Genomic DNA, 60,948 nt, shown 5'->3' with positions numbered 1-60,948 from the left:
TTGCGTGATATCTCGACACAAATTACACCATTACATTACACCAGGTTTTCTGATAAATCCACAAATGTTAACCATTTAACAGAATTAAGATCACTTTCAGTGAACCCAAGAAGACTTAATTTACAGGTATAAAAATGTTGCATCATTTTTTCCAAGAATACAATGGGTGATGATATTTACTGGACACTCGAAAGGCAGGTTAATGTTTGCTGTGATAAATGGGGATAGACGGTCGGAAGTAAATCCGTGTACTAATGGCGGAAGGTTTGACGGCGATGAGGACGATTGATACACAGTGCTATTAAACAATGTCTTATATAATGGGTAGTCTTTTCTTTTAGTCAGCGTCTATGAAGTGTACGCCTTCACGGTGTACAGTACCGCCATATCTAGTTCCATATCACTCTTATGCCAATAACGACTATAACTTCGCCTATCCAAGGGAACGTCTCCGTTAAACATCCTATCACACGTATTATAGCCGGCAGTGACATTGTTAAGTGGAGGTCCGACTGTTTGCTGTGGGAAATTGAGTACGGCGGCCTGGGCCACTGACGCGTACTAGCTTCTAAACTATATAGCCGAGCGGGAGTTTTCTGCGGCGCGGTAGTCATTGGTATACGGCGAGCGCTGCCGTCCAATACGGTCGTTACGTGCCCTACCACTTGGACAGCCCATGCGGCAGAGGGTGCGTTTTAATTTCTCAGCTGTTATCAGCCGATCTCTGGCAGGGGATGGGCGTGACATTGTCTGAGCCGCGGGTTCTGAGTTAAATCAGCAGTTGAACCTGACCGATCTTGGTGTGTGTTGATATTACCGCTACTCCAGCTTCGACTTTATATTTTTTCCTCTTCTTTCCTCTTTTTCTATAAGCCATAATCTGTAATCAGGAACAATGAGCTGTCCGTTTAGTGCTATGAAAGCCGCGGCTCAAGGCTCGACTACAGTTAAACACGTGGAGGACACGGATCATAAACAACGAAAAATCAGCAATATCTCCACGTGTTCTACTGGATCCGACGAGACGACGGAGGGCTGCAGGGAACGGAAGCTGGATCTGGCCGGCTTAATTGAAGGTGTTGGCGCTCTGATATTACCAATGGTGAGTTTCCATCTATCTCATAATAGCATAGCTGGATTCGGGCAGCCTTCTAAAAACTTATCTTAAAACCGTTAGTCTTAACCTGCTAAAATGGTATAAGGATATGGAGTCTTACGGCTGTAGGATAAGCACGAATTACAAGTTTTCAAACACAGTTGTGGCTTAAGCGCGAATTTCACTGAGAGATTTTCACACATAGTTGCTTGGTTTCAGATCTTCGCATGGTAGTTCTAGTTCAGTGCACTAACTTCAGTAGTTTTTGACGCCTCCTATCTGGAAAAAACATACCCGGTTTATTCACTGTTATCAGTCACAAACATTTAGCTGAACAACCCTATCAGCATGCACTGATTTGAAACTGTTCCTGGATGATGTTTATACGTAAACGCTTTTCTGCTTTAAGAATGTAGTTCATGGAATTGATATTTACAATTCTTCACTGGAACGCATAGATAATCAAAGCAGATGAATCCCTTCTGTCCGATGAAAGCAACGAGATATCAGGCACTTAGCTGCCCTACTTATGCAGGGTTTTGTAATAATAGGTCTGGAATCTAAATTTACCCCTTCTTGTAGTACATGTGTACTCAGCATAAAACACGCTAGTGGCAGAAAAGCCAATTAGAAAACGTCATGGAAACGCCATTGAGTGTATTTTGTAGCTACTCAAGTTCCGAACATATATTTTAATATCAGCTGGACTTTCATTTCAGATCCTCAGTATATGTTAGTATTCCTGTTAAAACGGCACATTTCTATTGGCCATTTTTTCTTTAATGTATAAGTGAACGTGAAGAAATCCTAGGCACACAATGGTGGATATCCCAAGAGGTTATCCCTCATCATAAATGTCCATGAAACTCCATGCTAACCGTAATTCCCGTTTGTATAGTGTAGACAATGGCCACGTCTTCTACAATTCATTACCACTCACTATCATCTGAATGCTATTTAGCGTACAGGTACGTGCATTATCGTTTCTTCAAAGGTTGAGAGATGGTTTTGACAAGGTTCCTGCATTATGCTTTTGTGAACATTATATAAGCTATCGACGCAGGTGGACTTTGATCACATCAGCAGTTGATTACCTGCCATAATTACCCGCTGTATTAACAGATTGACCGCTGTCCATAGCGCTACCAACGTGTGAATATTCCTATCTACAGTCCCGTTGCTTTCAGCACCATCGCATTACATAGCCAAGTTGCCTTCGTGCGTCCGCTAAATGACTTCAGGGGTTAATAAGTATTCACTGTGTACTAAACGTGATGTAACAAGAGTGATTACGACATTCCGCCATTAACAGGTGTGGTGTTAGCGCTCTTGCAGAAAACGACAGTATTATCATTTGCCATCCCAAATACCAAACAAGTAATCTGTGGATACAAACAACAGCTTTGTGGTTTCACACGAAAATAGTCACAAGACTCTAACGACAAGCGGCGAAGAATTTCTTTAACCTTTCGGTAAAATGCCTGGAAAGCATAAACAAAAACAAGGTCTGAAAACGTATAGGTTAATTGTAACATAATACCGTTGTGATCAGATTTTACTTAAAGTAGTTCAGTTTGACTATCTTGGGGAATGGTAGGCGCACGACTCAGGAAGCGCTAAACGATCTAAATAACGACTTGCAGTTCGTAAACAAATACAGAAGTACAAGTAATCTTATTTCTTGCGATTTGTTGCGAGGATTTGACACGTGTTGGTATTATCATTTGGTGATCACCGAGAACGGAAAGATGAATTCAAAGCTAAGGTTTTATAGAGACTCATTCTTTTGGTGAGAATGTAGATTTAAACAAAAAGAACGACTACACAGAGGTAAAACTTTATCTAAAATTATTACTGATGCTCATTTCCCCCCCCCCCCAAAAAAAAGTTCTGTATCAGCAATGGAAAACTAATTTTGAGAAATGATTGTTGCCGACCAGCTTTGCTGTTTTACTAATAACTTGACTGCTCCAAGAAAGAACCTATGCCCCGACTATCGATTAACCATTTATACTTGTCTAATGATAGCTGTATATCAGGACAGAAGAAAATAACATCTTTAAACCTTATGCAGTTCCGGGTTTTTCTGTGCCCACTAACGCCTTGTATTTTCAACTGATTGTTTGTTCCTTGACCTAATATGTTTGCCAAAGGGCGATCAAATACGGCAAACGAGCTGACTTTTTCCAATACGCAGATAGAGAGCGTACTGCTTGTAGAATTTAGCGACAGCTGATCACATAACTTTCACTAATGCATATAAAATCCATAGAAATTCCGGGAGACCTTGACAAAGTTCAAACACGCCTGTGTGTGCTTAGCGGTGACTGAAGCTTCAAGCAAGCCGGTATTTCACTTGTTTAAACAATAGTAATGTCTGCGTGAAAACTACACCAGTCGTGTGTAAATATTTACCAACAAACCACAGATTGCCGTAAAGAAAATAAACAGAAGACGTCTCGGCATGATTCATAATTGAAAGTTAGATCAATCTGGTACGTCCATTCCCCAATACTCCCATCACGTAACCTGTACAAGCCCTACTTTACGAGTTTCGTTAAATTGGGACCATTTTCCCCAGAATGTCATGAATGTGGAACCATGACATGTTGTTTACTCAGCTTTCACAGAAAGCAAATTGTTTCCCTGAATTTTAAGAATTCTCTCGTTGTAAGTAAATGTTATGAGATGGTGACTTGAATTTTTCTCTGAACTGCCTTCCAGTGTGGGAGGTAATTTCTAAATCATCGGAGAATATTTGTGTTCCCTTGTTTTTTGGTGGTAAGAGATCCACAAACCAATAAAGGTAGATTAACTTCGATTCAATGGCCTGAAATTAATAAAAACTCGATTGTTTTGTATGCTGAGAGAAATCTACGATCATAATACAAATAAGTATCTAAAAGGTTAATTTCAGTGGATAAGCTGTCTTCACGTCTGGACCTAATCAAGCAAATGCAGGTTCGTGAGATTCTAATTGTTGGGCATTTGACGCCAATCATCAGTGGAACTTTTGACAAGGAGAATGCAAGACACCTGCCTGAAAAGGTCACCGTCTGTAGGCTGTGTCCTTCAGTGGCTACAAAGCCAAACGTTTTAGTCACCACTCCCTCCAGTGAATTCCGCTCAAATCCTTACTGCGCCAAAGTTGCCGTGCAAGCATTGCCGCGACTAATTAGAATGAAATTCTGATTGATGATAAGAACTCCGTACGATCAATAGGTCACGTTTGACCATACTGCAGGTATAGGGTTTTAACACCTGACCTTAAAACCTCAAACATTGCGACTGAAACTTAAACAAGATTATGCCCCACCTCACCCTCCAATCAGCATCGTTTCCCCACAACCCACTTCTCGATATGAATGAGATTTGAACCAGGGAATGTCTTCCAGGCAATCATTTGCCTGGAGCTTTTGAACAGGTAACCTTCCTGACCTAAAGTAAGTGGGGTCAAAGGGGTGAGGTCCATTGAGAATTCCTGGTTTTGTGATGACTGGTTGTTAGCGAACTTGTACTGATGTAAACATTAGTGGAAAACAATGATCAGTCCAGCACTGCACGGGAACAGGTGCCCGATTACTTGTATACGGAAGCTAGTGAGTGTTCTTTGTATGCATGAACTCCGTATTCAGCGACTGTCAAAATGGCCCGCTGTTCAATTAATGTTATAGGAACCGTAATCTAAGTCATCCCACCCCACACCCAACTTTCGTCCGATGCAGATGTTCGTGCAAAAGACGACATAGACGCAGACTAAGGCAAAAACAACACCAGGTGAGCGTAGCTTACCCATTTTTCCCCCCATTTGAACCCTCTTCCCTGCTGTAAGATAATAAATCGAACAAGAGACGTCAGCATAAGCCGAAAAATTATATATGTATAAACATACACAATAGCAGTATTGGTGCCAACACAAAATCCATAACTTTCCGTTAAGACAACAGAGATAACAGAGGTTAAACAATATATGTCAGACAGTGCAAATTTATACTGTGATAAATATCCGGTTTTCAGACATTATTTGACGCTATTTTTGTATTAACTTAACCTTGTTGTCTAACATTTTCCAGGATATTTGGATGTTCTTACTCTCATGATGCACGAGCACATAGTGTTTTTAATTTATGGTAATACTTATCCTGTGTTTTCACTGCCATACTATTGTGTTTGCGATAAACCGTCCGTGAATTCTTCCGCGAATGCGAATTATATTAATAAGCTGGGGTGTTTCCCAGGATTCCTTAACACACGCATTAACGTAGAGGGAATGGAACATGTTCCATTTTAATGACTTGGATAAGAATTTATCGCTGGGGTAGATTGGCGGTGAAGTAAAATTTAAACTTCAGTTTAAACTTCGTAGGCGGTAAACTATGCCCTATACTGGATTGTGATTTTGGTTTGAGTCGCGGAATCGGTACAGTAGGTCATAGATTTTGGTTTGAATCGCGGAATCGGTACTGTAGGTCATGGATTTTGGTTTGAGTCACGGAATCGATACTGTAGGTCATGGATATAGGCTCTTGGTTAGCCAGTCGTTTTGTCAGGTGGTACCGCATAACCTGGCCTCTGACATACGCGCATCTGGGAAATAGTCATAAGTTTATCAAGTAAAAAGCTACATATAAATGATACATGTGTATGTCACAGTCGAACAATACTAATCAATACCGATTGGTTGCAGCGATATTTAAACTAGGTGACAGGAGTGTAGAAGACAGATTGTTGTACCGCGTCCAACCCACAGTTGATCGATTGGTAGTCTTTAGACATAGGCTATGATGGCTTTTGACAGATGGACATATAACTGTCTATAATGACATACCAGTTGTCACTGAACACCTGCCCGCCTTAAGCCATCCACACTAATGCAGTTAACTTTTGTGTATTCTTGATCCGGAGTGTCACTGCTAACCAGCAAATGTGCAAGTAGAATCAATACTACGACCATGGTAAAAGTAGAATGTGTGAGCATTTTTAAAAAGCCGTTAAACACGAGTGATAAAAGCCACGAAAGAAGCACTGACACAGAGAGAGTGAGTGAGCGGGGGTCGGGGAAGGGAGGAGTAGTAGTGAGCAATATGCACTGGAGTTAATCAGTTGTCAAACACTACAACTTACAGACCATTACAGTTCATCTCGAGCACTCTTTAATGCGGTTCAAATGGTACCCTACACTAGCGACATTTTTACGTTCAGAATCGAGGTGCCTATTTTTTTTCCATACTCTGACCTGTTTTCTTCAAGCTGTTTTCTCAAAATTCTGCGCTGTTTTCTTCAATCTCTGCCCGTGTGTTGACGATCAACTGCTATCCTCCTCGACACAGTAAAACACACCTGTTGGGTTAGTACGAGAGCACATCAATAACAGCCGAGGCCTTGCTATGTTGATCCCTGTTCTACAATAACACTCTAGTTGTCTGCTACAGAGGATATTGTTTCACTCAGATGGTTTCGTTAGACGCGCGTGTTTTTCAGCTTTGTCCTGTATATCAGGACAAGGCTGTTTCACCTCGATGTTCTATAGCAGAATCTGTCGGCGAGCGCGTCTTCGGACAAAAAGAGCAGACAGAGAATTAGCCGGCGGTCTTTCATAATACGTCTATGCTCTTCCCCGGGCAAGAGAGGAAATCATTGAGTTATAGTTAAATGTTTACTCATTATGTTTTTCGCCCAGTGTCTGCTCTCTCGGAGGGCCAATCTATCAGGGTGGACACGACTCAACTGGATCTATTAGCTGTGATAGGTGACGAGAGCGTGTTGTGCCAGGAACCCGAACTACATTAAAAATAAATACCACTAGAAGCTGCCAAAAGCGGGAGAGGGGCTGGGTTTGATATCGTCTCACCTTGTCTTGCCTTAGCTTGCCGGGGGAAGGTACTTGACATACTCTCGGGCGCGCCTCGTAAATGTCGCCATTAACGACGCTATTCCTTGTTTACTGTCAGGTAGACCTTCTTATGCTCAGCCAGATATGCTGACGACTGCGCACTTTCCTAAATAGCCCCATTATCTGGCCCAAATGCTGTCTTAAGAAAAACTGGATAGTGAGTCTCATGAATTAAGTGATTTTCTGCCCCTAAGAAGAAAAGGATCCCTCCTTTCTAGTGTGTTAATTTCGTTGGCGCTGTTGGGTTTTTAGAAGCTTTAGGAATGTTTGCGATACCATGCATTTGTGGATTCGCGGACGCCAACAGAGAGGGCAATCTTAGTATGAAGCAAAGCATTTAGAAGCAGCAGTACAAATTTCACCCAAACCCAGTGTAATATGGTATAAACTGAAAGCTTTCATCCACTGAGCATCTCAAACGATGGGTTTCCCACCAAGGTTTTGCCGGAATGCGTTTGGGTGCTTTCGCCATCAAGTAATACATTAAGATAGACTTATCGTGATCCTTAGCCTGATAACAAACAGTTATGCAAGATCCAAATTAAGCAATTCACGTCACATTCAATACGCCATCATATCAGCTGTGTACAGATGCTCTCATTTTGACACTGTATAGCGCATGTTGCAATGGCATTATAATGGAGAATATGTCAATGTCGTGTTTCGACAGATGTTTAACAGCGGAAGTCTGTTCACAACGTTACATGTCATCTATCGTGAATTTAACATTCTTTTATACACCTTTATGACAAATGTTCCACATTTCAATATATTCTAGCGTCTGCGGACCACTTAGAGTCAAACGTGTAACACCAGCATGTCAAGTATTTATTTAATATTTGGTGCGATATCAAATCCTCTTGCAATGAGAGATGCAAGTGTGTTTTTGACACATTTAAGACAATTTATTGCATTGCTTTGATACATGCCCAAGGAATATCTATTTTTGGTGCAACAATAGTGTACACGTGTAGCGGTGTATATACCAGTTCCACATCTTTGTGACATACATACAGAACATTGTGTATGTGCAAAGCACTAGAATGTCATATGCTCTACTTTCCCCTGGGCTGTTCAGTATATTTTACTTTAATGAAAAGTCATCCAAGCGGCAATAGAGAGCTAGTGATACCATCAATAGAGCAATTAATGCACTGTCACGAATAGTCTTAGAAAATCCTCTCTCGGATAAAAAAAATGCCGTTTCTGAATACCATTTGCAGTTTGTCATTCAATGCCACTTATATCACCTGCCTCATATGTTAAATCTGCATTTTCATCAGATCTGCCTGTATGCAATTATCCATCATTACTACCGTGTTGTTAAAGTTATTCTGTTTCGATTGCAGACTGGCTTTATCAATAGAGCCTTCCTCAACGTGTTTGGAAAATATGACATTAAACAGCGAACCAAGGTCAGGTATGTCAAACTAACAACCTTTTCTGTAAAGCGCATTATCTGAATGTATGAAGAAGGTCACCTGTATGTGGTAGAGTTCAAGCGAACACAAGTACATCATCCACGACATTAAATGACTGATAATTTTATTCATCCACATGATCAATGTACGAAGTAACTACACCAGGACAGTTGGTTATATAACATTTATATCTTGTGTAGATATACAGTCATACGATCTATGTAACCACGCCAGGACGATTTGATTACGCCACGTTTATATCCTGTGCAGAGGTACAGTCATACGATCTATGTAACCACGCCAGGACGATTTGATTACGCCACGTTTATATCCTGTGCAGAGGTACAGTCATACGATCTATGTAACCACGCCAGGACGATTTGATTACGCCACATTTATATCCTGTGCAGAGGTACATTATCTGATTAATTCTAGCAGAATAAGATTCATTTTTTGGCGCGGACACCTCGTGTCTCATCACCGTTTTAAGAGTCAGTGTGGGTATGTGATATATGTGGACGTGTGACATATATGAACCTGTGATATATGTGCACCTGTGACATATGTGCACCTGTGACAAATCTGGACGTGTGATAAATGTGGACGTGTGATATATGTGGACGTGGGATATATGTGGACGCGTGATGTATGTGGATACATTCGTACACTCTAGCTGGAAATCATATTATTCCAAGACTAATACAAGCTGTATTATGTGGAGGTTGATAAAATATGAGAGGTAAAAACAGCATGTGTTAAAAGAGTGGAGAGGACTCCAAACAATCATGACTGTAGGCTTCAGACATGGGCTTCATTGCACACTACAGCCGCTTTTAATTAAGTAATGCTGTTTTGTTTCTTCTCTTTAAGCTGTTAAGTTATTATGTTAAATATGAGAAAACCATTGCCTTACAGGCATGAAACCCGCTTTTTCGTGTCTTACATGGCACTATTCTGGGTTCTGGGTTAAATCGGTGACTGGAATCCTCTTCTGTCAGAATGAATCAAGTTGATTTTAGAGCGTACACCAACTGTGAAATATTATCTCCAGATCCTGGGGCCAGGAATCTGGGGCGACCCACCCCGTTAATACTGTCTCCAGCTCTCCCATTACTCTCTCTTCTGTCCAGGAAACTTCTTGGCAACGAATGGAATGCCATCGAAATAGCTTGTATTGACTTGGAACAGCAGAATCAAGCAGTGAATGAAGACACCTTGATGAAGGTTGTGTATGGAACACTGTCCGTTACCGGTGAGTCTCTCCCGTTTACAAACGCTTGGCCGCACTGTAAGTAGTATTGAAAGAGGAGACAGACTTTTGAAATGATCTATCCCAGAATTACGTGATTTGCCCGAAGGCCACTGATGTCGGTTTGCACTGTTTGGTCCAAATTGGAGATTTGCCGCTTCGCGTTCCAAATTGGCGAGCGTCGAGCGGGATGCTGTTGGCACTTAATCTCACGCTGTGACGCATACTTACCTTAACTGGGGACCTTTTCAAACACTGTAAGCAATTCCGTCGGTAAATTAGCAGAATTCCTGGATAGTATTGATCAATGAGATAAAAGCTGCGACAATGCTCCAAACCTTCATAATAAAGCTAATTTTCTAATGTTGTCCTAGTGGGGTTCGATTCGGACCAGTCGTGCTCAGATGTAAAGGCAGGTTTCAAAAGGCAGCCTGCGCGTACATGTAGTTATCGTGTGATATCAACACCCTTGATGTTTGTGAGTGTGAGAAAACAAGTGCACCAACCACTTGCCATGATCGTCTAATCTTTTCGTGACCCGAGCAAACAAACGTCTCTCCAAAATACCGTATTGTCCGTGGATTATTACACGACCTCCCTAGTAAATCGGAAGTGCTATCTTAGCCTGGTATCGCAAACACCTTTGTGGGTTGATGTGTTCTCGCGTCTAGGCATCGATGACAAGTCATCTGAACTATGGATTTCTTATTATTTCCAGGTGGAGAATATTCTGCCTTTATGGAGGACCTGGGTACGGAATACTTCCATTTGTGTTTAGCGGAGTACGGTAAATCCCTTAGAGCACTTGGAAGCAACCTCTGGGAATTCTTCAGTAACCTGGACGGCCTGCACGACCATATCAAGTTAAGTCCTCGGTTCCAAGGCCAAAAGCTTCCGTCCTTCAGGTGTGGAAACGACCGGGATAAATTAACGCTGCATTACTACACGGAACGGAAGGCCTTAGTGCCGTTTGTTGGTGGAGCAATCAAAGCGATGGCGAATCTGGTGTACAACGTTGACGTCACAGTATGCACTAAGTCCAGTAAGAATGAGAATTCTAATCACCACATCCTCACGGTGACGAGTGACAGTAATAATAACCAGGCACTGAGCATTCTTTGCGCCAACCCCCCTTCTCTGTCCACCAAAGCAATGGACTCCAAAGTCGGCGTGGTGACATTCTGTAAATCGTTTCCATTTCATGTCATGGTGGACAAAAATCTACACATTTCCCAGTTAGGAGAGGCGTTAATAAAAATGGTGGCACACGAATTTATTCACAGAGGTTTGCAATTCTCCACATTCTTTGACATTGTGAAGCCAGAAATTCCAGCTAGTTTTGCCTCCATTTTGTCGAGAATAAACTGCAGTTTTATGCTGTCAACAAAGCTATTAAACAGAGCAAACACCACAATTGCAAAGGTAAGACCAACTTTATTGTAAATGCAAATGTATTGGGTTGTTGAAAATTAATTAAATTAATGAAACTTGGAACGCCCGTAGAAAGAAACTTGGAACGCCTGTAGAAATTTACAATCAGTAATTAGTGTTTATTGAATACCACAATGCAGCATGACACAAAGATCACGTCTTATTACGATATTACAATTTACAGTGAGTCGTATTAGTCGTTATCATTTTAGGTATGCAGGTAGATATCCATACCTACATACGTATATAGTTTTTTTTTCCTTTTTTTATTCTCTTTCCCAATTTATGCATACCTTTTTTAAACAATGCACCGAGAGAAAGCGTGGACCCGAACAGGCTTAAGTCATTAATGGTTACAGTAACATTTAAACCTTTTGCCAATTCAGCGGATGACACTAAAAGGCCAAATGCTCCACATCGAAGAGTCTGAGTCCATCCTGTTTTTAGGATCACCTTGCGTGGAAAAGCTGGAAGAACTGCTTGGGGAAGGGATCTATATTTCTGACATCCCTATCCATGATGCCACCAGAGACGTTATCCTAGTGGGCGAACAGGCCAAAGCTCAGGCAAGTCTGAAAACACCACCTTGTATTTCAACAAGGGTTTAATGTTCCCTGATGAAGTTAACAGAGCTCTCCTTCTCTGTCTTTGCCTAGAACAATATTAACACACTTTTTCTATGAGGCTATGGTGAACATTTAACGAATTCGCTTTATATTAAAGAGTGCATAAGCCTAGATGAACAACACACATCAGATGGGGTACTAATGATGCAGTTAATGTCATTACACATTTCCATTCATTTTAGCACATTTCAGAACACATTAAATGAGCCTACCTGTAGATAACTGGCTTGATATTCAGCGGTATAAAGCTCAACTCATGGAATCAAACACGTAAGTTATTGAAAATTAACACCTAAGGTTTCATATGTGTCTGTGCAATGTAATCAAAGAGGTAGGTCGATGCAATGGCAGCTGTATTTCCTGATGGCAGTAGTTTGGTGTGGTGACTTCTCCTTTTACTTCTAATGCACACAAATTAACTTTCAGAAAGACCTTTTATTGTAATAACACATTATATTTCGGCATTGGCACTTTTAGTGAAATGCACACTCTGATTCGTTTTAGGATGGGTTGAAGAAACGCATGCAACAGCTAAAGTCAAGTTTGGTTGAAGCCAGTGAGGCCGTCGAGGAAGAGAGGCAGACAAATGTGAAACTGCTGCAGACGATATTCCCGGCGGATATTGCTCGAAAGTTGTGGAGGGGTAGGTTTAACAAATATGCAGAATCAGTTAGAACATTACAAGGTCACCTTACGTGTCACCATAGCGTCACTGTAGCATCTACGTCATAGTTACTGTTATAGGCGTGGACACCTAGGATGTCCTGTCTGAAATAATAAACTGATATACAGCTGTTGCTGACAGGTGTTGTGGCAAGACTTGTGGGCTTTTTATGAAGACTGTTTTAATCTAGTGTTACATAAATTTTTCCTCTACCTTGGCATTTAGGACAGAGTGTTGAACCGATGAAAGTGGAGAATGTAACGATGTTATTTAGTGATATCGTGGGATTTACTGCCATTTGTGCCACCTGCACTCCAATCCAAATCGTCAACATGCTTAACTCTCTGTACACCCACTTCGACAACTTCTGCGGGGTGCTTGACATTTACAAGGTGAGGAATAGGTTTGTTACCTATTTGAAACTCTTTAGGCGGGTTATTGTCATTACCAGAAGGTTCTAAATGCATTTCTCAATTCGGCACTTCTGTTTATTTATTTATTTATTTGATTGGTGTTTTACGCAGTACCCAAGAATATTTCACTTACACGAAGGCGACCAGCAGCATAGTGGGAGGAAACAGGGCTCAGCCCTGGGAAAACCCACGACCGTCCGCAGGTTCCAGGCAGACCTTATCTCGTGCGTGTACATAACGGTGTTATTACCTACCTGCAGCACTGTATTCTGGTCTTGCAAATTCTAAATGTTTTAGAACATAAGCTTGTGTTTGAAATCAAAAGAGTTAGATTAAGGAATATACTTTAATAACCTACAGATGTCCTCACTTGGTTGGTTCTAATATGTTTCTGCACAGTACGGCTTAAATACTGTCAATATGGCGTTAGACCATAATCATTCATTTATCCCTGGCTGGGCGATAGGGATACGGGAAGTGCTGCGGGTCGATGTCAATATAATATGACTTTGTGAGGCAGGAGAATGAACATTTCACCATTGGGATATGTCTGGTGCCGAGGGACATTGCTATGATATGAACGAATTAATGTTAAAACGACGCTAAATCTTAAGAAAAGAGGTGAATGCATTGGTTGGCATTACTCACCATTTTGTTGTAGGTAATGACATGAGATCGTCATAAAAATTCCTTCTTTGTGAACAGATAGAGACTATTGGAGACGCCTACTGTGTGGCTTCCGGTATCCATAGAGCCAGCGCGTTCCACGCTCAGCAGATAGCTTGGATGGCGCTTAAGATGATGGATGCAGCTTCTTCGGAAAAGACACAGGACGGAAGTGCAATCAAGGTGACCGTTCTGGTTTAATTGCAAAAACATTGTTGTAAGCTTCATGGGTTCTTGTCATAGTTTCTCAACAGTCCCTTGTCCTATGTTCTATGTAATATAGTTTCCCTAGGGGGCGGTGGTTGGTCAAGGCTGTGATGAATGGAAAATCGCGCGGTGGTTTGGTTAAGACTTCGGTGGTTTGGGGAAGGGCGTGGTGAGTTGGGCAATGGCGCCTTGAGTTGTGCTCTTGAGGTGCGATGGTGTGGGCTAGTTGTGGTGATCTGGGGAAGACGGCGGTGGTTTGGAGAAGGGCCTTTTGGTTTGGGGAAGGGTGTTTTGGTTTGGGGAAGGGCGCGGAAGTTTGGGCAAGGGTAGTTCACCGCATGTGCAGTGGTTTGCTAGGGTTATGCGATTTCCTCACAGCTTTGACTGGTTTCCTTACCTGTTCGCAGGTGTCAAATAGCATTCAAATAAGATAGATAGAATAGTACAACTGTTATTGATTCATTGGAAAGGCAACTCCTTTGAAGACGCCAATGTTGTCGTTTACCCCACCTCTGCCTCTAATGCCAAAATATTCATCAGCGAACCGCCATGTACATGTCTATCAAGCCTTAAGGTGGGCCACTAATGTGACTCCTTGTCTGATGATTTCATCAGATGCGGATAGGGATACATAGTGGGTCTGTGCTGGCAGGAGTGGTCGGGGTGAAGATGCCAAGATACTGTCTCTTTGGAAACAATGTTACCATGGCCAACAAGTTTGAATCAACGAGCGAGCCTCTGAGGATTCACACAAGCCCGACGACATACGAGTGAGTACAGTGGTATTTCCGTGTAATGAGTTCTCAGCAACACCCGTTACATAGCAGCTGGCCTTTGGCTCATATGATGCCAGAATCTTACACTTATGTATGGGTAAAATAGGAGCAACGCTAACGGTGGTGTATTTGACATCTAAGAGGAAATGTTAGCTCTATAATTGATTCGTGGACCCAGAGGATAACCTTCCGTTATGACAACGGCACTAGCTATTTCACTCTCAATTCTAATCGCTCAGTAAAATACTTTGTAGACATGCATTGTGTCTATGCATCCATAAACTAATGAACCGACTCTTTAGATTGAACGGGCTAACACGTTTTAGTTCCTCTTCTAGATTTTGAGCGATGTTAACCAAGAATATGTCGATAGTTAATTGAGCAGGAAATATAACACATTTAACAGAATGTTGGACATCTATTTCCTGTGTTGGCATCATGCAACGCTCGCAGGGAAAGGGAATGCGTTATGTAACGAATGCAATAGGGGGAACATTGGGGATAATATATATATATATATATATATATATATATATATATATATATATATATATATATATATATATATATATGTATTATCCCAATGTATTTCACCCAACTGTACCTCAACACCCTGGCACTTTACCTGACTCTAATAAACAATGTGTAACGAAGATCCCACGAGGTGCATTATGATTACTATATATCTAAACAAGTCATCAGTGATTAATGTAGAGAGGGCGTGTGAGAATTTATAAGGTTTTTCAACATGCCACATGCCAGATCTCCTGAAATATATTTGTATGTAAACAAATTTTTGGTTCAAAACCTGAACAAACACAAGCTGTCAAACGATATGCTTCTATTTCCGACATACCAAATAAGTGTTTGCATAGTACATCTTCCTAGGGTTTACTGAAGATCTGCATATCATGTTATCGCTCAATGTGGAAGCCATTTGGCTTTGTTAATTAATAGTCTTGATGGTTATCTACAGAGAATTGCGGGAGTCCATCGTCTTCACAAGGTAACTGAAGTCATGTGAAGATGGCTTAGGCAGATCATCCCGCATCCTCTTCACACTACTCCGAGAATGTATTCATTAAATTTTATTTTCCTCTTTCTCCAGGTTACTGATAACCACTCCGGGTTTTCTCTTCACCCCTCGCACCATCGACTGTCTGCCGGGTGGCTTCTCCGAGACGGCATCCGGCATTTCCTACTTCCTCGATAATTATGTCTTTCCTGGAACATCAAACAAAGACAATAACGAAATAGACCACATAACTTTAGCAATCAAACACTTCCGCATCAAGGAGTCTTAAAGGAGACTTTACTGCTAGAAGCTATGTTACTCTGGTTCTATGGCGCATCGACGATAACATGCAGAGATCATATCCAAGCTGCAAGAAATTCTTTTTATGGCACTGGCCGAAGTTTAATTAATTCATCGAGAACTTTGATGATTCGGGTACTTACACCGTTACTTAGTCAGCTGTCCAGAATTGGTGTATCTGAGCGGTGAACCCAATATCTAATGAGAGCTGTTTTGTATGTTGAGTGGAATTCAGTGTTTCGATTATAAATCCACTGTATATGTGATAACTACAAAGGAGCAATAATAATAAAGTCGTTATAACATATTACTGTTGTCTGCCTGCGACATCTGTGCAAGCATCATCTGACATTGGAAACACGTGACAAGGTTAAATAGCAGCGAGGAAACTGACATGGAATCACGTTCTACCTAAAAGATATATTAAATAGCCTTAACTTACAAGATTACATCTGTTGACAAGATGTTAACCATCAACCGTAATCGCTGCACTTTTTACTCTGTTTTGTTTGACTTATATATTAAAGTGAATCCATACGGCTTGTGTGATTACCCAATACTTTACCATCCATACCGTGTTAAATTCTATCATATACCCTGAATTAGGTATATATACGTCGTGCTGGATTACATCATAAACACACTCGTTTTTTCTAGTGATATGAATACTATTCATACAATTTTGACAATCAAGATTAAGCACCAAAGCACATAAAGGTGGAATTTAACATGTATAGTTTCTTTTGCTCCCTAATGTGCATTTTTAATGCATCTTCATTTCATTATTATGTAAGGTTTGCCAATTTCCTGAACTTGCAGTCGCCTGAAGGAAAAAAACATATGCATTTTTAAAATTTCATTATGTCTAGTCAATGCGACACATTATGAAATAAAAAGAGATGTTGTCTGGTGACTCGTTCACCTGTGTCTGGCTTCACGAATCCCAAGAACATCATGTTGGTCTGATCTTGCATGCCATGCCACACGACGCCTCCGGTCAGCCATTACCCAACCCTGTGTGGCCGGAAATGTGACAAGGCTTTGCATAAAATCGCCTTATCTGCTGATATTAGTTTCTTCCCATTGATTTCCACTTAATATGACGGAGAGGGATTTAATAAACGACGTTCATCTTCGTCTGAGATGCGGCATTCCATGAGCCTCGTGTTTCTCCTTAAGCATTCGCCTGACAGATTTGCTCAACAACTTTTAGTTTCGAATCTGGGCTGATTTCCTCACATCTGGACGAGAGAATCATCCATCAACTAAATGATTCTCCCTACGGCAATGGCTTCTTTTTCCCCGCATGACAATGAAACCTTTTTACCATCTAAATGCAGTTAAGAATAGCGTTAACAAGTAGGCTGGTTGGGCCCATAGATGACCAAGTTATTGGGCCTGTCGTCTTAGCCTTAAATAACTGCTCTCTGACCGGAGTCTGAGTTTAGAAAGTCAATGCTCAACGTACACACACTTACAGGAAAATCAAGGTGGTAACGTCTGAATTCATGATTTGGGCTAATCATCCAATTTTTCACGCTTACCGATGGGGTATTGGTGGGTTTCGGAGCAGCGACGGGACACGGGGTGAATGAACTCATCAGGCCAGCAGCTTCTCATTTGTGGAAGACTTCTCCTAAACGAGCCTAACCAACAGAGCAGAATGATTTTCAGTCAACGCCCTATCCACTTACCTTGATCTGCTTTCAGTTATTCGGAAAATGAATCAATAAATACTGTAATCGAACCTTTATTACTGTATTTTCTGAAATGCCCTGCCTCGTTACTCAAGAATATGTGAATAACATATGTGAGGACGGTCTTGGATAGCATAAAATCAGTCATCAGATGATACACACGGATCTCAGGAATTGACCCGGGGGGTACGGCATTTGTCATGGTATCCTCGTATCCTCGAGAAACCCTAAATGACGGTGGCATTGCAGATAGCATACAGCTCACTGTAGTCCTGTAAGTCTGATTCACCTTCCCAAGCACTGTTAATGCAATTAGGAATGTTTCAGTGACAATCACAGATCATATCATGGTAGGTATAATTGGTAGCTAATTAGTTATTGTGTGCCTAGGCACAGCGAGTTGGCGCATTCAGTAAATGATAACAATGGTATTATTAACTATTAAACCATCAAATATTTAGACATTTAATTTTCTCTATACAGCGAGCATTTATCAAAAATGAACAGAGAATTGCATTTAACATATAGTAAAGTCTTCCGACTGCATATCACAGTCCTCTGTATGACTACGGAATACATGTAGTCTTGGCGGTTAACAAAAATAATTTTCCCCTTCAGACACACAACCCTAATACTGCTTACAATCCAGATAGACTGTCATTATTTAAGCTGAAAAGTTAGAGTTAGAATATAACATCTGAGTTTTTAAATTTAAGCAATAAAACATGAACATTAGTATAAATTAGCACAGAATCATGGAAAGAGAAGCAATCAGTAGTTTTCAATGATGTTGGAAAGGCCCAAGGTATGTTCTAGACGAATGAGTGAAGTCAGTATTCAAACTGTATACCACGCTAGTATACAAGTTATTGATTATAAGATATGTATCCCAGTTGCGCTTTTATTGCAACTGTCCATATATCCAATGTTGCGATCTAGTTGAACACGATGAAGATACAGTCCAAACACAAACACCTAACCTACACGACCACCACACGTCCGTTGTGATTAGTAGAATTAGCATCACAATCTCTTGAAAAAATAAGTTATATATGATATGAACAAATGTAAGATAAATAGGTCTGAAATAAATTCCGTAAAAAAAAAATAAGAAAAAACCCATACGTTCATGATATGAAATCTGGTGTATTATCCATAAAATTGAAAATCCGAATCGCCAGTTTGTTATTGTACATTTAATGTGATGACAACACAGCATTTGGAGTAATTCTAGACCAGTAACGTATAATAAATTGCAGTTAACATCTCTGCATTTTTTTGCCTAATTCTGCTTAAGCCATAGTGCTACTGGGAGTGTAATTTATTACTATCTACTAGCTATGCCCTATTTCACCGGTTACGTATGACCATTTGCCAACTATCACACTGTCGTCGCCGCTCTATCATTTTGACCCCAGATTTCGCCTCTCTCTCATACACAAGAAAGGGCACAATGACGTCATTGTCATCCTTCACGACGGTGATGTCGAGACGGTGATCAGGATGTCAGCTCAGTGACACTTTCCCAAATTTCTGTCAGGTTTGGGAATGAAACAAAAAATACCCTGAAGGCTAAATGTACCGGGCTGCCATTATAACTAAGTACATGTTGTACAGATATAGGTTCTAAGCAGTAACGGTTCGCCATCATGATTAAACTCGAAACATGAAACTGTACAGCCATGATGAACGCCACCCATTGCTACTTTTTGGCTTACAAGTACTTATGCACTCTAAAGAATGCCCAGAGAAAAGACAAGAATGGGAGACCCGCTTTGGCCCCTAGGAGCCTAAACATCAACAACGCAGACCATCGTTGAACTCATAATTGTCTTGTTTTAGTGGCATTTAAAAGTTGGCGCGGAAGTACACTGCACAAGGTATTGCTTAAGGATTTACAACTTCTTGGTTTATTGTCTCGACGTTTCGATGCAGATACTAACATCGTTATCAGGTGAAAAACACCATAACATAATTCTATTGTTTCGTACCTGTTGACACCTATAGCTCTACTTGTTATATTTCAGCACATTCTGTTATGATGTCATTCACTTTATAACGATGCTGGTATCTGCATCGAAACGTCGTGACAATAAACCAAGAAATTGTAAATCCATCAGCAATGCCTTGTCCAATGTCGTAATTGTCTGTAAATTTACAATGCATATACTTTCACTTTAAATCGCCCAGAATAAGTCATCAAGTTGAGATTGGAATTCGACGTTTTATAGTTTTGTTGATCAAGTATCATTCTATGTTGTAAAAATAGCCAGGAAGGAGACCTGAGAAAAGTCACAGGTAACTTCTACTCCTTCACATTCCCTTGATATGATGGTGAAGAATAACAAGGTCCTGTTTTTAGACCTAATTACTTATTTATGATTTACATTTATTTTTCCACAAGTCACATCGTGACTTTTTGCTATGATTATGAACATGGAGATCTGATAGCGTCAGAGTAAATTCTCGCACAGCTCTACGTAGCACTCCGTAGATTCAGCCCAGACATGGGCAGTGTGGCCGGTATGACAAGACAGTGTGTGTAACTGTGATTGTGTCATAAAACCCGCACCTCTACATTCACCAAACGTTATGTAGAAGATCTTCCGGCGATATATATCCCTGCTCACTTGAATTAAAGATTCCTCAGATAACAAATCTTATCTGGATTTGTACATATAAAAAAAGACCATGGCTTCCTCTCACGTTGATTGTATGACAAGAGAGATGATTTTAATTTCAATATTGTTAACTGTCCATTTATGGATGGCGATATGCCAGAAAGTCTTGCATATGGTGTATGCATATATTTTTATATGTTATAGTCTATATGAACCTCGAAAATTTAAAATCACATGTCATAAAAATTGCTGCTGAGACCTCTAACTCAAAGCTTGCAGTCGTAGTACTGTGTAAGCATTTGCCGTCTAACTCAAAGCTTGCAGTCGTAGTACTGTGTAAGCATTTGCCGTCTAACTCAAAGCTTGCAGTCGTAGTACTGTGTAACCATTTGCCGTCTAACTCAAAGCTTGCAGTCGTAGTACTGTAAGCATTTGCCGTCTAACTCAAAGCTTGCAGTCGTAGTACTGTGTGAGTATTTGCCGTCTAACTCAAAGCTTGCAGTCGTAGTACTGTGTAAGCATTTGCCGTCTAACTCAAAGCTTGCAGTCGTAGTACTGTGTAAGCATTTGCCGTCTAACTAAAAGCTTGCAGTCGTAGTACTGTGTGAATATTTGCCGTCTAACTCAAAGCTTGCAGTCGTAGTACTGTGTAACCATTTGCCGTCTATCACACTGTTGTCGCTGCTCTGGTTTTACTCTCTATAATGTAGCTATGTTTCACCTGTTACGTGTGACCATTTGCTGTCTATCACACTGTTGTCGCTGCTCTGGTTTTACTCTCTATAATGTAGCTATGTTTCACCTGTTACTTGTGACCATTTGCCGTCTATCACACTGTCGTCACTGCTCTGGTTTTACTCTCTATAATGTAGTCTTTTATATTATATTTACTTAAAAGGCTCTTTTAGACTTTGCGATGTTAATTTTATTAATGAAACTGATCTTCTGGAATCTGACTATAGATATTGTTTCACTGGTTGATAGCCTGGACTGTAATGCGGACACTTAATTTAATATTCAGTCAACATGTAGGTCGGAAATGGACTATTTGTATCTTCAGTATAACTTGTGATGTGATGGAGTGTTTGTATTTTCGGTAACACGTGATGAGATGCGGTGTTTGTGCATGTATCTTCAGTAACACGTGATATGATGGGTTGTTTGTATCTTCAGTAACACGTGATATGATGGGTTGTTTGTATCGTCAGTAACACGTGATGAGATGAGGTGTTTGTACATGTATCTTCAGTAACACATGATATGATGGGTTGTTTGTATCTTCAGTAACACGTGATATGATGGGTTGCTTGTATCGTCAGTAGCACGTGATGAGATGAGGTGTTTGTATCGTCAGTAACACGTGATAGGATGAAGTGTTTGTACATGTATCTTCAGTAACACGTGATGAGATGAGGTGTTTGTATCGTCAGTAACACGTGATGAGATGAGGTGTTTGTACATGTATCTTCAGTAACACGTGATATGATGGGTTGTTTGTATCTTCAGTAACACGTGATATGATGGGTTGTTTGTATCGCCAGTAGCACGTGATGAGATGAGGTGTTTGTATCGTCAGTAACACGTGATGGGATGAGGTGTTTGCATCGTTATTGACACGTAATGGGATGGTGTACTCAAGGTGAGACAAGGGTAAATCTTCGGTTGTCTAAGAACACGATTAAAATGTCTTTGATGGAAGCTGTAAAATTAGTTTTCGGTGAGACAAGTAATCCTATTAGTATGAGAGCTAGAAATTATCTACTACTTTAACCAGCTTTTCCTAGTTTCCCCACCACTCGGCCGCATTTTGTCCATCTCTCTGATTCCTAAATCAGATGAAACCGGAAGAAGTTTAAAATTCCGATATGTCATTTTTATGAGCTGTGTGATCGCATGTCGTGATCTAGTGATTAGGCTTGCCTACCTGTACAGCCCATCTGTTCGTGATCTAGTGATTAGGCTTGCCTACCTGTACAGCCCATCTCTTCGTGATTTAAATGGTATTTTATTTTTACTGTCCGAACTTACTGGCCATCGTCGAGTACAGCGCCATACACCAATAAAATAAACAAATAAATAACAGTGTAAAATTATTAATCCACCCCATACTCTTCACACGACAAATCGCATAATGTTTAACTGTTACATCATTATTATGGGCGTGAGTCAAATTGCTTAATTTTTTAGGTGGAGAACACTTGTGCATTAGTTACGAGTAACTGATGTTTTCAAAAAGTGTTCTTTGTTGTTCTTTCTATGGACGTAAAATAAATTTAAGGTAATCGTAAATTAAATCAAAACAAACATTATTACACCCATGGAAAAGAATGGAGTCCATCCGTTACACGCGTCCTTTGCCTGCCATTGCCCTAGCTCTTACCGGTGTACATTGTTCTGTTATTGATACAGTGTAAATGGGACGCAATATTTGTAGTCAAACAGCCTTTCAGTGCCGTGATTTATTGCCGTCGTGTTGAAATCCTTACAGTCATACTAATCACATCCACTGATCGCGATCAGTATTTAATATAATCCCTTTCAATGAACATGAGTAAATGCTTTCACTACGATTTCGGCTCCAATAACTTGGACTGGATGGTTATTTGATGGAAGGCATCGAAACACTAGTGCGTAATAGGTTTACCACTTAAGACTGTCGATATTTCTCATAGCACTGTTATAGGGCAGGCCTTTCGCTGAAGCTTATATAGATGCACTAAGAGTCTAAGTACTTAATGGCGACGACTGGGAGCATTTAGGAGGCTTTCGATGTGAGAGTGTTTCACTCATGACTACGGCGATATTGACAGGTATCCCGGATCATCTGTAATTTCAACCTGTACATGTCACATCCTGACCACACAAACATTCGAAAGGAAGTAAACAATACCTTACACCGAACCATCAGGTCTGAAATGATATATTATACTTAGGTGAGCTAGTTTCTTCAAAGAAGAATGAACTAACATTGTAGACTTATTGCAGTCATTATTCTGTTTTCCTAGACTGAATTTCCTAGAATGTCAACCTGAGCTCGATCTCTACTTTGCCTCCGAGATGCATAACTGTCTTAAGATCATCTCAGTCAAGGATCACACGCGTGGATCCAATAAATGGCGAACAAGTTGTCAATAGGACTCAGCGTGTCGGTTTAGTGACAACATTAACGTATGATGTTGTTTCATTTGACATACGAATACTTCACGTATCAATCTGAGTGCAAACCCACCTAACAAAAATTTGACGTCTGAAGGCAATATTCAGACGGTAGCCCATAGAAATATCGGGTGAAATAAGACCTACTTGGTGGGACAGAAACTCCCAAAGAACTGCTCACTCTGTAAAATAATATTTTCCGTAATGATGCAATATGTATAGAACATCAGGAAGAAGGAAAGATTTTCACCGCCGTTTTGTTGTGTTGCCAAACGTCATGGAAATGTATGTGTTTTTTTTCTGTCTGCAAGTAATGTTGACACATAACAGTGTGTGAAATACAGGTTTTTTGTGCTTGGCAGCAAAGGAAAACAGCATGGTTGAAAAGAAGGGATCGAACGTCTAACAAAACTGTATGTGGAATGACTTGGCTTCTATATGGTGGAAATAATTTGGCAGACTTGATTAACTTTTGAGACATCAACAAGCCCGGTTAATTTGGCCCGGTGCGATTTCTGTTTTTTTGCCCTACAATTGTGACATGGCCGGTCATCTGTTGGCAGATGTGTGGATAATTGTAGTATCGTTGATAGAGATATTGATCAGTGGAGGTGGAAACGTTTACGTTATCAGCTGTGTATTGTGCTTGGATGATTCCCAGCCGAGCCTCTCCGTGTGCTTATCGCTAGCAGAAAACCCGTAGCATAAAGAATAACATTTGTCCCGTGATCTGAGGAAGGGTATTCGATGGCCCTTTGGGTGAATAGATTGAGACAGCGTATCGGATATTGCGATACAACTCTAACATACCCTTACAAAAGCTCTGCTTCCCAAGAGCAAATTCCGGTCTGCAACAGTCACACAGAAACGGGGTAGCAATCAATAGATTCGTGTATGGAGTTATCTGTAATGTTTGCCCCGTTTAATTGTGAATAATAAACATCTCCGTCTACCATAAATGCCGCAGCCTCTTTAACTATCATCAAGGCCAAGGTTTTCTGTCGTCCACACAATAATTAGCAGTTTATCCAGGTCCCTTCTCTAATGTTACCCTGCGTAACGAGGCAAGAGACGCTCGTTAGTGCCAGTAAAAGTGGTCTGTCATCAGATACATGATTCGAAGAAATCAGTTTGTCGAAATGAGGCAAGAGGATATCTCAAATTCACCATTCATTCATTTTCAGGATCTCCCTGCTGGACGAGCCAAAGTTTCTTACCAAACGTCGTTGGTTTACTTCTAGCAACCCAATTAGTACAATGTATAAAACTGGTCTCCATCGCATAAGTGAAACATGCGTAATCATGGCGTTAAACTACAGTTAATGTGTATAAGTGAAACATGCATGATCATGGCATTAAACTACAGTTAATGTGTATAAGTGAAACACACATGGTCATGGCGTTAAACTACAGTTAATGTGTATAAGTGAAATACACATGGTCATGGCGTTAAACTACGGTTAATGTGTGTAAGTGAAACGCGCATGATCATGGCGTTAAACTACAGTTAATGTACATAAGTGAAACACGCATGATCATGGCGTTAAACTACAGTTAATGTCATATACCTTCCCGTTTGTAGGATTTTCTTGCCAAGTCCGCGATTCAGGAACTGAAAAAGTCTCCTCCGTCGCAAGCCCTGATATTATTGTCCATGAAAATGGAGGATGTCCACCCAGTATGCAATAAAAAAAGCCTGGTCAGAAGTAATGTTTTGCGTGGCGTGGTGCCCAGAAAAATATTTTAAAAGAATTAAAAAACATTTAAATGGAAACACTTTTATGTTGCTACAGGGAGTGGAATAAGTAGGACACATGTTGAAAAAACTGAAAAAATTCCTCTGAAAATGGTACAATGTATATTTCATAAAAGGTGCCAATGTTAACCGCAAACAAATAAATAAATAACACACCATATACCTACAATACAGATTTTAACACAAAAATACCGCAATATGGCGACAGAGAAACTCTGAAGGATTTCAAAACGTGTAAAAATCCTCCACACTATGAACAAAACTTCAAACTTATCACAGAAGTAAATATCACACGTTTGGGAAAATCCACTTGTCTCATTTTTTTTCGCTGTATGTCACATGATTTTCATCTTTGGTGGATGGTGATCGAACAAGGACTGACTTGCCACTCGACAGTTTTGAGGATTGGTAGCGTAGATTGAATTTGTTTGATCAGTAAATAACCGATACACAGTACCACAATCTGTGAAGCTGATGCCATGTGTATCTGATGCTGTGTATGACTGATGAAGGTTGCCTGTTCGATCGGAAACTGTAGTAAGCCTGCAGAGCTGTCAGAGCCGGCTACAGTCCAACATTAAGTGAAAGGAGAGATGTTCACGTATAACTGTGCTTGACCGTGCTACCAGTACATCAAAAACAGGGTAATTTAAGGCCGTCTACCACAACTACAGACGGATTCATCCCGCAGTGAAACATAGACACTTAACTAGAATTAATATGACCGCCAATAAACCGTCTTGGTTCGAGTACTTAATTACTAAATAATCAACAAAGCTCATCCTTCCTGTGTCCTGCTCGATCTTGTTCGCCTCTGTTGATCTTAAAACCCGTTTCCTGGAAGCATAAACACTGCATTATTGCTCGATAGATTGCAAAGGAAATGGCAGATGAGTGGCTAATTTGAGTGACTGCCATCAGCATGTACTCAGGGGCAGCTGACCAGCCTCCCAGGCCAGCAGTTGGCAAGCGTACGATATACCCTGCCTTTTTCGTTAACAGTGCTGAGATGGCAAAGACGTGCTTTAATCTACAGGACAATACGTAGCACTAACCATCACAGCATTGTTCCCAGTGAGTGTCGAAACAGCTGCTAAATGTCCTAATCACCACGAAATGAAATATTAAGAGGCTGACGAGGACAAAAGGTCACTGATAACATTTCCTGCTGGACTAAGGGCTTCAAAGTGGCTGTTAAATGCCCTGTCCTCTATGATCATTGCTTATTTATATATTTGACTATTATCGAAACTAGTTGTATACAACCGCATTTCGATATGCAGCTGACAAACCTCCAGACTGAAAACCGCAAACGAAGAAGCGATTGATTCATGATATGTTACTTAGCCCATGCAGGTCATGGAGGTCCCATTGTAACCCTTGGAGGAAATATTTAACTGCTTTAAAAAAGTATAACAGGAAAAGATGCAAGCGATGTACTGAGTGCGTTTTACTACTGGCGTCAACGTTGTTTTTTTTTAAACATCGACCTTCTCTGTCAAGGAAAATGATTAATGTTTCTGTGCGATTCTTGTTGATAAAACACCACTCGGCAATTTGTGATCAGAAATCCCGAACACTACATAGCACTTCATCAATATTTAACCATGATGCGAATGTTACCAGATTTCTGGGTGACACGCAATATCGTTTGCCTAATTTGGCAGACCAGAGCGCTAGCAAATGTGTGTTCACGCATTAAAAATAAATCAACAGTTTCATGAAGTTCAACGAGGGGGGGGAGGCATATACAGCTATAACGCATGTGTGATCCTTCATAATATACTTACATGTTTTCTTCAGCATAGACTAACACATCCGTGTTGTCATTTCCCCATTTCTAATCTTATGTGTTTGTTCAGGACAATTATTGCTTTTATCAGTTGGAAATACAGATATACATTCTTATAGCAGCAATCAAGCACAATGACCTCGCCAATCTCAGTGCTAATTTCCAGAAAGAAATAAGAAATTATACAAAAGCAGGAAATTAAGAGCGGTTCATGTGGAGAGAAGCAGTCAGGAGTTTCCAAGACAGAAACACGCAAGGGATGTTTTATTTATTTATTTATTTGATTGGTAATTTAGGCCATATTCAAGAATATTTCACTTATACAACGGCGACCAGCATTGTGGTGGGAGGAAAACGGGCTCAGCCCAGGGGAAACCCACGACCATCCGCAGGTTCCTAGCAGACCCTCCCACCTACCGCCAGAGAGGAAGCCAGAGAGAGAGAGATGTTCTAAGCAAACGAAGAGAAAATGGAATTTTATTAAGGGTCTTGAGTGTTGAGAGAGTGTTTTTTTTTTCAGTCATCAGAGGCCTAAATTATTACTTCGGGTCATACAATGACTACCTGCGAGTAGGGCATAATACCTTGTGTGCTCAGCCAACTCCAAGAGATCTGATCAAATAATCTCTAGGGAACATGCCCAGGGGAAGGTTTTGTGGTGTATCTTACGTTTCTACTCGCACGAGTTAAACAAATGACCACAGGGCACGATCTTAAAAAAACTAATAAGTTATATATACAGCCGTCATAGAACATCAGAAAAGATCGCTAACTGATTTACCCTTGTGATTTCTGCTGACATATATAATATGGCGCTTCCTGACATTTCATGAGCTGGCTGTATTTATAAGGCACTTCCAGGACTTCCACCAATGACCTTCTTACGGCTGATACCAGTCAACGCAGTAGTGATGTACACCTGTGATCTGCTCAGGGCTGTCACGGGACAATAGTCAGTGCTTAACTTAACATTTGGACCTGTGGTCTGCTGACAGTTGTAGCAGATTACCAGTCAAAGTAGAATGTTACGGACTGACTTAGACCTGTGATCTGCTTACAGCTGTCACCGAACACCAATCAAAGCAGATTGTTATAGACTAATTTAGACTTGTGGTCTTACAGCTGTCACCGAACACCAGTCATAGCAGACTGTTATAGACTAATTTAGACCTGTGTTCTGCTTACAACTGTCACCAAACACCATTCATAGCAGAGTGTTATAGACTAATTTAGACCTGTGATCTGCTAACAGCTGTCACCGAACACCAGTCACAGCAGACTGTTATAGACTAATTTAGACCTGTGTTCTGTTTACAGCTGTCACCGAACACCAATCAAAGCAAATTGTTATAGACTAATTTAGACTTGTGGTCTGCTTACAGACGTCACCGAACACCATTCATAGCAGACTGTTATAGACTAATTTAGACCTGTGTTCTGCTTACAACTGTCACCGAACACCATTCATAGCAGACTGTTATAGACTAATTTAGACCTGTGTTCTGCTTACAACTATCACCGAACACCATTCATAGCAGACTGTTATAGACTAATTTAGACCTGTGGTCTGCTTACAGCTGTCACCGAACACCAGTCAAAGCAGGCTGTTACGGGCTGATTTAGACCTGTGGTTTTCTGAGAGTTGTAGCAGAACACCAGTCAAAGTAGAATGTTACGGACTGACTTAGACCTGTGATCTGCTTATAGCTGTCACCGGACACCAGTCAAAGCAGACCGTTAAGTACTGACTTGGACCAGTGATCAGCTCATTGCTGATACAGGACACCAGTCAAAGTAGGCTGTTACAGAATGATTTAGACTTGTGATCTGCTCACGGGTGTTACAGGCCACCAATCAAAGCAGTCCGTTACAGACTGATTCCTGCCACATTGAAGACCCTTTGGTATCTTGATACCCAGATCAGGAAAATTTACAATGTCCAAATTGAAATTACGCCTCTTCTCGGGAAGTTGGTGTGGCATGAGACCGTTTTGGTCTTAGAGCAAATACAGCCCAGATAATGTGTACTATCTGAGGAGTCCGTAGTTTCCCTTAAATCCAGCGAAAGTGGATAAATATCTTTGGCAGCTTTTACTATAAATGGGTTGTTTAAGACTAGCAGATCTTCAATATACTGTTTAGTGAAGGAAAAGTTATCCCTAAATTTCACATAGATGTTATTAATGGGAAATTCAAGCAACTTTAGCAACAAGGGGGCATCCTCTGAATGGTAACCAGTGTTTAACTGAAAAGGCTTTGTTGCCTTTGATGTTAATGTGGCAGTGACCAGTTTTATGAAACAACGAAACCATGTGATAAGTCTTTTAGACGTTTTGAGATTTTAAGAATCCTTATGCAGTTGACGCCAAGGTTTTTTTGCAGGGCCACAACAGTACTTCTTGCAGTGCCTTCGTGGAGAGAGTAGAGGCAAGTTTGGTGATACAACTTCTTCATCGCGCAATAAAGCGAGTTTTGTATGGGAATTTACGCAATTTTGGGATCCAGCAAAGATGTGGAATATCGGTGTGACGGTAAGGTACACAAAAACTTTGACAATGGACTGATGTATTATTAAATAGTTCCCGCAGCAAAGCAGTCTATTATCGTCTTACTGCCAACGTTGATTTGACCAGACCAGGCTATGATAAATACCAATGAATCTTCTACTTCATGATAATCAAGGATTCTTGTCCAGGAGCAGTGATCTGCGTTATCACAACGTTTGGCCATAAGCAATAAGTATCGCAAAGTAAATCAATAAATTGCTGTGTAAATACTTCTTGGTAGATTACATATTATTTGTGTACCCTGGTATGACCGTTTTCCATGAAAGGCACATAACAACTGGTTTGTATCGATAACAAGTCCTGGATGCGTGTTTAGCAACACTGGCATAACATGCGGCATTCAAAATAGTCTTAAAACAGCTGGGCCCAGTTCTTCGAAAGTGTATTAGCTAATACTGGTATCAAGTCATTTTTTATATTTAAGATTTTAGCCAAATTCAGCAGCCAGTGCAGCTGTCCAAAGTCAAAATACAACATCAGAAGATTTAGGTCATATTTAATATACTGCTACGCAATTATGTTTGAATTGAAAACTTGGCTTAAAAACTTGGCTCCACCCACCATAATGCTGGCCGCCGTCGTATAAGTGAAATTTTCTTGAGAACGGCTTAAAACACCAATCAAATCAAAAAAAAAAAACTCTAAGCTGTAAGTCTGTTATATTATGAACGATGATGTTTCTAATACAATATTCCAACCATACAACATTTTAACATGTGTATATCAATGGACAACCATAATGACCGTTCAAGGTTAGTAATTGCAAAACACCATCGATAAAATGAGAAAAAGAAATACGAATTTTCTCTAAATAAGTCCCTTGGCATGATGTAATTAAATTTCCAGCGGAGTGGAAAAGACAGTTTCAGACACTTCAGTATCAGTGATGCTCCAGTCGTTTAGAAAATAGGAACAAAATATTTTATTGATTTGCAACTTCAATATAAATTTATGTAAATCAGTTGTAAGCAATCATCTGAGAACCCTTCAAAACTTTATTTCTCCAACATTAATTGATACTATATATTTATTTTGCAAGAAATGTCTCTGTCCTGGAAATTTGCTTTCATGTACAAGGTATCAATTTACTGTCTTTTGTGTACACAAATCCATTGCCGGGTAAAACACACACAGAGGCTGAACGTTTAATATTGTACACTATTTTTTCTAAATCCTTTCTGTTAGTCTTAGGAAACAATTACACTACGTTCATATAACACTTTGTTAGCTGCGTACATAACTGAATAGGTCCAATAAATGTCCTGTCTTACATGCCAGTAAGATCCGACGGATTTCTTATTTCCAAGCTAATTATGCATTTGTGTATGATGTCAGTTGTATTGCCATAACGAAGCTATTAAAGATGACAATCTCGTGTAAATTTACGCTGTCCTTTTCACAAAATGACGTATCAAATACTTTACCCGTGTCCAAGGCCCTAGTATTGTGAACAGACGTCCTCCTGAGAATAGCTTGTCCGTTTCAATGTTCAATACTCGATTTTGAACAATGTTTTGTAAAGAGCTTAATATGTGACAAGACATTGGGCTTGTCGCTGATGTGGTATTGTGAGTCTATTATCTGATCTATTGTCGGTAAGTGCATGCTACCATAGAAATAATAAGCTGACAGAGGGGATGGTGACAGGGGTTTGAAGCCATTCACATCGGGTAGAGATTACTATAAATCCCTGCCTGGTTCTAGAGCTGTCACACAATGGTTCGTGGTACGTTTTCTGGTTGTGTATTTATACGCAGTCAGTCGTAATCGTCCCCTTTCCTTGCTTTTAACATTGCTAACAGACTTCCATTGATGAGTTAGCGAGCGATTTCCTAAAATTACTGCAATTTGTATGTGAACGACAATTAAAACTACAGGGTAAGTACTGTTTCATGTACAACCTCAACCTACTGCCGGTGTTGATAAATCACAAACAACTCTCTCGGTCATTATACAAATGGCCGTTACCCGGCTGTAATACTAATCACGATATCACATTTGGCAAGGTACCGAAAACCTGTGTTTAATGCCCCAAACTCACAGCTAACGATGGTTTCATTGTGGCAGTGTCATTATAAATGACGCCATGAGAATGTCTATGAATGCTCTTAATGCGCTTAAAGACATACGGAAGAACGGTTAGGACGGTTCTAACGGCAGCCATTCTATCACACATCAGCTGTGTCGGGATCACTGTTATATCACACTGTGTGACACTTGATGCCTCGTTTACTCGATACAATCAGGGACACGGAGAAGGGTCGTAAACGCAGAACTGTGAGACGAGCTGTTTATTTTGGGGACATCTTACGTAACTGTTGGGTGAGGTTGTGAATATTTCATGAATATGACATGAACGCGGGAAGACTTGTCAGTTGCGATGGTTCTGTCCCAATTTGTCCTCGTCCCCATGCCAGTGGTCACGACACTCTACACTCAGTAATGTACTCTCAGTAATGTAAACTTGCAGTTTAAGTTTTACATTGCGTGTGTCACTAACGATTGTAATGATGCGTGTGTCACTAACTGCTGTAATGATGTGTGTGCCCCTAACTACTGTAGTGGTGCGTGTGTCACTAACTTCTGTAATGATGACTGTGTCACTGACTACTGTAATGATGACTGTGTCACTGACTACTGTAATGATGCTGTGTCACTAACTTCTGTAATGATGACTGTGTCACTGACTACTGTAATGATGGGTGTGTCACTAACTTCTCTAATGATGCTGTGTCACTAACTTCTGTAATGATGACTGTGTCACTGACTACTGTAATGATGGATGTGTCACTAACTTCTGTAATGATGCTGTGTCACTAACTTCTGTAATGATGACTGTGTCACTGACTACTGTAATGATGGGTGTGTCACTAACTTCTGTAATGATGCTGTGTCACTAACTTCTGTAATGATGACTGTGTCACTGACTACTGTAATGATGCTGTGTCACTAACTTCTGTAATGATGACTGTGTCACTGACTACTGTAATGATGACTGTGTCACTAACTTCTGTAATGATGCTGTGTCACTAAATTCTGTAATGATGACTGTGTCACTGACTACTGTAATGATGGGTGTGTCACTAACTTCTGTAATGAGGTCTCATTTTCCTGTCGAGAATCAATAACACAACAAACTTTTTCTTCAAGTTGAAGTAAAGAGTTAAAAAGACCAATCCAGCACGGCTTCAGGTTATATGTTATATATCCCAGAAGCTTGTGTTAAAAACGTATGTTTCTGGGATATGCTGGATTTCTTTCATTGGTATTACAGATGAGTAAACAAGGAGCATCAAGAGCTTACTGAAAAAAAACCCTCCATATTCCTCCTCTATAACACAGAGCATGTTTAATCTTTTTAATTTATAGTCGTAATACTAACTGTATTGCGAGTTTATTTGGAAATGTATGGTATTCCAACAATTTGTCCTCTTCATTCTGTTTCTCATTTATTATCCAAAGGGCACCACATCTTCACCACCCGACCACCCTGTGCTGCTGATGATTTCTGCTTGTTTGCAACCTGTGTATGAAGACTGACAGATCAGTGCATTTGTGTCACAAACTCGCCTCCTGACAACAAAGAGCACATCTGCCTTGTAGACGGTGATGGATTACTAACTGAGAAACGCTTTCATTTCCTGGGTGCTTTGGCCTAAAGAGACTTGATAAAATTAACCCTAACCTCATTCCACGAGTCATTGTCATCGGAATTTAAACACTAACTGTTTGAGGAATCGGATAACTGCCAGGAATTGTGAATAAAGTCAAAGACAGATTCTTCATCACGATCACTTCAATTGGTCTGCAGGCTTTTGGCGCGCTCGCGTCGTTTGTTCTGAAGACTGATACCTTAGCCTCGCTCCTGACTTCCCCATTATTGCAGAGTGTTTAATCTTAATATTCTGTAGTCTCTGTGAAGTCCCGAGAGGCAAATATCACATTTGCGTGATAGCCTTTACAAATACGTTCTAACATAATTTACCAATATGAGCAGTTGTCACTGGTGGCTGTCCACCAAATACGTGGTCGGCCTCAATTCAATTAACGTGCGTAAAGCGACCTCTGTTCATAAAAGGGCTTCGCTCAGTTGAAAGTCAGCTTACTGCACGTTTTCGGCTTGAGCCGTTTATTCCTTTCGGTTTTCTGGAGCAAGGAGTAAAATGGATTTACATAGTAAACACTCGATGGTAAATTAGCACTGTTGAGGCAAAGACTCGCTTCCTTTGAGCTGTCAGCCGCACATCATAAGTGATTAGATCAGCCAGCACACAGCAGTCCTCCTAGCTTTCCCTCGCCTTGCAGGCCAAGACGCTGTTGTTGTTGAATCGTGCTGACCTGTGGTTATTTTGTTACCTGTTGACAGTAGGATAATTAGCCTGACAGAGCTCCGGTGATAAACCCGCCCGCTCACCCGTCCGGCAACACCCCCCGGGGATCTAGTCCCGTTCAAGACAGAAACACAGGGTGGATCGTGATGAGTGTCCAACGCTTCTTTGTATGGGTCCATTAAACTTACATGAAAGATTCCGCGTTTTGGCCGCATAGTTTGGCCGTATTTGAAAGGGCTGCTGGTTGGATTATCTGTTCCCAGTTCAGGTATCATATGTGGTGACCATACTAAAAGGTGAACCTCTCTATCTCCAGTCCTCACATGGCTACACCTGTCTGTGTAGCACCGTATCGCCCTATGTACTATGACCAGTTGATGGCAATTGGGAACACTCCACAATTGGGATGTGATCGTGGAACTTCCCGTTATCTAGCAGGCTGTGGACAGCCTGGTAATGACAATTTTACAAAGATTAAAATACAACAACAACACTAATCTTTTTACAAAGAGAACATTATTATCGTTACTTATGATTTACGCTTTCTAGGTAGAGTGCTGAAAACTGGATGAGACCATTTCAGGTTTCGAACCAAGTATGGCACCAACCAAAGCCTCCAATCTACTTCCATCCACCAAATCCTAGAAAAATGATACAAGAGTATCCGATTGGTTTAATGGTTTTGGTCCGTGATCTTACTTATATCAAAGGGCCGGAAGCCATACTTTGGATAGCCAACCAGATCGCCAATGCGTTATTACCGTATTTATTCAAATGTCTTGAGTGTTCCGTTATAGGACTGGCCCCTGGACACATACTAAGGCAAAACAGGAGGAAGTCTTGCGGGCCTAGTCATAGGAAGACTACTCTATATGTCTTCTTCAATAAGCGTGTTATTACTTACAACTAAACAAGTAAAGTTTAACACCGACCAGCATATGCACACACACACAGCGGACTATTCCACATTAAAGATTTGCCATGTTAAGGGTATAAAGTGATCAGCACATGGCCAAACTCTCAGGCCGTACTTGGGAAGGTCTGTCAGCAACTTGCGCATAATTGCGCATAATTCCACCTACCATAATGCTGGCCGCAGTCGTATAAGTGAAATATTCTTGAGTACGGCGTAAAACATCAATCAAATATATTTATTTAAATAAATCAGATTCTTCATAACTTCTGTAAATAATCACAAAAACTGATTTCTTGTAAACTTTTTAATGTTTTAATGTTTTAACTTCCATATCTACAAATGATGAAATTTTAGGTGTGGTGGAGGAGAACTAAGTCAAATTTGAGGACATAGTTATGCACACAACTTTGATACAAACATATTGTCAGTACTTGTCTTAAATTCAGGACAGAACTATTCGGATGATGTATGTATTGGTGACCCTAGTTTATGTACTGGGAGTTTTTTTTTCTGTTCTGGCAATCAAGTGTACGTCATGAACTGAGGGTCTATAAGCTTCGTGATGAAAGTTGCTTTAGATTAGGCGTTCCTATATTGATTGAAAGGAGATTCTCGCCGGAGGACGCAAGGGAAATAAAAGCTATCATATCTATTTCCACTGCTCTACGAAAGACCGTTTTTCCTTGCATAACTGCATATGTTCATTTCCTTAGTGCTTTTGGTGTCTATGGATCAAAGACTGTGTTCTGTGTGCGCTAGATCTAACACAACACAAACGATATCCATCGATATCTATGCGCTCCAAAAATGTTTTTATAACTACTTTATTGTCTCCTCTCCTAAACTGAAAGTGCTCTGTTTCATAACAAAACCGTCGTGTTTTTCAGAGATCTTTCAATGTGTATAATGTTAAAGCTGTACTACTGCCATTGGTATGTGTAAATGTATATTTACTTATTTCCCTCGTTTAACTCGTTTATACTCAAGACTGTGTCACTAATGGAAAGGTGGTTAGTTTTACAGGCGAAGGAAACCGGAGTGGCTTGTGTAAACCGCTGACCGTAGGTGATACTAAATAAGCTTCCCACTTGTGATACAAATATTTGCCAAAAGACAAGGTGTGTTCTACGAACATTAGATTGTACAAACGGTCTAAAAGCATGGGACGACAAACAACGGCAGATGCTTTATGTAAACACATGTAATGAGCTTAGCTATAATTTAAGTTATATTTGAAATACATTACTTCTCATCTCACAGATGTTCACATGCTGTATGCATATGAATATAACCAAATTTAAAAGTTGTTCGAGTTTTCAACGGAGGTCTTTAACTTTTTCAAACATTAACATGATTTTAACACCATAAAAAGTACAGGTACGAGTCTGACATTTTCTTAAAAGCAATAATATCAGCTATTCTTGGAAAATAGAGAAAATTTGATTTGATTAGCGGATATGGATTTCTTAATCAAACATCTCCTGTATAGCGTCTTTAGACAATTTACATTAGTTCTTCTAATACGATAACTAAAAATGATAACTACTGGCAATATGACGATTTTGAGAATCCCATTTTCTTAGAAAGATAGTTCGGTCGGCACAGCTAGAAACTGTTCTCAAGGAACGCGTTCGCGTAACGTCTGCGTCCCGGATGCAAGCCTTACAAACATTCAGTAAATGGATTATAACAATGCTCCTTTATTCTGAAAAAAAGGAAGTGTGTTTGTATGATGCGAAAATAATCGCAAACTTACGTGTTCTTCATGTAAAGATGTATACCGTTAATTGCTTTCTTAGGTAGGCTTTACTACATTATTATGGGTCATCCTGAATAATCAGTATACCTCACTCGAACACATTCTTTCATTTTATGTTAATCTTTATAAATATCATAAATTATTTTGAATCATGGAAATTCAGAAAAAAATATTTAGCTGAGAGAAAGGTTAGAATAAATTTATTGTGTTAATATGATTTCGGATATACATGGTACTCATTAATATTTCTTTTATACGAGGGCTAGAGTACTACAGGGAAACCGCAAATTCAACATTACGCGAGTTATGGCAGTTAATGATATACGGTACTCAACACTGTAAAGTACTTTCACCGAGGGTACTATAACGGTAATTGTTGTGAGGCTCGTGAGACACGCTATATCTTTCACAGACATCACAAAGTATAGCAAGGAGCTGTGTCGAAATGCCACGGAAATTACCATAGCGTGCATTGCCATCATCATCATAAGAACAAAACAGAGTGAGCATATTCTTGAACCACAGCAGGCAGTGCGTGGATGTTTTCTCGAGATCTACACAGAGATCAGCAGCTGCTCGTGGTACACGAGGCCAGGTAAAATAGTACAAATCGTATGCGTCGAAACAGATGTTCGTATACCAGACGTCAGTCAATAAGTCTATGCGTTAAAGCAAATCCGCAATCTGATATAATTGACCAGGAACGTTCAATTTGGTTAACGAATGTATTCGACGCATAGATTAAACAACTTCAGGCGAGTATAGTTCCGATTATTTTATTCATGTACACGATTGAATACTGATGCAACTGTGGGAACATATCTTGTATATTTCCAGCATCACTGAAAACTCTTGACTGCTTCTCCTTGCCTGATTTCGCCCTAATTTCGTACTTTGTATGCTTTCCTTTATGTGATTTATGTTAAACCTGGCTTTGGAAATTGGCCTTGACCTGGAATAGCCATTTTGGTTGACGACTAGTCTATTTCGGCACATAGATTTGTACCGTTTTGTTACTGATTTGACTAGCTCAAAATTCTGGACATTTTGTGAACTTAACGCTCATACAACAGTGTGGAATGTGAATCGCCAATCACAAGACAGCGATATCCGAACGTCACATTTTTATACTAAGTGTGATCCCAACTGTAATTCGTGCTTTTATTTCATTTGTATTTGACTCCAAACTCAAAAATATTTCCCAGTAACGGCAATAACGTTTATGGGTTCAAGGATCCATTCAAAACAGACGCACATGAAGCAGTGCGAGCTGGATTTGAACCTGCCACTCTGGGCATTTGGTTTCTTGACCAGTGAGCGTTTAACTTTGTAAATATTGCATTGTCGGCTGAAAAAAACTCACACACAATTTTAACTGGCTGATTTTACTAAAATTTATTTTCTGTAAGCATATACTGAAATTCCGAAATAGGTCAAAAACAGAAGTATAGACAATCTCAAAAGCTAATCTCGGGGTATGATGCGACTGCTAATGAAACTGTTTAACAGTCAGTACTTTGTTGTGTGATGCCTCACTAACCTTTTGTGCTTCTGATATGTATCTTAAGGTACATGAGTGACTGTGTCTTCATGTATTCCTTTTGACCAATTATCCGGATGTAACCACAAACATTCCCCGACAACCCTTATATTTGTCACTTTGCCTTCCAGAGTGTCTGATGTTGTGTTCCTATTACTGGGATTTTGTCATCAAAGTGAGCACAAAGGCACATTTTGCTGCAGTCTATTGATTATTGTCAGTCTGTTAATTGTCTACTTCACTAAAGCCGTTTAGGAAATTTATGTATGTAATAATAGTCATTTCGTATTCCCTTTTCCTTGTATTTGATGACATATCTCGACTACACTCTTTCCGTTCCATATAGGAAAGAATCCCACCACTTTTGTTAATATACACGGACGCTATCATCATTCATCTTTCCATGATTCTTAGCCAATGATTCATTTCCATGCTACCTGTTATTCATTGATCATTTTGCCTTGAACATCATTGTCTGACAATGCATCAAACGGTCTACCGAAAAGAGACAGTGTGTCTCTGTATATCATACATGTATATACATGATAAACGCGCTAATAGCGGTACACAAATTCTCCACCTTAAATATTTTGACTTTCGTATTTGTTTTTTGTCCAAAGCATTGGTTCTAAGTACGTTTTCTACTAATTCGCGACCATATTTTGAATTCCATTCTACTGTGCATTCAAAGGACATCCAGTGCAAGTCTGGCAACATGATGAAAACAGGGAAAAGAAATCGTCCTGCTATCACAAGACAACGTCGTAAAAGCGAAGCAATGTTAACTAAAAGTAATTATAACCAAAACAAAAAAAATGTCATTTATTGGTAGGTGCCCGAACCTTTCTCACGTAAGCTCTTCGGTCCGGCCAACATGTATCGTGGTTGTTTTTCCTGGTATGTAGTCGAGCACTTATGTTTCTCGAAGTTTAATTTCTCTTCCTTTGCCACTGTGATGATGACTAGGTACCATGGTAAAGATTAGTTTATCGCCGGCAGTTCTTCGTCAATATGGGCATAGCCGAAGGCGTACCCTAGACGAGGCAAACGCGTAAGTAATGACATCATAAGACAGATTTATGGCTAGGGAAATCCCTTCTAGACTAGAGACATGCTAGTTTCATTTCCACGTGCGATGTCCGGTCCTTGGGAGACAAATACACTAATTCACAATGTCGACGTACACGCTCAGGGCGCATAGTTCCTACCTTTTAACAGTTTTAAAGATTCACAGTATATGTCTATAGCTTTAGGGAGCCCTCATGTCAACGTCTACTGACATGATACTCTCCTATAGAAATAAATACATTTGACTCTGGGTCATGCAGAAAGTCTGTTTGCCTCTCTTTGCACGAGTCTGTGTTGATATACTTTCTTACTTCCGTGCTGGTTAGTGTTGAGCTTTTTTCTGGAAATTGGTTTCGCGATTATTAACCCAGAACGCCACTATGTTTGAAGGCTGACACACAGACACACGGCTATTGACAGCAAGATAAGGTTTATACAGAATGCTGGAAAGCGTTCTTGATATATTTGAGGTGTAAACAATTTTTCCACATTTCCACCCTGCTCTTTATTTTCCATGTACACATGTTGTGTTAATCCGTAGCAACTATCTTTTCAAGATATAGATTTTCGTTATGATAACAGCTAATACCCATGAAAATATACTTCAGCAAAGAGACATACTTTGTTTGTCCACTTTGCAGCTGTTGTAGCTGACACGAAATCTCAAAGCTCTGCCACCTGTCAGTAATGTTCACTAACAACACTCGGGCACGAATGTGATCCATTAGCACCTGAATCATCCCATTTCATTAATTATGCTACCCAACTACAGACTGTCTCCTAAAATCCATTAACGCCAGTTTTTACCACATTCACCATGTTCACGAACTAAAACATCTGGATGGACGTAACACTCAAGCTTTGTTTGGCTCATAACTACATCACTTTTTGGGGTTTCACACTTCAAATTAATATCGAGAAAAGCATTGTCTTGTATAATACATCGGACAGTTGTCTGGCTTCAGTTACTTACTGGCTCACAACACTGTCTGTCTGGGTCTGGCTCAGTTATACCTGAGCTTTATGGAATCTGACCAATGTCATTCTAACATCGTTCACAGTGGAGTCTACTAGAAGATCATGGCAAAATTTGAAGATCTTGGAAGATGAACATCGACGTACCCTTAAAATACTTTACCTTCAGTAAGAAACACTTTATCAGTATTGATTATGGTAGGGAGCAGACCTACTTCTTTTCGCTTACTGTGGCAAAGCTAAGCAGTAACACAACCATCATTATTTAGACACTTCTGGCAGGTGTATTTGACACATTCTTGTCTTAAGACTCCATCCACGAGGATAGACGACCATTAATTAGAAATCAATGTGGATTACCTGTCATCTATGGGATACGCTAATGTTGGTTTTGGCCGAGGGGAGACGTTTGCCTGTGTCGTGTTTATGTGAGAAATGCCCGGATGTAAGCCTACCTGTCAGCCTCTCGCAGGTGCCCCATCAATACAAGATGATTGTAGCATAGCGAATAAAACCAAAGCGAACAAATAGTCACTTGGTTTATACTAACTGTTCAAATATCGTATAGCTGTTCATGTAATTGTATATATAGTGATTTATGCAGAATTATGTTTGAAAATTATAGTTATGTTAATATGAAATTTAAATTTATTGTTCAAAATAATGTGTTTTTGTCACATTTAATGAACAATAACACGAAAACATTGCAATGAGATAAGGCCTGGGGGATGCTTAGTCCATCTGCAGAATCCTAGTTCATGCAGGCATACAAAACAAAGACCACAGCATACCGAATAAAACAAGAGCAGCGACGACAGTATGATGATTGGCAAATGGTCACACGTAACCGGTGAAATACGGCATGTCTTCAATTTACCTGCTTCAGGGATTTATTCTGACACTTAATATCCCTATGTCTGCCGCTGTCCTTCGCAGGACGCTGGCCTGTAAAGTTCTGTATTTCTATCCCCAGTCATCTAATAATCCATTGTTTTAAATGTTTTTCAAGTAAACTTTTGGCATTTTCTCAAAAGTTTGTTTCAGGTAACTCAGTAGTTCGGAGATTCAATCCAACTGTATGGTAATGTCAGTGAAATACTACAGATCGCAAGTCCTCTGTCAATGAGGCTGTGAGATCGTGAGATCCAGCTTCAACTGATACATAATACAGATAGCAAAGTGCAAAACGCATAACTACAAAAAAATCATGGGCTAAATGTATGGTATGCGTGATTTCAGATGTGTGTTGCCAACAGCTGAATATAATGTCTTACACCGTCAAGTCGCCAGCATCTTGACCCTCTAATATGTGAAATATACACTGTGGTAGCCAGCCATAGTTCAATTTTCAAACTATTTCTTCCCAGTCACTTTGCCACACGATATGCAGGTGCAACACCATTCTTAATCAAAGAGTTTTCTAAATTCTCATCCTTTCACTGTTTTAGTGCCTATAACCGATCGACAAACTGTCTTGTGTACTCTTCCATGAAGCTGATTAGAGAACGCTTCCTTTCGGCCAAATATCACTTATGTCACACGTCCGATATGAAACTGGACGCTGTTCTATAAGTGAAAAATTTTTGAGTATTGCCCAACAATCAAAACGAAAAAAATCAAAAAATCATTAACCGATCAACCAGACACTTGCGTAAGTCTTAGCTACAAGCTCTACCATTTCCACGGTCATCCGCTAGAGGTGGCCATATAGGTTTTTATTCTGACAAATTGTAGTACCATACACTGGCTAAAGCGAGACACGTTATACTATGCGCAGGCAATTTAGCAAGTGTTGCAGACATTGTTACTGGGTATATTGGTCTGGCATGGCTGGAATGTATGTGTCAGTTTGGTAGGTGTATGACCGCTATAACACGACTCTCCCAGACGTTGCTGTCTATATCCCGACTGTATACATTACCGGACCAATGTTATAACGTGGACTCACCTGACGTGTGGAAACCCCATGTGTTAGTTTTGGCAGGGGTGTTAAAGCAATCATAAACCTGTTGGAGAATGGACGCAGGTTCATTAGATTGGTCTCTAGAGATCAATGTTAAGCCAGGTCACGTGACCTTATCTGCCCACCACACCAGCCCTATGAAGTGTTTGTACAACTCACACCGTGTTCATAAAGACGCCTACCAATATCAGCGGTGTTACTTATAACAGAGGACTGCATATTGGAATCCGCTCATTGTTATTTATTTATTTATTTGACTGGTGTTTTATGCCGTTAACAAGAATATTTCACTTTATACGACGCGAGCATTATGGTGGGAGGAAATCGGGCAGAGCCCAGGGGAAACCCACGACCATCCGCAGGTTGATGGAACATCTTCCAACGTACGGACGAGGAGGAACTCAACATGAACTTGGCTTGGTCACCCATGGTGATCGCATTTGTATGAGGCTCCTGGGTTATTGCGCCGCGCTGGCGAACTAATCACCTCGGCCACAGAGATCACCTGCTCATTGTTAAACAACAATGTACATTATATACACTATGCGTATATGTGTCGATACAATCACTCGTTAATCTCACAGACAAGGTCTAACTCATTTGATACCGTTATACGTTTGGTCGCAGCAATATTCTAAATGATCAATTTCAAGATAATATACAGGTTTTACTGATATCAAAGCAATTTGTACACGGATAAACAATGCATCAAAATATAACATATATGTCCACGAAATATGTGAAAGGCTTTGTCCTATTGCTAGACTATGAACAAACTGTCGTATATAGAACATCCTACATAGTAACGACTTTGTTAACATGGGCTACACAGGTGGATCACCAGATGAACAAACAGTATAAACGTTCTGAGAAATGTGCTTTCAAAAGGCTGGACAAACAACTTTACATGCACAAGTGTGCCAACGCATTAATATATCATATAGGTACTTGATATGGTATAAATATCCATAACGATCATAGGAACATCAAAGGGTGACATGTAATAGTTATAACAAATATCGGACAGATGCGTGTACCACGGTGGAGAGGTTGTTGTACCATAGTGAAAGTTATTTGTACCACAGTGGACAGTTTTGTATACCCTGGTGCACAAATAGATACAACATAGTTTTAGTTACTGGGGCTGCTTGGACAGTGTTTCAAGCCTGCTTCCATCAAACAGAGGATGTGATTGGCGAGTCCTTGAGATGCCAGACAACCCTGGACAAAAACCAGCAATGCATCGGTTCTCTCTTTCCTTTCATTGTCACTGGACCACGGTAATCAAACCGGAAGTTAGGGTCGTAACACTGGGGCTCTTGCAGGCACCTGGAAAGAAGACAAAGATTAAAGACGAGTTAAACTGAGCGAGGCTACACTAACGAACCGCCTTCGCATGACAGGATTAATGGGCTGTATACCCCCAAAAGTTGTGTGAGACGAATGTGTCTGGAGAATAAGCCAGTCCGTACAAAAGCAGCAGTAGACAAGATAACGTCTTAACTTCAGCACATAAATTTAGCTGTAGAGGATATCTGAGATGACTTTTAAGTTGCTCTAATAAATGCCTTCCTTGAGTCGGCATCTCACCTTGCCACTTAAATTACGTTAATTCCCACCGTTCCCTTCTCGTAGCGGCGCCCGAAGGTAAGAATGACTTACTTATAGGCGTATTCCGAGACGTTCACTTTGCCCTTTTCTCCCGTCGTTTCTGTTCGGCTCGTTAGGTTAACCGTGTTTCCAAACAGACAGTAACGTGGCATTCTTTTCCCAATTACCCCGGTAACAACTTCTCCAGAATGAATACCAAATGTTATCTGCAGACAGAAAACAGGTTAGTTTTGAAATTCTTATTACCAAGACATTGACATGGCACTTAGAAAAGAGAACTGTAAGCCTAACCATTCTCCCCCTAAAAAAATACTGAAAGTTTCAAATATTGTCTTCTGTTTTTCAAGAAAGTGTACCACGGGGAATACCTGTCAGAATTGCACGTTTGTGACTTGGACTACTGCCCGTCAGTATCGTGAACACAGTATTGCTTCCATTCTACAGTTGTACCTATTTAGCATGTCTCAAAGACATTCCTAACTGTCAAAATATAACCATCAACTCGAGTGCAAAATCCATTTAGTCGTAAGATATGTGAAGTAGCACCTTACCATTATGGCATTCCCATCCGGGTCATAAAGATCCTGTGATAAATCGAACATATCCAAGGCCAAGTTAGCTATACACCTGGCGTGGTCATCGCACGGCTCTGGCAGCCCACTTACAGCCATGTACTTATCTCCGACCGTCTCTACCTGTCAACAGGAGCAGTCCTTCGTATTAGCTTCCATAAAACGCCCTCTGCGTAAAGCGAAAAATGGGGCAGACGACAGTTCACCTACAGATATGATTTGTATAAGTCGCGAGGGGACAAACGCACATTTGCTACCAATGTTCCATTCATCCGGCCATCAATCAATGAGAATAGATCCAAACCGACTGCCCGATTCGGTGGGTTTATCTTTTTAACTAGTTGAGAACTTGAACTTTGACAGCTCTTTGTACAATCGTGGTGTACATCGTACCTGATCTGCACCATTTTCTATAGATCATCATCATCATTTAAACCCGACTAACTGAGCCACACAGGGTTTTGCACTAAAAATGGTATAATGTTTAACGAAGACCAGAACATATTATACTTGTACAGTGAGTCGCTTAGTTTCAACGAGTGTGAAAAAAACCCTTCTTGAGTAAACAAGAAAAAAAAAACGTTTCTGTTTTTCTTAGTGGGGGAATAAGATATAAAAGACTACAACAATGAGAGAAAAACAAGAGCGACGACAGTGTGATAGATTATAAATGGTCACACTTAAGCGGTGAAATACGGCCTCTTGCCAGTTTACCTCAGTTAGGATTTTATTCTAAATGTTCATGTAAATGTTTAAATAGCAACTTGTATCCCCTCTAGCACTACGGCTTAAGCAGTAACAAGGTAAAAACCAAAAACAAATGCTGAATAAGGAAATAAACACATACTTTAATGGATGGTCATTTGTGTGGGTGAAAGGTGTGGCCTCCAGTAAGTTGCCTTTCCCAAGTGAGACCATTGCGTAATCACCCACACGTCATAAGTCTGGTGTATCCTTGGTCAAGTGTAATCTTATCAGTTAAATTCGACTGATCTATCGATGAATGGCGATACAGTGTCCACTGAACGATCTAAAAAACCTGGCTGACGGCTTAGCTGCACAGATGTATTCGAGCTGACTAGGGTGTGCACCCCATGATTGAGGAACGACAGTGATAACCAAGCTTTGAAAGACACTTGATATCCGGATATACTGGCTTTATACCTTTATTACGTCGAAAAGAGTGGATGTTAATACCTATTACGAAACATTGATTTCTTCAAACATAAACTGAAGATCTTTACAGATCAAATATTGTAAATACCTCAAGTGACTGCTTTTCAACTAGTTAATGAGTTTAAATAAGTGTTAATAAAGAATGCGATAAAGCATGTAAATGACTCTTTGATTGAGGGCCACCTGATTTCTATGAAAACAATTCCACATTAAGTCTCGAATTCAGGACACTCCAGTGATCGTCCGTGCAAAAAGACTCCAGTAATTAAACAGCATTTTCATGTTGGCCGCTGGCAGTAATGTAAACATTGGGGAGAGATTCCGATCTGGACGGCTTCTTGTATTTACTCGCTGCCACCAATCCCGCCATTCTAAGAGCGCTACACACCAGGCCGACGGCAGAATTCCCCGTTGATAAAAACTCTTCAGTACCACTGTTATGATTAGCTTTTATTGCAGCTAAGCAACAATGATTCAGTCAGCCAAAGCAATCAAGGGCTTCTAAATTTCGAAAAAACTGTTTGACAGCAAATATAAACCGAGAGTGAGCAAACATCACGGACATGTCGCTGTTGTCAACATGGTCATTCGCTCAGATCTTGGGCAGCCAAAGAAACTGTTTACAGTGAAACACATATGCTCTGCACACTTCATTTTTTTCAGTTCTGTGGGAAGTTAGTTCCTTCTATCTTTAGTTTGATCAATTTTCTCGAGTTGCTCTCTGTGAATACCTCTGAGATATTTCCCGGGGTCATATTTCTTGCTGATGGGTTAAGGAGATACTATCTGGAGAAGCACGCGTGTTGTCCCCTGGCAATGAATAACAACATTGTCGGCTAGGGCCAATCTTAACAGGCATCTGCAATATGGCTCGTAAGAACTCGATGACCGAAACATTAACTCGTTAATAACTAAAATAGCTGAGGTCTGTTTAGTCCAGTCAGCGGATGCACGCGTTGTGAAGTACGAACTTACAGGAGAACAAATAATAAGTTATCTGATTTGTGTCAGAAGAAACTCTTACATTACAACAATTTATTTATTAATTTATAAGATTGGTGTTTTACGTCCTACTCAAAGAATACTCAGAGCCCGGGGGAAACTCACGACCATCCGCAGGTTGCTGATAGACCTTCCAATTTACGACCGGAGAGGAATCATGCATGAGCGGGACTTGAACTCACAGTCATCACCCTGCTGAGAGCCTTCAGGGTGAGTTTGCTGCCCCAGAACGCTAACCACTAGGCCACGGAGGCCCCTTTTCCAAACAAGTCCTTACAAACTGTTTTGAAACGTGAAATATTTATTTGATACGTGATGCTTTAGTACCAAGTAATATTTTATTTCATATTTACTAAAAGCGTTTAACTATCAAAGAAAAGGTAATATGAAAATGGATCAGATTATTAGTATTATCATTAATGAAATATAACACGTAATGTTGCTTGTTTGAAGCGGGATCCATATACGTCCATTAATAAAGTCATCATTATTTTTTTATATAACAGTCCTATGTATGAAGGACAGAAGTATCTCAGCTGGAGCAGATATCTTGTTTTTGACCAATTAAAGTTTCATTTTTCCCTATGATAATACTCATGGGTCGGTTTTGATCATGTGCGTCCAACTAGAATGGTTTTCGCTGAGTTGAATTTGTTTGGGATTGTAAAAGATATACTCATTTTATGTACTAAAATTGTCTATATTAGAGTAATTGTATGTCTTGTTTTCTTTGTCATTAACATTATATGGTATGGGATTAGGATCTTGGCTGTAGAATGGGGTCTGGAACTTAAACATAGATTATATCCCATAGAATATACCTAAAGTCTGTCGTATGTATTAATACATGAATCCTGATTAAAGTGTTTTATTTCTTACTTCATGTAGTTTCTCAGTTTGTTTAGAAATTGGTTTCGTCCTTCTCGACCTAATAAGTTATGACATACTTTTCACGAATTACAGTGGGTATACAAAACACACTGAATTGCTGCCCACGTTTAATCGTACCAGGATGTGGATCAGGCATTCGCTACAGACGTTTTCTGAGAGGATAAGTGAGAAAGATGGTGCAGACAACGGTCGTAGAGTTCACAGATTTACTTTTTAATTGGGGACCCATTGCCATTGGCTAACGCCGACACCATCACGCTCCAACCAGCCCGACTATTATGTCTTCAGGGCTTGGATTTAAACTTCATTACATGGCAATCAGCGATTCGGGGGTAGGAAGTAAACCCGTGTAAATGTGTACAATGAGGTAGATGTCTTCACCAAAAGTAGTGGCACGTAGCGGATACAGATGTAGAACCAGATCTTGACAGTTACAGCTCACCCAACAATCTTCACAGATACCATATGCCCTGAGGACAGACACAATACTTACTTTGTATAAATTTGGATTTTCCATCAAGACATCGAACTTGGTGTATATATCATTGAGGAGTTTCACAATCTTCATCGCACCTCTGGCGTCGGAGTTCTTGGCACAGAACTGATTAAAGCCGACAATGCCGCTGAAGAGTATGGTAACACATTCGAACTTTTTGGCAGGAACCGGTCGGTGATGGCGCAATTCGTTGGCCACAGACGGTGGTAAAATAGAGTACATCAACCTGGCAAAAGATTACAGCCCAACTGGTCACAAATATCACAGCAGAAGAAAGTATTAGATAGCAACGAACAGGAGACTCTGCAACAACTTGGAATAAGTACAGCAACGCAAGAGTAAACCAAGTTATAGACGGACATAAAAACTATCTAGATAAACAATCTAAATAAACCTGGAAGGTGAGTTTTGTGGCAAATATTAGGGTAGTTCTAGCTTAAGTGTGTGGAGCATGTACAAGCTATTGCCATCCCCTTTATCAGCCCACTGCGCCGATACCAGTACCTTGGTTTAGAAGTTATACTAGGCTTTTCTGTATCAAGTTCTATACCAAGAACAAATTTGCTTGAATTATTTTACCAACCTGTCCGTCTTTTTCTTCTCATCTTCTAATTCTCGGTAGGTCTGTTGCAGCTTTTCGGTGAGGACCTCAAGTTTTTGTGTCAGCTTGTACTCCGCCTCCCATTGTTCGGATAGGAGTACAAGGTCTCTGGTGGCGTCGTGTAAAGGAATATCACTAACAAACAAACCTCTACGGTTCAAATCGTCCAAGTTCATAACACTTGGGGAGCACAAAAACATCATCAGGTCAGACTCGGACACATAAATCATCTGTCCTTTAAGGCGCATGCGCGAATTGTCATGTTGTGCAATGGAGTCTCTCTCTATAACGTGGTTTTCCGTATCAAGTTTGCCAACTTTCGTTCTCAAAACATACACAGTGTTAATATGAGACAGAATATTTTTAAAAGAGAAATCCATCATAGGTCTCATCATGTCAAACAAATCACCGACTTTAGCATCTTCTTTGCCAATGTCCGGAATAACGCGTATGATGGACGTGCCGGCCTGCTGCACAACTAAATTACGATCAAACATAAAGTGAAAAGGAAACGCTCGGCAGAATGTGGCAGGGCTAATTTTAGGCTCTTTCGACAAACTGTGTTCACATGCATCTAATTCAGCTTTAGCGTTCAGCAACTGTTCATTTTTTTCATTGATGACGAATTGAATATGATCGCAGTCTTCTCCTTTCTTCTTAATGAGTTCTACGTCCACTTCACTGTTGTGCAGTTTACGAGCTACTGTTTTCACAATTCCAATCACAATGTTCTCCAGTCCTTCCCGCTCCGAGTAATAATGTAATATCGTGGCGCCATCTTCCTCTCGCTCTGTGCACCGGAAGGAGGGGGCGCGCATCCCCGGATATATGGTTGACAAATGGTCATGTAAGGCATCAAGGTTCTGGAGGAAGTCTTTTACAGTGGAGCCAAGCACCTGAAGAATGTTGTAGTATCCGGATTCCTGGCAGAAGTCGAAGAACATTGACCCGAAGGCTTCCAGAATCGCTGGAGCAGGAAGCTCTGAAAAGATCAGGGTAAAACATACAAAGGATTTGTCCGTTGATCTACAAATACACTGACGTGCTACTTCAAGAGAGGATGGTTTTTCACGAAACACAATTGTCCCAACAATTCCACGTCTGGTAGACGTTTACATTGCAAAACTCTCTGTGCCAAACCATAGCATGAAACAAGTGGAGAATTTGTCATCCTGTTCTAGGACAAACCAAAATATGAAGCATAAGTGAACAGTTTTATTCAGGACTTACTTAAGACTTTTGATGCGGCGCCAACAAGATCGTAGGAAACAGCGTCATCATACACAAAGCGTATGAGGAACCGCCCTTCCATTTCCAGTCCGGCTTCTCTCCTGAATAGAAATACAAAAGAAAAATCATTCCTTTTATTGGAAAAGACTTCACTAGGCAAATGAGTCGATAAAGTATCCCACAATTAAAAATTCTTATTCCTCGGATATAGTATAACCGAGATATCGCAGTTTAAATTAGGCCCAATCGCGCACATTGAGAATATTGAAATGGCCGCTATGGTATCAGCTTTAACCTGCATGGGTTATTTTCCGAAAAGGCAACGGGCTTCCTCTGACGTCATGTGAAGGCACACCTGAAAACGTTGTTTTCTTACTGCGATCCAGAACTCTTCGTGCAGCCTGTCGTACTGTGACTCTCACTGACTAAACTATTTGCCTCTGGAATTTCCTCCATGTTTGGTTAAGTGAGTGAAAGTGTTAAAGTCACACGGAAACAAGCCAAAAGGAACTGGACATACGAACTTACATGAATATTTGTAAGTTATAATATTCATCAAACTTGCCATCAGTAAATACTGTATACAATTTACATCCGCTTCAAGATATGTGTATATTATGAATATCAAGATGTACCGAAGATGACCCATCAGTCTGAATACTTTACTCCACAGCGTATACAAGCGTATACAAATCTGATGTGGGGAACAGTTACTGCGGCATATGACCTCGGCATTTTTCGAAACATTTTCCTCTGTTAATTAAAACATTTACCTGATTTTGTGTTCTCAGAACGAAATGTCTGTCAGAAAAGGCTTGAAAACATCAATGGATGTAGCTTTGCTTTGCAGAGTAGCAAAGCTTTTCTTACATTGAAAGCCAATTGATTTTTTAAGGTAAAGTGTCATTGCGAAATTTCATGTAATGCTCTCCATGTTGAATAAAAAGGCCCCGTTTCTTCTGACATTGCTCTGGGTTTCTGAGATCCACAGTGGCACACTTGTACACCACTTAGTATGGATTACGATAATTAATGTAATTCACATTTCTCAAAAGCATCTCGATTTCTAAAACATCACAATCGACTCAAAGTCCTTCACTTAACGTCGCAGGTTATTCCAGAGTAAAAATGCGATCTTTGGGCAACTGAACATTGGTACCATAAATCTTAGTGTGACTGCTTACATTATACTTTTCAATTTTCTTACTCTAACATTACAAAGACCAGAAGGCTGTTTTCTTCAAACTGAGCTCTCCGACGTTTCCTTGCATTATTCATTTTAATTACACAAGCAGTCCTTTGATACGAATTGCCAATCCCCGGCATTGGTGAACCCCTACTTGTGCTAACCACATATTCCTGGCAGCCTTTGCTGTAAGCCGGAGTAAATATTTAAAGGGAAGGGGGGTAAAGTATCGACAGTGCCCACGGATAAGATGGGACCTGCTGCTTAGAATAGATCAAATACGAAAACACAGTTCCAATATTCATCTTTAATTAGTTAAATTCGGTTCGATAATGTCGAAACACACTTCAAATAAGAACAGCGATAAAACATGGTTTCGAAAATCCTTGATTTAACACTGGCAACGGACCTATAGAGAAACGTTATTTACCGTTCTGGGAAGCTGCATTGACTTGACTAAAGATAGAGTTCTAGCATTAGTGTGACCTTGAGCTACGTCTTATATTAGGACCTTGAAACAGGAGCGCTTTGCTGAAAACCAACTTCATGACGTCTTCGAAATATTTGTGTATGTCCAACGGTTCCCAGTTCCATCAGTTGAACATTTTGTCATTTGCAACACACATCGCACTTGAAGCAACTACCATCGTGTTGTAAACCGTTTGTAAGAATTATATTACCTCTTTCTATTCTTGTTTTCTACTTCGATAGTCCTATTTTGCAGTAATGTTACATCAGCCGTTAATTTCTTGAGTTATAGTCCCAGAGCTTATGCATCACTTGTATTTTTTCACCTCAGTGGGTTTCTCATTGAGATGGAAACACAGGGCCTATTTTGTTTTAAACTACATTAACATAAACGTTCCACACAGTGTTAACTATATTCACCCAGGGATATACTGAGTAAGCTGTAAGTAAGATGCAAAATCTACTGGCAGTCACTCTTTCCAAATTAAACACTTCCAGCTAGTATCGGATTTAGGCACAGGCAAAACTTGGCATGGTTTCAGGCCTCAAAAAATATTAGATTTTTTCAATTAATTGCAATTTAATGTTGGGTTTTATAGTTATTAAAATGGCTTGTACTGTTCTATGTTCTATGTCTCCTCACCTTTGTTAGACCCTCTGACGAAACTTTTTAACCAGGGGCCAGGAAACTGTATGGGGGCCGTCACCAAATGTATATCAGGCATTGTATGTGCTAATGATAATACTTGTCATGTTTTATAAACACTTTATTCCATCAACTATAATTCCCGTAAAAGCTTGCGTTGTGACAAAATGATGTGATTTCACTGATAATCTTATTTTTCTAAAAATAAGTTTCAAATGTTTTTAAGGAGTTAATTATATATGATATCGTTGTGGCAAAATGATGTGATTTCACTGATAATCTTATTTTTATAAAATAACTTTCAAACGTTAATTATACATGATATCTCCCAGCAATGCATAGCCGATAGACAAGATAGTCGTCGGATCCAAGAGAGACATGAGAGCTGCATTTGGTGTGAGTCACAGCTAAGGAATGGGCGTACTTCCGCGAGATCATGGGAAGGCTATGTTTATAACACATGGCAGATTTAGGCTGATTTAAAGTTTGATATCATCAATAATTATGCGAGGACTGTGGCACTTTCAAGTGCGGCTTCCAAGAAAGATTGGAAGTGTTGACTAATTGTGCATAAGGGAGTTATCTATAGAGCAAGCAATTTTAAAAAAAGTAATCAGTGAGTAGACAAGGCAGCGTGATTAATTTAAAAGCGCTACAGTGAACGCATGTACACAGAGCCGTCCAAAGTGTTTCTCCATGGTACTAAATTTTTGTTAAAAGATTATTTAGTCATGTTATGTCACTCACAAGATAAGCATTGTGCCAAAATGCTATGAAAACTTTAATGTAACTCGAAATATGGCAAATATAGCAGCTTGTTATATAACCTACACAGTGTCTCAAAACAAAACGAGCGGTTTTCAAAAGCATTATTGTGGGACGTTTTTTACCTGGTCCCATATGACCACAAACGTTTATCACAGCACATCAGGCGGGGTATTGCGCATCACCAGAACTTCCAGCAGGACTTCGAGTGTTTCACTACGACTACACAGATGTAGTTTATAAACGAAACATGACGGTCACTATTCACATCTACCGTACGTACCACGTGTGTAACATACCACAGGCACGTGACTCCTGGTAGGTGCAATGACTGATTGGCCAGAAGCTCCTTTAAATATCAACCTGACGTTGCAATGGAAATCCATGTATATTAGATATAGAAACGGTGACTGGTTGAAACAATTTCATAGATATGTCACTAGTACTTTAAAAAATCACGCTTTACAAAACTGAACTGTCCCAACAGTTGCTAGTCGGGTAGATGCCTACTTTGTTATACTTTCTCCAAGAATAAATGATGCAACAGATATGAATCTGGGAAGTGTCTTTCACTTTGGTATTTTTTTCTCTTGTAAAATCGACAGCAGTGAGCCTGTAGGCGTATGTGAAAGAATCTGATGTCACTTTTTTCTCACAAAACTTTTCTTATTCAAGCAATCAGATATTAAATATGAAAACATGAAAAACCTTCTGGACACAAAAGGAAAAGTTTTACTGTGATGCTAAATAATTTACTATAAACCTTCCAAATCGGTAAAGGTAAAAACATAATCTGTATTTGAATGACCTTCTAAAGGTCAAACTTAGAGTTGGTGTGTTGTTTACGAGCACCTTCCTGCAGTTCCATTCGGACTGTAAAGACCAATAAAAAGTCGAAGAAGATTCGGGTAGCTTAGTGATAAAGCTTTTAAAGAATACATCCGAGAACAGGAAATGAGAAAAATTACAGTTATCGTCCTATTTTCACCCCACATAATGCAGGCGAAATCTTCCCTATCGTGTTGTGATTAAAAGCTCCTAAAGCAAAGGCGACCTGGGGATATTTTCTGTGCATTAACATGACGACGCTTCTGCCAGTTAGTTAACAAATTGTGCTCTGTAGCTATTTCCGCCATGTCTGTAACTTTTTTTTATCCTTTTCTGTTGTCAACAAGTTTACAGCTTTGTAAGAAAAGTACACTGAGGGCTAAAATTCTCCAAACAACGGTCAATTTTTTTTTACAATAAGAACTTTTACCCTTTTCTCAAAGGTTAAGCGAGCATAATAGTCAGCCATATGTGTTTCTCAAAGGTTAAGCGAGCATAATAGTCAGCCATATGTGTTTCTCAAAGGTTAAGCGAGCATGAGTTCTGCAGTATGTTTCTCAAAGGTTAAGCGAGCATGAGTTCTGCAGTATGTTTCTCAAAGGTTAAGCGAGCATGAGTTCTGCAGTATGTTTCTCAAAGGTTAAGCGAGCATGAGTTCTGCAGTATGTTTCTCAAAGGTTAAGCGAGCATGAGTTCTGCAGTATGTTTCTCAAAGGTTAAGCGAGCAGGAGTTCTGCAGTATGTTTCTCAAAGGTTAAGCGAGCAGGAGTTCTGCAGTATGTTTCTCAAAGGTTAAGCGAGCATGAGTTCTGCAGTATGTTTCTCAAAGGTTAAGCGAGCATGGGTTCTGCAGTATGTTTCTCAAAGGTTAAGCGAGCATGAGTTCTGCAGTATGTTTCTCAAAGGTTAAGCGAGCATGAGTTCTGCAGTATGTTTCTCAAAGGTTAAGCGAACATGAGTTCTGCAGTATCTTTCTCAAAGGTTAAGCGAGCATGAGTTCTGCAGTATGTTTCTCAAAGGTTAAGCGAGCATGAGTTCTGCAGTATCTTTCTCAAAGGTTAAGCGAGCATGAGTTCTGCAGTATGTTTCTCAAAGGTTAAGCGAGCATGAGTTCTGCAGTATGTTTCTCAAAGGTTAAGCGAGCATGGGTTCTGCAGTATGTTTCTGAAAGGTTAAGCGAGCATGAGTTCTGCAGTATGTTTCTCAAAGGTTAAGCGAGCATGGGTTCTGCAGTATGTTTCTCAAAGGTTAAGCGAGCATGAGTTCTGCAGTATGTTTCTCAAAGGTTAAGCGAGCATGGGTTCTGCAGTATGTTTCTCAAAGGTTAAGCGAGCATGGGTTCTGCAGTATGTTTCACGACATACTGCAGAAGTTTCTGAAGCTGTGGAGACTTAACTGTTGCAACCCCTCAGCCCACTGACATGCATTTGCGTTTGAGGGTGGACCTATAACAGTATCTGTCGGTTAGCGCGCTAGCGCAGCGTAATGACCCAGGAGCCTCTCACCAATGCGGTCGCTGTGAGTTCAAGTCCAGCGCATGCTGGCTTCCTCTCCGGCTGTACTTGGGAAGGTCTGACAGCAACCTGCGGATGGTCGTGGGTTTTCCCCGGGCTGTGCCCGGTTTCCACCCACCATAATGCTGGCCGCCGTCGTTGTATAAGTGGAATATTCTTGAGTACGGCGTAAAACACCAATCAAATAAATAAATAAATATAACAGTATCTCATTCTTCACTCCTGCTATGGATTAAGCTTGATAAGGAACAGGGGGCTCCGATGGTCAGCACAAAGTCACCCAAGGCGCAGTAAAACATCCTTGTGAAGTTGCACTGCCTGAATGTGTACTAATTGTTTACTAAAGGAAAACTTTGGACGACTTTATTAAAAGCGGCAAGTAGCTAAGATTTTATATTAAACACACCAGACATACGCTAAGCCGCTGACTGTGTAAAGCCCTTGACATGCGATTTGCCCAGCAGATCTTTTCAAAAAAAGAAAAAAAAAAAAAAACAAGTTGTCGATTGGTTCGAACAAAATCGTCGTCTGTCTTTATAATTCATCGCCAAACAACAATAATATGCTTTTCAGACAAATACATTCACGCCACTGAATCTGATTTGATTAATAAGTACAATATCCAGTTGGAAGCTCTCAATTTGCGGCTCACAATGAACTTCGTGAGGTGGGGCTTAAATTGTGTACTTGTGGTGTAGTCCACAGTTATCCCAGTCGTCTCAAATAAGTATTTGAACGCGATGATTCAAACTCAGACTGGAGTTCACAGAAAACGACCCTTTAACATAGACCTATGGCCGACAAATTGTCAGACTTTGTGAAGCGTTGACAGACGTCAACATTAAGAAAACTGCAAGGACGTCTCACGGCTCCGAGTGGTAGCGACTTCCGGGGAAAAAATTAGTGTACTTCGCAAGTGTCCAAACAAATCATTCGTATTGCCATTCAAAGCGGTGGGATGTCAAGACTTTGAGCCCGGGATGTTCGTGTGAAGGAACAGACCACTGGTCCAACAAGAAACAATTTACGGCCAAATGATGAAGATCTGAGCATCACGCCTCTCGCGGGAATAGAGGATTACATTTGTTCATCTGTAAGAGCATTATTTTGAAACCACGTAGTAGAATGTGGTGTAGGAGGTCTCAGCAAACGCCTTTTGTGTTTTAATGCAGGTCTTGAGCATAGGGCTCTAATACCCTCTTAGCTGCAGGCCACTGTGTTCAGCTGCAAACTGCAAGCGATCTTAATGGCATTACTGAATTCTTCATGAGCGACACCAGAAGTGCTAAATAGAATATTTTGATGAAGAGCATGCCATATTCAGACCCAAGCGTGCTAAATCTACAACAACCGCTTTTGTTCCTGGATGATTTCACACACATACTACGGGCACACCAACTTATAGTATTTAAAATATTTAAACCCTTTACACTGCTGTGAGAAAATAGATAAGTTAAACGTGCAAACGCCATTCAGTCCTAACATTCAGAACTACAATATGGCATGTCCCTTTGTTTAACGTTATACAGAATTTAGTCAGTAAATATAGCACTTTTACTATTTACGTTGTGTATCATTACAAGTATTCAGGTGGAATCACTAACGGACGAAGCACGTGGGTTTCTTTTCTTTGAAATTTGCCTTACTCCTAACTGTGGATGTGTATACTTGACAGATGTTTCCTTTGGTTTCTATTACATGTTTTATTTTTAGCTAGTATAACATCTTTGTTTTTAGCTGCTGTAAACTATCTTTGTTATCAGAGTGAAATGTGGTGACGTGCGTAGCGTGGTTACAGCATCCAATTGCAGTCTGTCAACATTCTTGCAGAAAACTGCTGAACGCCTGCCGCAAGGAAGTTTTGACAATCGGTAAATCTAGTGCGCGTAAACTTGAAACAGCTTAGATATACTGAAAATTCCGCCTGTTAAATTTCTCCTTCGTATATAGTTTGTGTTCATTACCCAGCCTATTTAGGTTTCATCTGTCTCTACCAACCTTTCCAAAAAGTAACAAGTCGTTTACCTGATAACCAACTTTAGTCGTCTGGACCCGATTAAGGTAACACATGCACAATTCAGGCAATTGGGTCCGATTTGCCTCCCAAGTGAAGAGTGAAGGAGCACTGATAATACTTCTATACAGGCATTTTACGTTGTTGATGCAATATAAATTTCTACACTGTTACTTTGCATCTAGTTGAAATATGTCATAATTTTGTTTCTTTTGGATAGAACTGAAAACTTTTTGCCAGTGTTACTTCCCATCCCGCTGGAGGGTACCCAGATAACAAAATGCTACGACTTCACTTCCAGCAACCACAGCTTTAAAAATGGTGGTCATGCTAGGTTGATTCTTTATGTTGTAGAGAAGTGCAAGTTGCACGTGGTGGAATGGCATTGTGCCACGCGAAAGTTAGGAGTTATATGTTTCCGAGGTTGAAGTTGACAAATTAGTAAGGAAAATCAATGCGCTCGTGAATCCTTCAGGGTAAAACTAAGACGCTTCCTGCTCTCCATACTTTCATCAAGACGAACTCTGGTGGTTACTACTCATATCCTCGATTTATGGACGCCATGCAGCAACTCCAAACACTAGCTTAATAACGATACAATAATAATAATAATAATAATAATAATAATAATAATAATAAAGACGTACAGCAAAGAGATTAAACCAGAGCAGCGATGACAGTGTGAGAGTTTGCAAATGGTCACACGTAACCCGTGAAATTCCGCCTCTTGTCAATTTGCCTCAGTCAGGCTTTTACTCTAACAGTTGATGGTACTTCAATAGTAGCAACTTATACGCCTCCCAACACCATTGAATTAGGTAAAAAATAAATGCAGCGACGTTAATAACTGGAGGTCACTGCTCTTGAATTACAAAAGAATGCTGTGTAGTCGTGAAATTTAATAAACAATAACATGAAAATAATGCAAATAAACGAGGCCTCGGGAGCCAGCAGAATCCTAGTTTATGCAGAAATACAAGAAAACTGGTCCGTTTACAGCACTCTAGCTACTGGATCACAGATAAACACAGTTTCTTAAAGCAGCCCAGGAGCCTGCCACCAGTGCGGTCGTGGGAAGGTCTCACAGCAACCTGCGAATAGCCGTGGGTTTCCCCCTGGGCTCTGCTTGCTTTCCTCCCATCGTAATGCTGGCAGCCGTCGTATGAATTAAATATTCTTGAGTACGGCGTAAAACACCAATCAAATGAATAAGTAAATAAATCAAATTTGCAACAATATGCGTCCGATGTAACATATATTGAAGAGATACATGTAAGTCAACATGACCAACGTAACGTAGCGTGGGGAAAGCTTTGTAAAACTGGTCCAAGACGGGTAACTTTCAGAGAAACCGGTACAGTTATGAAATATTGGCGTCATGTGTGGAATAATTGGTTTTTCCTTGTACACTGAACTCTATTTCGACCAGCTCTATTTACAGTTGATCGAGGTGTCAAAGCACATCTGGACACAGATGTATCTAAGTGGCGAGAGGTTATTAGCGTACAGGAGGTAATATTGGGCTATTTAATCCCGATATGATGTGTTACACAAGACAGGATCTTGACAAAGCTGTCTGTACCGACAATGATCTAGCATGATTTACACCGGGTTTGGCCTAGACACTTATTCATCTTACCAGTCAGGATCATAATGTGCGCTTGAGCCTAGAGCATTTGTCGGACATCTCCACAATCTTCATTAATATTTACCCTATACAGACAGAAATGGTGGCTTAATGATTTATGGTTGTAGGTTTCACCAAAGAGAATCAAGGGGAGGGGGGGGGGGGCGAATGCACGACGAGGCACGTCGTTTCACTATACATTATTTTCTGATTTATCTGCCTATCGGGATGCTATGTGTCCATACACAGAGTGACCGGCATCGCTTTCAGACAATCGAGTGAAGGAAGTGGTGAGTATATAAGATAGGCGCCTACCGCTAGAGATAAATAGCCTTGCTGGTCACTGATGTGGCTCGATGATACATCAATAATGACCATAATGATGCATCAATAATGACTCCATTCCATCTGTATTAAGTCAGTAGAGATGCTGACAAGGATATATTTCATTATTTAATACCACTCTGAAATCTGTCGTCACTTCTGATAACCATGCAGCGAATATTCACACGGGATCGTCAGTGCTTACTTCAGTGTTGAAGGACGCCTGGAGTAGCACAGAATAACGTTTATTTACGAAGAGTGATCAAGCTGAATGCATTTCAATGTAGACCCCTGTAAAGCGGATTTAAAAATCATCAACATGGAACCTAAAAGGCGACGAAGTGAAACGACTGCGAGGAACAATCAGATAATACAATATTATTACATATTGAATTGACCACCTTCTATCTATACCTATCCAAAATTTATACATAGCGCTGGCATCCACACATCATCAGCTGAAAGGTTACTTATCGATTTTTGACGTGGCATATTCATTCATTTCTATACATGAAGTTAATGAATCTAATAACACCACAGAGTCTTGCATAACACCGACTTCATCGGCATATCGTTGGTGACCAGAATTATGGGTGGATTTCAGGCCTGTCTATATTAGCCGTTTTTTCAGCAAACCCATGGCCAGATATCATATTTAAATGAAGCATTCTCCCGCTATGGAAAGATCTATCTTCATGGATAACCAAACTCTCTGAGGGCTTTCTTTATATATTTGCGAAAACGGCATGAATTTCATTAATGAACTGAATTAGGACTCCAGAAAGTTACGTAATATTGCGACTCATATAGAGTGTTCTTTGTTATAAGTCATAACGGTATAATTTATTCGCGTTGAATTGCCAAGGCCCTGGATGTTCTTCAGGGACACAAAGTATTTCCTCGCGAGTATTAAAATTAAGTTGCCTAATAACACACATTCATGTCGTTGAAATACAGGTTATAGCGTAACACCTGGTCAACAATATCTCTTCTGCCCTGTTGTCATTTGCATACACGCACATCTTAAGCCTTCATGCACGTATCCCGTGAATGGTACCCTTGGTAATCAGATCCATTAAGCTCAGTTATACCACGCAATGCAATAAGACAAGAAAACATTCTAACCATCCGAAATCATGAATAATGGAAAGCCCTACCCGCATGATATTTGTCTGTCAGCCTTCGTTGTTTATATTAGGATACAGGGTACGATTATCCTTAGCAGCTCAATGGAAACAAAAGATTCATATACTGTATTTTGTTTTTCATTCGCATTCACCATTTCATCTTATTTCCGAGTTACAAAAAAAAAACCAAACATGTAACCGTTACAGAAACTAACTATGGTCGTATCATGTGAAAAGAATTAGGAAAGCAAGCATAGAACGGTTACAAACACAAACTATGATTGTATCACATGAAAACTGTAGGCGTGTTTTTGTCTCGTCTTATACTGTGGTTGAACACTTCTAAATATCATAAAGGGACAAGACTTATTGCTCATCAACACCGTGTAGATCTGCTGGACTGAGGCAATCTTGTTTCGGTCACTCACAGTTAGATACTGGCCGCAATTGTTAATTTAAAAATCCATGTTTACGTAAATATTTGGCAAAATATGCAAATACGAATTCAGTTTTATCACCAATTGTCACATTCTATCCAAAAACTTTCTCTTCTGCTATCCACACCAATGAGAGTTAAAATGAATTCAATTTAAGATTTTCTCAATGTTTCTCCCAGCACATGTTTACAAGTACCTGGCAATATATATGGCAGGGTGCATAATCCCAGTTCTGAATGACCAAGCGCACACCAACGGCATTACTCAGCGCTGATTCAAGCACCTTCCAACGTCGGCCTGGTAGCAAAGGTTGATCTACAAGCTACCTCAAACGGACCGCTATTCAGCGACACACCTATTCTCTGCCAAGTAGTTGCTGATAATTATGTACACCACATGTTATAGATCTACACGTGATATTATTGATAAAGCATACATAGAACACAGGTACATTTAATACAGCATCATATTTGTTGACTGTGTAGACTTTGCTTATGTGGGCAAAGTTTCTACATAGTCGACTCTATAATCGACC

At 40.2% G+C, this 60,948-nt stretch overlaps 2 protein-coding genes across 2 annotated transcripts in view; one reads left to right on the top strand and one right to left on the bottom strand.

Annotated features, from left to right (window-relative positions):
- Window positions 1-902: 902 nt before the first annotated feature.
- LOC135473130 (guanylate cyclase soluble subunit alpha-2-like) lies at window positions 903-16,137 on the top strand. The gene is made up of 10 exons (XM_064752963.1): window positions 903-1,102; window positions 8,339-8,409; window positions 9,541-9,662; window positions 10,378-11,081; window positions 11,477-11,656; window positions 12,221-12,359; window positions 12,606-12,772; window positions 13,499-13,642; window positions 14,282-14,436; window positions 15,551-16,137. Exons 1-10 carry the CDS (start codon window positions 917-919, stop codon window positions 15,744-15,746), a joined length of 2,064 nt encoding a protein of 687 aa, XP_064609033.1. The 5' UTR covers window positions 903-916; the 3' UTR covers window positions 15,747-16,137.
- A 25,994-nt stretch (window positions 16,138-42,131) lies between these two features.
- LOC135472955 (guanylate cyclase soluble subunit beta-1-like) overlaps window positions 42,132-60,948 on the bottom strand; it is a 23,040-nt gene continuing 4,223 nt past the window's right edge. The window contains exons 4-9 of the mRNA XM_064752700.1: window positions 49,478-49,578; window positions 48,230-49,229; window positions 47,644-47,872; window positions 44,061-44,204; window positions 43,561-43,715; window positions 42,132-43,227 (exon numbers count right to left, since the gene is read on the bottom strand). Coding sequence (XP_064608770.1) covers window positions 43,074-43,227; window positions 43,561-43,715; window positions 44,061-44,204; window positions 47,644-47,872; window positions 48,230-49,229; window positions 49,478-49,578 — 1,783 coding nt within the window. The 3' untranslated portion in view covers window positions 42,132-43,073. The remainder of the gene's footprint in view (window positions 43,228-43,560; window positions 43,716-44,060; window positions 44,205-47,643; window positions 47,873-48,229; window positions 49,230-49,477; window positions 49,579-60,948) is intronic.

This window comes from Liolophura sinensis, chromosome 8 (genome assembly GCF_032854445.1).
Source record: "Liolophura sinensis isolate JHLJ2023 chromosome 8, CUHK_Ljap_v2, whole genome shotgun sequence".
Classification (NCBI taxonomy): domain Eukaryota; kingdom Metazoa; phylum Mollusca; class Polyplacophora; order Chitonida; family Chitonidae; genus Liolophura; species Liolophura sinensis.
Note: the sequence above shows the minus strand (reverse complement) of the source record. Positions and strands in the feature narration are given on the sequence as shown.

Bases quoted from the DNA above. Each gene is read 5' to 3' on its own strand.
- LOC135473130 (XM_064752963.1), top strand. From the start codon at position 917: ATGAAAGCCGCGGCTCAAGGCTCGACTACAGTTAAACACGTGGAGGAC. The intron at 9,663-10,377 runs GTGAGTCTCTCC...TATTATTTCCAG, and splicing joins TGGAACACTGTCCGTTACCG to GTGGAGAATATTCTGCCTTT. The intron at 14,437-15,550 runs GTGAGTACAGTG...CTCTTTCTCCAG, and splicing joins ACAAGCCCGACGACATACGA to GTTACTGATAACCACTCCGG.